Raw genomic sequence first — 70873 nt, 5'->3', positions numbered from 1 at the left:
TTTTGCGTTCTTTACAGCTCGGTGACAGAATTTTAATTAAAGCAGGGAGATGCGGAACTGCAAAAATGTTTTCATAAATATTCGGTTTTCAGTAATAAATGATAATATAAAGGTTTAAAATGTTTTTAAATTAAACAACGCAAGGATAAATTATCCACTATCTGATGAGAGAACTCGACAGTAATCAGCTGAACGACATGAATAAGAAATAGTGGAGGACTCTGTTTGAACCAGAAGCAAAGCCGGAGGCAGTTTGGAAACATGAGTCATGAGCTGAGAGTTAATCAGGGCTGAGCTGCTTCTGCTGAAAATCATGACCTAACAACGAAAAGCAATATCAGCAATTAGACTTTAAACAGGGGGATCATGTTTAACAACCACTGTTTCCCTACACTATAAACTAATAATATTGATTTAGTCTCTCTGAGTGTTGCACATTTGGGAGTTGCAGCAGTGAATATGTACATTCTGCTCTATTGCTTTAACGGACCAGTTCAACTTTATATTAGTTTGATACAAGGAATCAGATATACGGATTTTTAATTTTGAGAAAACAAGCACACTGGTATCTGCACTTGGATGGGAGGGGAAAAAGTCAGATCAGAGCCTCCTCACCCCACTTATGTTTTAACCTATAAACATTTTCATCTGTGTTATATTCTGAATTGCATTATAACCTGAGCCTATCAGTAGTAATTAGAAAAAACGGGAAACAAAATACCATCCCATCAATCAAAAACAACTAATTCATGAATGTGACACAAGATTATGAACTTGCATCAAAATAAACCTTTCTGGAAAAATTGAATTGAGTGTTATAATCTCATAAAACTGTAGTTTGCTGAGTTCAGTCTTTCTTAATGCTTTTCCAACCTACAGTATGTCACTTAATGCAAAGGGGAGAACATGACAAACAGACTGTGTGAGTGTTGCCACAGGGGTGAAAATACATGTACTGTACATCATACTGCAGCTAATATTTGCTGATGACCAACACCTGCTTCTATGGATACAGCGGCGCATCATCTAACAGGAAGCTACATTTGTGAGTGTTGTCTCCATGTTTGTTGTCATACAACATGCAGCCTGGTTCAACAAAGGAAACCCTGCTCTCTGCTGGCCTTTATGATTGTCTGTCCATCTGCTGGTCTACCTGCCTGCCTGCCAGTGTGTGACCACAAGTGTGTGTGTGTGTGTGTGTGTGTGTGTGTGTGTGTGTGTGTGTCTGTCCCTTTCTCCCGCTTGGACGGGTTTTTCAATGGGACAGATGGCCTTAACTGCAGGTCTTCCTCTCACTTCACTCCTCCTCTTCCTCCTCTTCCTTCCCTCAAATTGCCACCACAAGGAGAAGCCACAGACAGAATCACAATCACACATATCCTTGTTTTACTATATTTGCGGGGACCGTCATTAACATAATGCATTCCATAGCCCCTTACCCTAACCTTAACATAAACCTAATTCTAACCCTAAAACACAGAGAGAGAGAGAGAGAGAGAGACTCAGACACCTTCTTCCTCTGATTACTTGATTGATTACTTTTCCAGGTTTTTTTGGGGATATTGTAAATAGATTAAATATCCAAAAAAAACAAGGTATCTCATCACATTGGTGCCAAAATCAGAAGCAAAATACAATATTGCTTTAAAATAATCCTGCTTATTGATCTGCAACCAAGAAATGACCTATTACATCTAATGATAGCCACAAACACTAGGGCAAAATCTCTGGAGGCTTGACAAATTTATATAATCTCATGATATATCATCATATCGCCCAAACCATATTAGATAGATTAATTGAATGATGAAAAGGGTTAAATTGTTGCTGTTAGAACTGAAAGTGCTTTTAGATGGACACTGACTGCTGAGAGCACTTATAGGTAACTGCTTGTAAAAGGTATCTTGATTTAACCTGTAAATTTCTCTTCAAGAGTCTGTCTTCCTGAGATATTCCTTAGATATGTGCCACCCTTCCTTTGCTCCTTTTCATTTCATTTCATTTCATTTCAGCCCTATCGTCTCTCTCTCTCTACTAGCTGCGGACTGTTGGTGCTTTTGGCAGTCACACGAGTGTGAGTCTTCCCTCCCCATGGGGGGGGGGGGCATCACTGCTGCAGAGTCACAGCTGATTAATAAGAATAATTTAATTGATTTTTTTGTAGCATCTTGTTTCCGAACAAATCAGTTTCAGAAAAAATGATTTCATACCCTGTGTATATTTCATCATCGAGGGCTCGCCCTCATTTATAATGATGTTGAGAAACAGTTCAATTGACTTAAAAAAAATAGAACAAACATTCAGCCAGTGATTCATTCATTCTCTGTAATCATACACATCAAGTGGGCGCCAGCTGCTGTGAAGTAGTGACTCATTGTTTCTTTGTTTAAAACTGTACACATTCAGTGGTGTACAAAAAAAACACACAACCCAGATGACATATTCACTCAAGCAGACTCCACAGTTTTCGTCAGTACACAAGAGCTTCGCTTAGCAAAAAAATACATTTTCAAGCATTTTCATGTTTTTTATATCGTGTATATTTTTCTTATCTTATGCTTATCTTCTGTATAAATACTGCCAGAACAAATTATAGTAGTATTTCTATTTTACAAATTCAATTGAATGTTTTATATCACGTTATTTCCAGGAAAATAATAGCATTTTCAATTCTTTAGTGACAAAATTGCCCCGACTGGGGTGAGTGGGATGAGTGGGTTTATCCTTTATAAATGTTTTACAATAGTTCCCTATCAGATATTGTACTTTTTCAAATAACCCAAACTCAACGTGCTCCTCTGCTGGTGTCTTCGTGTGCGTCACATCACTTCCGACACCCAGACACAGTCAGACACTGAGCCGTGTCTAATCCTGTTCTAATGCGTGCAGCAATAATAACAACCCTGACAGTCGTGAAGCAGCAAAGGCAGGCAATTTTCCTTCCCAGCATTGTTTGGGTCTTAGAAGGATGAGACTGCTTTTTGGTGATGAATAGTGCGTGCGCACACACACACACACACACACACACACACACAAATACATATGTTACTGTTAACCACAGAGCTAGATGGACCCAATGGAATAGCTGGATAGTGCATGCCAGATTAGACCAGAGCCAATGGGAGAATGTATTGTTGGTGAGCTGCACTCCAAACACAGATTAGTTGTAATCCTCTGTAGCAGTATCAGAACAAATGATGTCCTCTCTTCCTCTGTTTTTCACTGACTACTTTCTCACCCTTCCTGTACCATTTAACGGCAGATTAATGACAATAATCGTTAGTTGCTGCATGTTCTGAGAAATACCTACTTACTGTATTTATTTCTTTAGCTATACATTTCTTTATCCATTTTGAAAGAACAGCTAATGTATTAATGATTGGAAAAACTGACAAAGATCAATTTGAACCAAGATAAAGCCAAGATAAATGATCAGTTACTATAAATTATTGTAAATTCTTATTCTGTTTTATTTAATTATATGCTTTTCAGTTGACAATTTTTTCACTATTCATGTTCAGATGACCTGCTGCTCTTAATTATGCAATGAATTGGATTTAAAAAAAACCTGAAGCGCACCAGCTGAACATTGGCCCTATAATAAGAAACAAATTCCTCTCCACAATTCTTGCTGGGAATTAACAATTAAATAGGACAATGGGGAAACTAAGGGACCTGTGCAAGAGCTCAAATTTATTTGAAAAAAAAAAATCCTTGAGAAATCTAATTACAGTTCACAAGTCCCAGAGAATCCAAGAAAAATATTCAGCACCTAAAAAAACCCCATCAGACATTATTTATGCTTGGTAGTATACCCTATCCATTTTCACAGCACAACCTGAAAACTATAGGTTCCATCAGTATTTATTTAAAAAAACATAATTTATCTTCCTCCAAACATCATCCTGTATAAGTCCCCTCTGTGTTTCTATTCCCTCCCTCCTCCTTACGGTTTTAATGGAGAAGAATAAATGGAGCTACAGTATACTGTCCTTGTCTTTCACATCAGTGAAGCTGCTGCTACTCTTCCGAATGCTTCCAGCCTTCGCTGTGTTATGTAATACATGAAACCAGCTATATATCATGAAGTAAATCTCAGTGTGGGGGTTGGAATCGTGATGGCAGCAAGGGGAGAGAAACGTCTGCGTTGTGTTTTTATGTTCCCGGGTTGTGTTATTGCCAGCAGGCTTCACTTGATAACAAAGTGTTTCAGCCGGGTGAGCTGCGCACCATGCAGCAATAACATCCTCCTGGGTTTTTAGAGCAATCCAGGAAAACAACCTTTCTGCTCATATCTCATTTTGCATGCTATCATCAGCTATAAAACTGATGTCATAATAATTCAAAATGCATTTAATATATTCCCAAAATCTAACCATTTCTGCTCCTGTTTCTATAATCCATCACTGTGACAATAAACTGAGGTACCAGTTAATCTTCTGTGATGATATGAATATTATACTGTGTTTTGGGAGAAGCAGATGCAGTGCTGATTTGGTTGTTTTTGAAAGAGCTGTCCATGGTGCTGAAACTAGCATCAGCAATGTTTCTGTAAACATTACCTATAATAATTGTGCTGTATACTGTGCTTAGCAGCACATTAAATGATTAATATGTTGCATGATGAATTCAACATGCTGATTTTCAGCTTTTTCTGAAACTCTTCTGTGTCTGGTGCCAGTTTTCTGCGACAGCCTTTCACACAGCATTATAACCTTACCTTTGTTTCTAGTGTCTGCTTATTCAAATCCATTCAATAAAACATTTTCTGCACAATTTAAGTATAAATATTTAAAAATCATTCTAAAACGGAAATGCCTCTGACCCATTTTCAGAGTCAGGGTGGTGGAGCACATTGGTAAACACTTTATGATTTAAACTTTGTGATATTACTATTATTATTGTGGAGACAGTACATGTGTCATATTTCCTTTAGAACTGCAGATTCCCGAAAGACAACTAAAGATAAAAACAGGCATGAGTTTTAATTGAAAAGGAACCTCTTCATTTGGTCTATAAAATTTTAGGAAATATGGACAACAACAAAAAAAAAAAATCACAATTTCACACAACCACAGTTTCCTAAAGCAACACATGATGTCTAAAAATGTCCATAATCCATATAAGATAAAGAAAAGCAGTGAATTCTTACATTTGAGAAACTTGAACTAGAGAATTTGTTGAATTGCTTTTGAGAATTTCTGCTTGAAGAATGCCAGTGATTGCCAAGTGATTTTGTAGATTGATTAATTGATTAATTAATGAATCATTTCAGGTCTAATGAAGACAGAATCCGCCACACAGCGCTCATGCACTGCTGTGACTCCCACTTGGACCTTTGACTTTCTGAACAAATTACTTCTTTTTTTGCTGCAACTTTTAATTTGATGCATCTTTTCCTTTTCATTGTGACACCCTCTCAACTTCTCTGCCTCCTTCTAAGATAAAATGCCACACTCTGCGTGCAGTAATGTTAGATTTAGTCAGATATCCACATGTGACCAAACCTCCCTACCTCCACCTGAACTACTAACAGGTCTCACCCAACTGGAACTGCATGTGTTGGGCACTGAGACCAATGAAGCTCCCTGCTTTGTCTGTGCTAATGAGACTCATGGGAAGAAAAATACAAACTGGTAGGAAGATGTGATGAACACAGATGGGAAACAAGTGTGGTGCTCGGATTCAGATCTGTGAAATGTCTTCTTTAATGTCAATTCACAGGCTGGTCAGTGGGACACAAGTAGAAGATGCAGGGCTGACACAGAGTGATGCTTGATGCTTGTATACACAGATCTATAACATGTATGGTTCTGAAAGTATAAGTGAAATCAACTGATGAGTCAATTAGCGAGAAACTAATCTGCAGTCATCAGTTTTCAAGCAAAAAGACCAAATGTTCACTGGTCTCTGCTTCTAATCTGAGTATTTGCTACTTTTTTCTGCTTCTGTAACATTGTAAATCGAACATCTTTGGATGTTGTTGACTGTTTTGAAGACATCAGGGGCTTTGAATGTGATGACATCAGTCCACAAACACAGCCAAATACATCCCACCTTGTCATAGTCACAGACAAGACAAAGGGTACCAATGAAAACAACTCAGTGTCTTGATCGCTAAAGGTAGTGATGACATACAGTGGCTATTATATCTCAGATGACCACATTTGCTGGATTCCTGTAATTTTAGTTTAACCTTGCTGCCTATAGTTGGACACTTTTACATTTTATGCCAATAAAGCACCGTCTGAGTTGAAGTTTAATTGAGAGACAGAAAAGGATGGGACACAAAGGTTGGACTGAGATGATAAACAGTAAATTGAACAGATAAGAACGCAGTAGACTCTCTGCAAGAAGGACAAATTATAAAAGCTAGATAAAAAAAACCAAAAAAACAAAACACTGAAGGACAGATGGTGAAGAGGAAACGATCATTTTGATTAGTGTCCTCAAATGTTCTCTCATGCCATTAGCACGGCATATCTCAACAGCGTCTCCATCACTTAGAGGTTAGCCGTCCTTGTCCCTGAGTCACACCTGACAGGCATGCAACAGCATCACAATCAAAATCTAATCCAACTGAGAGGAAAGGTGTCATGGTTAACCATCAGGAGGAACATCGTCTAGATGTACATTAAATTGCCTCAGCAAGGTTTGTATCGATCCTGTAGCTGATCCTTTCGGTTGAAATTCTTTTCTTTTTCGTTTGATAATTATCACAAGTTTTAAAAGGAAGAAAGACAGAAAGAACTTATAGAGTATGTCTCCATTTTCCACTCATGCTCTGTAGACAGGTGACCCGGGGCATGTTTTAAACAGCATATATGCCTGTGAAATAATTAATGTAAATGTCTGTCTGCCTTTTATAAGTCTCCTATACTGTGGTATTGATTTTTTGTGCTGACCGTAAGCTGCAAAACCAGACGGAGGGAGAACAAAGCCAGGATCAGAGCTGAGAGAGAGAAAATAATCAGTCCTTGTTTGTTGCTGCCAAAATCAACCATGTCACTGCTTGATGACAGCCAAAAAAGATTACCACTCATACAAAAAGACGTTAAATGACTTTCTGAGAAGCTGCAATGTTAATGTCTCAATAAGACACAGGGAAGGGAAGACAGAGACGGAGAAAAGAAGCATTGTAACATGTAAACACATGGCGTATTGTGGTTATTGTGTGTGTTGGTTTGGACCTATGACACAAACAAAATGGGCCACTGGGGTGGGTGGGGGTGGAAGGTTGGATGAGGAGGAGGAGGATAGGAAGACCTGAGCGACGTCACTGCAGCTGGACTAGTGCATACATTAACGCATGACAGTATCTGCAATTTGTTCACTGCTGCAAAATGGCAAAGACTGCAGGCCTCACTGACACGTGCAAACAAGAACGCAGCCAATCTGCTGCACATTTAAACACAGGATAACATTCCCTTGTAATGCTTTCATTTTCCCTTCGTCTGAACCACTGGTCCCCCGGGTGAGGCAGTGTAATTAGACAGAAGCTGTTGCTATGACTACAGCTGGGTAGCTGGGGGAAGAAAAACTCTTGAAATTTAGCTAACTGATATTAAAACAAGGCCAAGCTAACCAAGCTGTGACAGAAGAAATAATAAGCTAATATCAAAACACTGCTTTTGGAGTTACGCTCATAAAAATGTCTATTGATTCCTCTATTCGAGAGAAAAAGTATTAAATAAAGTACTATAGGCTACAATGGTAAGAAAAAATCATTTCAGGTTCAGGGTGCGTAGTTTTTATATTGGAGATTATTCAAGTGCTGATATGGAGTTTAAGGGAAACTCTTCTGGAGAGCTACTGCATATGCAGAAAAGTTGAATAGAGCTCTCCCATGTATTAGCATATATTCACAATGTATGCTAATACATTAAATGTTAATACATGAGAAGCAGAAGCTTGGGCTAGCTATATGAAGCCTTTTGTGGCTGTTTGAGTTGCGTTCTTGGTAACCTAGGCACAAGGTTTTGACAAGGAAGGAAAAAGAAAAAGCTATTTATGGTTGTGCTGCATCAACTTTTAAACCTTTTTATGCTATCCACTGTGAATATGACAAACAATAGTGCAAGGCTAAATCAGTTTCTTTTAAATCCCCCAAGTTGCACTTGTAGGCTACATCTTTCACCACAAAACCTGCTCCTTCCACAAGAAGCATCATGTGTAGATTAGCCTCAGATGTAAGCAGTAGGCCTGCCTGACTTACTACCTGTTAAGATGGGGGTTAGCACTCTGGCCGTGTGGTGAACTATCTGTCTCAGCTGCTAAACAAATGTAAGAGAAGATAATGAAGGTGTCAACCGAAAGAGATTACAATGCCAGATGTGTTCATGCCCAATTACAGCTGCCAGAAAGTGATGAATCACTTCAAAATCTCAATTAAGCTGTTGCACTGATGGATCTCTGTCTGTCCAGTGGAATGAATGACATTTCATCTTGGAATACCCAGCCCTTGATCAGTGTGTGTGTGTGTGCGTGTGTGTGCGTGTGTGTGCGTGTGTGTGTATGTGTGTGTGTGTGTGTGTGTGTGTGTGTGTGTGTGTGTGTGTGTGTGTGTGTGTGTGTGTGTATGTGTGTGTGTGTGTGTGTGTGTGGGGGGGGGGGGGGGGGCTGGCCTGGAGCCACAGTATGCATACACTCTGACCTTGCTTAAGCAGGAAATACTGCTGAATCACATACTCATGTGCACAGTATCCAAAGGAATTAAAGTCTACAAAACCACACACAAAAAAAGAACTTCTGATCAAATGAAATACAAACAAGCAGGGCTGACGGACAGTTAGCAAAGTGACACCCATGCTGTTGCCTACATGAGGTAAGCTTAATTTACAGCATAAGCACTGGCAGACAGATGGAGCTGAGCTGGAAGGGCTCAAAGCTCAGGTAGACTCTCTCGCTATCTCTCTCTCTCTCTCTCTCTCTCTCTCTCTCTCCCCCTCTCTCTCTGCAAGGTCATACTGCAGCATAACAGATCAGATTTGTTCCCCTGGCTTCGTTTTATATCATCATCATCATCAGCAGCAGCAGCAGCAGCAGCAGCAGCTCTGACAGCCAGAAAGCTGTGCATGTTTGCAAGGCTGAAACGTCCTCACACACACATAGCGAGCATCAATTTGCACCCTTGCCTGGTGGGGATAAAATAGCCTATGGACAACAAAATTGTGGCCCTGCCACAGAAACAACAACACATCCAGCAAGATGCTTGTAACTGTATCTGCTTTACAGGAAGTCTGTATCCAAACTGAACCTGCCTCTGTGACAGTTGTCATAGGATTAAATAATGTACAACTTGGAGTCACTTTGACACTAAAATCAGGAAGTTTGGAAAATGACTCATCTTTCCTTATAGCCCTCATAAACAGAAGTGTTATTTAACAGGAATTTATGGTTCCATGAATGCATCATGTAGTAGTTAGCAGATAAACTTAACCAGGGATTTATGTAGGCCTAACAAAATAATCTTCTTGCCTTGGTGCTGCATGGAAGCAAGGAGATAAAAAAAAAATCCAAACGGTGAAATGTGCAATATTTAGAGGGCTCAGTAACAATCGTAGGATCTCAGTGAAGCCTGAGTGCTGGATTTAAACCTGCATGAGAAGGGGGATGGGGACTGAGATGCGTAAAGTGTAAAGCGAAAATCTACTGCGGAGCCGCTTGCGTGGTGCACCGGGGCGCATCAACACGCATCGCAGCCTGGAAAAGCTACTTACTTGCCCACGAAGTTCTCCAGCACCGAGCTCTTCCCCGCACTCTGGCCGCCCACCACGGCGATCTGCGGCAGGTCCAGGTTTGCGTTCTGGCCGATGGAGGAGAAGGCATCCTGCATACGGTTCACCAGAGGAATCAAATCCTCCATTCCCCGGTTGCCCATCTTTGCGGTGCAATCGGACGCCTATCTTCCTAGTCAGCGCAGGGAGGGATTTGTGTCTTATATATTTCTCTTCGTCCCTCCTCGCCACCCTCGCGTTCAGAGGGCGTCTTGGACTCACACCGGTTTACTTTTCGGTTTGCTCCCTCATTGACTGCGCCTCCTCGGTGTGTCAATCACCTCAGCTTGGACTCTCTCCCTCCACCACCGAACATGTACACTCCTCTCAACCAAGCACCGCAGCAGGGGGGGAGGAGGATGAGGATGATCTCTTGTATTTTCCTCAGGAGAGATCCCTGCAGTTCTCCACGCACACCGCTGGGTGGTGACACTGGTGCACTTTCACTGTGTTGCCTGTCAAAATGTGCTGCTTTCAGTACAGGAAGTTATTGTTTTGAAGAGACTCCAAAGATTAATCTTGTTGGCGTGAAATGGGTTTCAAAAGTTGTGGATGGAAAGTCTTGCATCCAGTTTTTGATGTTATTGCCCAAACAAACAATTTTGTATGATGTAACCTACACTTCTGTCAACGGTGCTGAACATGGACCATGTTAGCACCATGGACAGAGGCCAGGGGGCACTCTATACAACTTCTTCTTGCAATTGTCCGATATTTATGTTGATCGCAAGTAGACCTGCAATCATTAGTTGATTAATCCATTAGTTGAACTGATCAGAACGGAAAAATAATTGGTAGCTATTTTTGTGAAGAATTTATAGATTTACGGTTTGACCATTGGTCGTCAAATTTGAAGACATTACTTTAGATCTAGTGGACTGTGAACCTCCATTTAACACACTTTGGAAACTCTTAGTTTTCAATAAATATAAAAAATATATTATTCACATAGCCATATATTATGAAGCGTTTTCTCCAGACAACCTCCAGAGGGCGACAGGTTACTACACTGGAAAGGCTGGTTAGTATTTCTGCTTTATGCAAGTTGCACCGGGACTGAGAGCAACTATTTAACCCTGTGCCATGCCCATAGCTGGATAATCAACAGTCATTGCCGCACTTCTCTTTGAGAAGTAAGTCGTAACTGCTGTCGGACGCCTAAGGTAAAATGTAGAGAGTAGCCAAGGACGCGCAGCTGGTTTATCTACGAGTTAGCCTGCTAGTTCAAAGCTATGCTAAGCTAAGCTAAGATGGGTTCAGTTGCTGAGCGGTGGGCTAGCTGCGTTCATTTCATGGCAGGTGTAGCTTATTTATTGATAAATTCAGTGTTTCTCCTTTTGCCAATTTTGGAAGGACGTGCCAAAAACAAAACAAAAACTAATGGGTAACATGCTGTTCTCTTCCTAAAGTTGGTTAACCGAGTACAGAAAGAAGTATTTAAACCAAAACAACAGCAAATTGTTGTTAGCTTACTAGCTAACACTAGCTAGTTGTCATCACGAAATATGAGAGCGACCTGTTGTGTGGGGGGCGGCACTGGTGTTGAATGTGTCTTTACAACAAAGAGTTGTTCTCACAGCAGGGCACACGTACACATCATCTTTTTCTTCTTCTGATCCAGGGATATTATATTTTCGAGAGGTGTCAAAACACTGCAACCTCGCAGCTGCGGGTCTGTCAACTCGGGAGTGTAACAGCGGAAATTAAAGCCCGCAATGTTCAATCCACACATCCATCAGCAGCAGCAGCAGCAACAGCAGCAGTTTCACCAGCACCTGCGGCAGCTACAACAACTTTTCCAGCAGCAGCCTCCGCCTCCTCCACCGCAGCCACCTCCGGGGCATCATGTCGCCCATCACCACCACCAGACACCGCGGTAAGCAAGTGAACTCGAGACCGGGGATGAGGCAGGGCCTCCTAGGTGAAACGTGTGGCTGCTGGCTGAGCTGGAAGCCCTGTCACAACACATACCAGACTGTACGATTCGGGGTGGCTGCAAATTCATAATCATGCAGCATTTTAATTTAGTATTAGTGATATTTGTCCAAAAGTTGGACTATTGCGATGCTCTGTTATCTGGCTTGCAAGAGTAATATTGATAAACTGCAGGTTATATAAAACAATGTTGCAAGATTACTGACTCTCGACCATAAAGTATGATCACATCACCTCTATTATGGCCTCCTGGCAACAGCACACAACCTGATTTGTGATACAAAGTACCCTGTGGGCTTGTGCCATGTTACCTATCAGCGTTTGATTCTGCGTCTTTAATCGTCATACAAACCCAGGATGCAGGCCTCTTGTTTATTCTGTGGATGATCCCACCAAAACCCCAAACTTCACCTGTTTTCTTTGTCATTCATTGCTACTTCCCTGATGTGTGTTCATTCCCCTTCTATTTACTTTTGCTATATATCATACAACATGAGAAAGCTTTTATGCAAATCTAATGTTCTTATTAATTTGATTTAATATTATCTTTCTATAGGGTTATACTTGTGAGACTTACTGCCTACTGGTTTTAAGCACTTGTTTGCGAAACTTATTGTGTTATGCAATGCAATTATGTGCTATAAAAAATGAAAACTTAAAATGGACTCTATGCCAAAGCTGATATGGAAGGAAAATTACTTCTCATAAAAGCTAGTCTGTACCAGAGCCACTACACGCTTGACTGGGTCAGAACATAGCTTGAGGGAAAATAAGGTATGCATAAATAATCATCATGATTGTGAAATAATCACACAGACAGCTTGCATTTGGAGAGAACATTTGTGTGCAGTTGTCCATGTCATCAAATTTTAATTTCTACATCAGGATGTTCGCTAATTGTCAAATAATATGGGTGTGTGTTAAATAAATTTCTAGATTAGTCAGAAGGTGACTACTCTGCTCTGGTTGTGGACAGGAATTGATCTTTTGGCTGAGACTCTGCACCTCTTTTCCTACAGATTTACATAACTTTGCATCAGTTGAAATAATGCTGCATGTTTATTTTCTCTTGTGCATTTGCTATACAGAGCCATTCCTGTGCCTCCCCAGACAGCACCTCCTCCCAGAATGGTCAACCTGTGCCAGACGACCCAGACTACCCTCATCGCCCCCAATCCCATGCTGCAGGGGGCCTTACTGATGCAGCAGATGCAGGGTACAGTTGGGATTAGAGTTTAAAGACGGCAGTATCTGGCAAAGCCCCCATCCTGCATATAGTAGCTGATAATCAGAAACAGCATTCGAATTTTTATTTGACATTTTCATAGATGATATGTTGAAAAGCATGAAGAAGTCTAAAACTCCTTTCATGCTTTTATTTCATCCAGGTAACATGCGGAACTTTGGGATGGGTGGCCAGCAGTTCCGTCAGTTCTTCACAGCTGGGGCCAGGTCGTCTCTGCTCGGCCCGGTTCCCATGGGCATGGCTATCAAGTCCCCCATCATGGGTTTCCCAGCTGCACGAGCCTTCCACCCACACGCTCGCTACTACAACAACAGTAACACTGCCACCGCCACCACCACCACGACCACCATAGCCCCTTCCACCTCCTCCTCCTCGTCTTCATCCACCACCACAGTAATTACAACAGCACCATTATAATAATTATAATCACTGTGTAGGATTTCAGCACAGCTAATACACTCCATTAGCATTGTGTGAATCTTAAATGCATCAAGATTTAATGACTCAATCAATCACAGGCAGTGGAAATGTTCTTATCGTGATTTTAATTTGATTATAGCCCATTCAAAGGCAATTAGGGTTTACCTTTGTGCTTTCCAATTTCAGCACAAGCTTTCATTATGTTGAAGGAACAGATAACCTGAAAGCAAAAACACGACTCTTCAATATATATTTTTGATAGTTTTTGGAGGACAATGGAGTTTGGTGGAATAGAGCTGAAGCTACAAATGCAATACTTGATTTTAGAGCTCAAACAATTACTCGATTAATCAATTAAATAATTGACAAAGAATTAAGAGACACAATTCTGATAATCAATTAATCATTGAAGTTACTTTTATAGCAGAAATTCCCAAAATTCAATTTCAGATGTGATGCTTGCTACATTTTCTAGTCCGATATGATATTATACTGAATATATTTAGTTTTTGGACAGTTGTGTGGACAAAACTAGGAATTTTATTGCAATTTAAATGTTAAATGAGATTAACTTTTTTTCACTTTTTTCTGACATTCTATAGAATGATTGATTAACCAGAAGAGTAAATAGTAGATGAAATATCTTTTCAATAGCAGGAAAAATGAATTGTTGGTTTTGGATTCCTCAGAGCAGTTGTTGATCATAAAAGGACTCAGACCTCAGAAATTTAAAAAGGAGCTCAACATTGCTTAAGTCACATTTGCAATAATATGTTATATTTTACTCTATTTGAACCGAATAATAAAGGTAATTTTGCTTTTAGATGCACAGTCAAAATGAGTTGCATCCAGATCTATTAAAATCATCTTTTATTTGTGCTTTTGTTAATATCTCTTAGCTGCATCTCTGTCTCAAACTTAAAGGTGTAGCCATGTCAGTTGTGGCCAGTGTTGATGCTAACTTTAGGTTAAAGTCAAGCCTCTTTTTATTCAGTATATTTGAAATCCTGTTATCTTTGTCTGTGTAAAGGACACCACAGCTCGCCAGCCAGACAGGAAGCGAGACAGCGAGCAGATGGCAACGGGCAGCACAGACAACCAGCCCACAGCTAGCAGTACCAATGAACCCGATGACAAATCTGAAACAGGTACAGATGACGTGCAGAAGATGTTAAGGTGTATAGCATGACTTGAATATCATATGTGATTTTAAACTAGTGTCCATGCCTCCACAAACTACAAAAGTACTAGAGAATACTAATGGTATACATTTGCTTGTAGGTAATGTTTTTATTCTTAGTTTCCAACTTTGGTTTTGCATTTTATACCCACAGATGGTGCAGTGGGAGGAGTGGATGGACCCACACAGATCTTGGAAGAGCAGCTTGAAGAACCTGCTGTGAAAAAGCAGAGGACAGAGGAGTAGGGAAACTATTTGTTTTTATTGCTGTGGTTCTAGAAAATCTAATCCCACCATCAGGGTTTAACGTCTTACCTCTAGAAGGAAGAAAGGTACCTGACCAAAAGGTAGAAGTTGAGCACAGTGCTTTACAGTGTTTTCCAATTATGAAGAAAAAAATAGAACTGTTCTGGCTTGGAAACCTTGTTAAGCAGAAATGTTCTCTGTTTGATAACTAGCCTTCAACTTTGTTGTTCTTTCCCTCAGGTCAGAAAGTATCATTATTCCAGATACAGATGGGGAAGTTCTTTCTTCAGAGTGCAACAGCAACACAGAGAGCCATCCTGAAGGTAAAACACACTAAAACCTCAGGTTTGGAGAGCACATTGTTTCAGATACTTTCGATATTAAGCCCTGATTTCATTTAAAGGTAGTGAAGTTAATGTCAGTTGTGATGAACAAATGTTTTTCTTGGCCTCAAATCTTTTGCCAGATGCCATCACTCTGGAAGAAGGAGGCTCTACGGGGGAATCAGATGTTATTGAGGCACTGGAGGAGAGCAGAGCTGATGAGGTAGGAGGAGGTTTTTATTTGCTATGATCAGGATATAGACAAAATAATTGACACTTAAAGAACAAACAAGTATTAATCATATTCTTCAACATGTCTGTCATACCTCAGTTAAATGAATGCATGACACTGACTGTAGGTTTACATCTGTTTTATGAAACCTCTCTGTAGGTGCACAGCTGTTTGTCTGCCCCATCACCTTCTGGCAGGCTGAGTGAGGATGACCAGCAGGTTAGTTTACTCCCAGAGGAGACTCCACAGGGAAAAGATGCCTCCTTGGATTCACCAGGCAACCAGGATGAAGGGGACGAAGGTGTAGCGGAGGGCGCCACCAAGTTCTACTGCTACCTCTGCAGCATTACCTGCCACAACCAGCAAGTGGGTTGAACATGAGTTTTACAACGATTGTGTTTTACCTTTCTCTTCTTTTTAATTTATTGCTTTTGTGTTGTTTTTTTTTTTTTTTGTAGAACTTCAGGAGTCATATGAACAGCATTTCCCACCAGCAGAGGATGATGGAGATCCAACACATGAGCAACGCCTGTCTGGTCACGCTGCTGCCACGAGTGCAGGAGTCTCTACAGGGAGCAAACAAAGATGGGTCAGTTTTTAAATGCACAAATATGCATTTGGCTTGTGTTTTGTATTCTGATTTTCAGCAAGATGATTTTTCAGCTTTTTATTTCAGCCATAAACAGGTTAACTTGCATTTTTTCCAGTGAGCCATTTTGAGTTTAATGTGGGAAAGTGTTTTTAAAAAGAGAAAATGATCTTTATAATACTTGTCTGTGTTCTTTTCAGAGAGAAAAAAGCAGACGTGCAGCGTTGGTGTGCCACCTGTCACACCCACTTCACCAGTAGCATCATGGACCACAGGCGCACAGAGGAGCACAAAGTAATCAGCTGCTCACTTTATAGATAAGCACATTTATATAATGTAATTGCTGAGTTCAAGAAATAGTATGAAATGAATAATAAGTTAATTATATATATATATATATATATATATATATATATAAGTTAATACAGCTTGTCTGATCTGGTGCCCCAATCTCTCCATCTCTCCATCTCTCCTCCTCTCCTCAGCTTGCCAGCAGAGCAGCCATTTCCTCCTGCACAATCTGCAAGAAACACTTCAGGACCTCCCAGATTTTTGTGGAGCACTTGCAGTCCCAGGAGCACAGACAAAAAATGGAGAAGGTATCTGTGTATATATTCCTTAAGATATTAGCAAGTATTTTGAAGATGAACGCAAATGTTGACTTTGCTATACTGTTGCACCTCACCAATTTATGTCACTGTTTCTCAGCTTCAGGAAAAGGAGGGTTGTGAGGCCTTGGCCAAGCTGACTGCCATGGACACAGATGGCTTTTCGTTGGACGAGGAGGAGGAGGGAAGTGAGGTGGAGGAGGGAGAGGAAAGACAGAGGAATGAGGAAGACCAAGACTGCTCAGAGAAACAGGTAATTTAATTTGTTGTTGTTTGTCTTCCCCCCCCCCCCCCCCCCCCCCTCCCTTTGAGATAAGTTCTGAAATAAAACTGTTTGTACATCACAATCGGTGCATTTAACATGTTTGCTGTGTCTGTGGTGGCCTGGTGCAGGATGGCTGGTCCTCCCTTAAAGAAGTGACTCTTAAGAAAATGGCCAGTGATGAGCAGTATGACCCTGACACAGTCTACGGTGAGTGATGACTAACTCCAGGTTCTTCACTTCATGAAACAGTGTTTCCCTGTGTTTTCTTTTACTTATCATTTGAGTGAAATTCACTCTCTGATTTCCTTTACTGCAGGGTCCAGTTTCTTTGTTCCAGTTGCAGGTTTTATCTGCAGGCTCTGCAACAAGTTTTACCACTTTGAATCTTCTGCCCTACATACCCACTGCAAATCACTGACGCACTTCGAGAACCTCAAGGTTGGTTTTTAATGACTTCATCAACCTTGTTTCCACTACTAAATAGGTGATACCTGATAAAACTGATTATCTGTGGCCCAAATGAAAATTGTTGTTCCACTACAATTCTTCTTAAAGTTAATTACATTATTAGTATTTGTTATCATTTGTGTCCAGCATTTATGAGATGTATGTCTTTTGTTTCATTGATTGTCTAACCCAAACATCATTCCAAGTATATATCCAAGTATATTTAAGCTCTTTAAGTGCTAGTGTGCAATAATCTACAGGCAAATTGTATTGAGGAATTCCCATTGACTAATTGCAGTATTTTTCTGCTTTCTTTTTTCAGAGGTACAGAGTGCTGTACAGTCAAAAGGGTGAAGCCGTTGAATCTTCCAGAGAGTCTCTCCTAGCTTCAGACAGCCTCAGGCCTGTAACAGAAACCACCACAGACTGGTCAGATGAAAATGCCCTCTCTGATGACACTGGTTTAGTGACAAACCTGAACTCCTTGCAGCCCATCATTACACTCACCCGACTGCAAATGCAGACAGAAAACCAGCAACAAGAGAAAGAATCAGAACCCGACCCGACCTCACAGGACTTCACCACCTCCTCAGCGACCTGCACTGACAGCACAGACCAAGACCTCAGCCTCCACAGCAAAGAGGAAGAGACCACATCCCAGGCATCTGTAGCTCAGGAGACTCCTGCTGAGCTGCCTGCTGGCAGCAGAGAGGAGCCAGACTCCGAACCCGCAGCTGCTGTTGAGGATGCCAATGAAGAGGAGGAGGAGAAGGAAGCTCCTGCTGTCCCAGGGAAAAAGAACAGCACAGGGAAGGCAAAAACCACGCCCAAACGCAGGTCAGGGAGGGCCACGAACAGGCGCTGAGTCACACTTGTGATGTGGAAAGACAGGAAACCTGGCACAACCTTAGCACAGGACGTATCGGTATGTGAAGAGGTGCTTTCATCAAATAGCGACCAAGAAATGAAGAGACCAGCCTCTCTCCATGCTGGAAAGTCTGAATTAAACACACACTGGTTATGGTGGAACATGACTTGTCATGTGAATTGCTCTCCCAGGGTGGGAAATTAACACAGTGACAGTTATCAAATGCATTGATGGTGGTTGTGCCTCTTAATATTGGCTCCCAGTTGGACAATTATATTCTTGAGTAGGTCCTCAGCCACACCATTAAATTACAGCAGCTTCAGATAATTATGAAGTATAGACATCAAGTTCAAACAACCTCGTTCAGTACTCGCACAAAAACTGTTTTTATGTTGCTAACTTCATTTGTTAAATAAGGAGAAGCTCCTTATTTTGGATAACCACTAGAAAACCCAGTACATGGACACATAATATTTTGCTGTGTCTATACTACATTCTAATATTAAGCAGGTTTTAAGCATGAGGTGTGTTCACACAGGAAAAGTATACAGCTGAATTTTGATGGGCACTATTCTGCCACAACTGCAAAACATAAAAGCAGGTTGTGGATAAAAACAAAGTTGCAGATGAAATAGCTTTTTGAACGACCCAGGTAACAAAAAATTCTGTCAAACATTGTGGTGTTTAATTGGTAATGTCATTTCAAAGTCGCAGTTAGACTGACTTGCAATGGCCGACGTATTGTGTAAAACAGTTACATATAAGGATGTTTTATTTTTTTAGCCATGCGAGTGATGTTGCGCTAGGGATATTTCAGCTGGACTACTATGACTGTTAGATGGATAGCCATGAAATTTTGCACACACATTTAAGATCCTCAGGGGATGAATCCTACTAACTTTGATTATCCTCTGACTTGTCCTCTACTGCCAGCATTCTCACTCATCCAGTTAAATATCACGGCTACAGCATGAATTTATAGAGACATTCATGGTTCCCTGAGGATAATTCCTCTAGAATGAATGACTTCTCCTTGGGTTTGACCATGAGGTTCACATTTTTTGGCTTTTAGTGAAATGTCCCAACAACTTCTGAAATTTGATACATACATTAATGACCCCCTCAGGATAAAATGTAAAATGCCTTATTTTTCATCTAGTGCCATCATCAGGTCAAACATTTGTTTTTGACTAAATACTTGAAAACCTAATGACATTTCCATCAGCCTCAACTGTACATCTCAGATGTACAAAGCAAAGCTGAAGTCTTATTTGAACACTGGTTACTGGATACAAAAGTATGGAATTGGGACACACTGACTGATTTTAAAATCATAGAAGCTAAAGGCCAATATACAGAATTCTAAAGGTATAGTGTGACATTCATTTTTTAAACACTTGAGAACACTTTTCGGGTTGCCCCATAAATATTACAATCCCTGCAAGACTTTCTATCCAGCAGTCTCTCTGTCCGGCTCAATGTTAATTTCCCACCCTGCTGTCCTCGACTTAAGTTTTCTGGAAATTGTCTAGCTCGCTAGATGAATGATTGTTAACTTATAATAACCTACAAGTTTAGAAGACCGTACTGATGGTGGAGACATTTTCCACATTATTAACCGCATAGCACACGCTTTTAGCAAGCTGAAATGTAGAATGTAACTAAATTAAGTGTTTGAGCAGTTGACAGCTTTTGATTAAAAAAAGTGTTAAAATGGTACTTTTGACTTGAGTGTTGAGAAACGCTGAACCTTGAAACTGATTGTAGCTTTGTTCAGGGTGTTTTATCATCCCTTTTTTATTTTAGACATTTTAAATTCAGGTTGATGTTGTGTTGGGGACAAAAAAGCTGTCAGCAGCCGTGGGCTTTTCACTGAAATAGTACTGCACAGATTCTTATCGGCCTGCTATCAGCAATAGGAAGTTTTTTCTTTTATTAAGCTTTTTTGAAGAGTTGAAGAAATCTAAACAGGAGCTGAATGTCATAGTTAACACCTGTCAAGAAAATGTCTAAAAGCTCTCTTACAGCTGCACACATTCAAATGGAGAAGTATGTATCCTTGAAATGTTCAGGCAGCTCTTAAATGGGCTTCTACAGCAGCAGACAGCTTCATCATCATGTCAGGAGCAAGAAGTGAAAGGCTTCTGCTAACAACCGGGCCCTGAATTTAAATTATGAGCTGTCCCTGGCTCCTGTAGGACTTCACAATCACAGAAGGTTGTCCGCATATTACTATTTTTGAAATTTGAACGCTTGTCGGTCAAGACATAAGCTGCTTGAAACTTAAAATATTGCAAGGTTGTTTTGTTTTATTCGTTCTGGCTGGATGTTGCGGTTTTCAACTTTAGAGGATTCTTTTAGCTCAGAATTCATAAAGATGAAAGCATTTCCGTAGAATTCATCACATTTGGTGTCACATTCCCATGGACATTTGTTAAGTGTGCCTACATTTTAGAATGAAGTAATTGTTCCTGTCATATTTCCATGGACGTGCAATGCTTCTCTAAGCATTTACAGCACAAAAATATAGTAAGTGGTTGTTGGTGCTTATTTACCTCCAGTTTGCCCTTGTTTTGATTTTTTACTTCCACCATGGAGGTTATGTTTTCACCCTTGTGTGTTTATTTATTCAAGTACTGAACCAATTTGCACCAAACTTGATGGAGAACATGGGGCATGGGCTAGGAAAGAACCCATTAAATTGTAAGCGGATCATTCGCTTCAAATTAGCATTTTTTTTTCTCTGAAGTCTGGTGTATGTTATTTAACATAGGCCTAGGTAGAGGTCTGTGCTCTGATTGCGCCTCTAGTTTTTTTTTTTTTTTCTGATTGAAGATGTTTTGGTTGCGTTGCACTGGACAGTTGGAATCTCACTTCCCTTAAAGGTCCAAATATTATCTGCAAGGAAAAACCATGAAGTGTCTGTAGGTATTTAATGTAGCAAAGTATACTTGCAAACCTTCAACTTTGATGTGAAGCACCAGTAACATGCAGTAGACTACCCCAGTTACAAGTTATACAAATGTTTAACTTTGTTTCCAGCATTTCAGCAGTCACATGCCACCATAATGCGCATATATATATATATAAGGATGTATTATTTCCTTCTTCATGAGTAGTATATTGTTCTGGAAACATTTCAGCCTCCATATTAGAGAAGGATATTTTAGACCACAAAGGGTTAACTGACGCATGTAGCAAATATTGTAGTCATGGTGGTGACTGTCACATGATTAGTATTGAGTCATGTTCTGTCTGAAGGAACAAGACATGATCTTCAGCTCTGAAAAGGAATGAAGCAGGAGAGAGAAAAGGACATGTAAAGGATAATTTCCAACAAAGCTGTATGTTTCTTACTGTATTTTTATTCAGCTACTGACAAACTGAGATGAACAAACAGGTGTTGTTTTCTAATTGCTGGAAGTTTATTGTATTTTTGGATGTTTTCTGTTCGGGGGTCATTTTAATTTATATTAAAACAATTCCCACACTTTGCTGACTAAATTTTTTCAAACTTTTTTGCCTTGCACTTACACATAATACAAACACTTATTTCAGACACACTAATGAAAATGAACAGGACAGTACAGTGAAGATTTACAGACATGCTGAAGATCAAATATAAATACTGGTAGACCTCTGGAATGTTGCATATTTATTTTGTGTGATAATACATATAGTAATAAGAGATCATACAGCTAAGACAAAGCCGATGTTGATGCTTTCTCCAAAGCCAGACACACTACTGACTCGTCATGAGGACTGACTTATAAGCATGTGGAAGGTTCATACTGATCTATACAACATATGGCTGTACATATGGTTTTAAGTCAGGAATCTGAGCACAATCCTGTAGTTTGAGCACTGATTCCACACCTTTTTTATTAATTTAAAAAAAACTGATATGTTTCCAGCTTTAGTAATTGTTTTAATGATATTTCACATGAACCGGAACAAAGCTCTGCACAAAAGGACACAGCTTTTTACACAGCTACACATCTGACTTAAGATTCAGTTAAGTCTGCAACAGAGTACAAACTAACTGTGATGTCTGACTTGTATGAGAAGCTGAAGAACATCAGCACACCACAGTCCAACAACAGGAAAATTGCATTGAGTTCAGTGATAGAAGAGATGCAAAATATCACAATCGTATACACGTCTGCTGATGAGGGTGTAAATTCACAGAAGAATCAGGCAGGCATGGACTATGCAGATCAGGGGTCACTAGTCCAAAAAATGGGAGGTCAGAAGTTGAGTCAACTTTCATAAATATTTTCTATCCTTGCATTTTGCTGAACTCAGTCCCCTTCGTCTACCCGCTTTTGTCACTCATATGCGAGCCTCCACTGTCCTCGTTCAGGTCCTTCTTGCTAGATGAGGAGTCCCCATCTGCAGAATGCTGTTCCTCCTGGGTTTGGGAGCCGAGCAGCTGGGCCCTGAACTCCAGCCTGGCTTGCCGATTGGACTCCATTAGTTCATGCAGTTTGCCATTGAGTGCATCATTGCGCTCCTCCAGGTCATCAAGATAAGAGTTGATCTGATCTAGCATAGAGTTGATGGCAACGTACTCTGTGGATAAGCAGAGAGTTTAGTCTTTTCTGTCATGGAAAACAAAGAGGTCTCTCACTAAACAGTGGGTTTTTTTAAATAAAAGATGAATTTTAGGTTATAAAATGGTGTCTTATAACCTAAACTACTTTCTATCTTTTAATTACCTCCATTTGTTTAGACTTCCATCATCCATTTTGACTTGCTAGAACTATCAGTTACAGCTTGATTTATTGTCTAAATGGCTAGAGCATGTTCCACCCTCAATAAACAATACATCTGATTTGACAGCTGTACAGAATATGGGCAGTCTCAGGACATTATCAACTAATATTGACTGCTCCTCATAGCTGTTAGCAACATATACCAGTGCATTTCTAAACAGAATTATCATCTTATTTTTGAAGTATTGAACAGATCAATTGAATATGTGAATAAGAACATTTATCTCGAGCTGAAAAGCAGAAAGACAGTAATACTGATGTTATCTGGAGATAAATCTTGAATAAACAGTGAAAAACACAACAAAAGTTAATGTGAGAGTCTATGGGAGCACCAATAATTATATTACTGGAGCAGATATCCAGTAAGTTAGGTACTACATTAAAATAAACTGAAATGGATGTAACATTTAAATTAGAAATCCGATGAAAACATTAAGCTTGTTCAAAGTCAGTGTCACCTGACATCAAGTCTTGGTTTGAAGCTCTAGATTTAACATTACTGCTTGTGGCCAGTTTTTTCTGGTTTTGTAGATTGTGACTACAAAAACACACCGAATTTGGTTTTAAGGTGGACTCTCCAGTTTACTGCAATAACGTTACCAGCATCGATTACAATGAACATTTCAGCTCATTACCTTCATCGCCGAATTCATCCTCGTCGTTTATAATACCATCGTCGATAGAGATATTTGGATCTCCATTCGGTCCAGACATTATTCAAATATTCACGTTTATTAGTCTACTTTGTTACAGAAAGAGTTACTTTTTGTACTGCCAAGCTAGCTAGGCTACAAGCTAACTGGTATTAGTAAATGTCTCGGCGAGCAACAATTCAAATTCAGCACCGATGACACCGAATGCAATGATAAATATCAACTTCAACGTTATTTTCAAACGCTTTCGATAAACCGACAGATCCCAGGCGGAAGGTGCCAGTTAGATAGTTTGACCTGTCATTTCCAGACGTCGGGGATTTGTTTACGGAACCAATGGATTATGGGAGAAATCTAGGCGAGGCTTTACGTTCTCATCAAAGATGTTTGTACTTCAAATAAAGATGACTCACTTTGTACAGATAATCTGAAACGTAGTTGAGTAAAAATATCTTCATACTTATACCGCAGACGAACTTGAAAACGTTTTTACGTTGCTATCACAAGTGTCCGTTTTCGAGCAAATTTAATTTCAAGTTCCTGCCACCTCGCCACAGTTTATATGTGTACTACACTTTTCGTTTCCGAAAATATGAGCAGAGTGGACCCTCTTTTATTTTCATCCTCTCTGTCTCTGACCTGTCAGTCAGCTGACTGGACGTGTTGCTTAAAAAAAAAAGCTTCTGTGACTCAAAGGTAGAAATGCACTGCTAATAAATGAATAGATAGAATTAAATAAAAACTAGTACTTTAGGAAAAATACACTGCTGCTGAAATAAATAAAAACTAGCGAAATGTATCCGTAGAGAAACAACTTTGACAACTTGTCTCGTAAATGTGGCTTATTTATTTCAGCGGAACTTACCGATGAATCACCAGGTTTTTAATATTTCTTCAATATCAAAGTAATTCAGTCTCATTATTATGAGACATGGAGTCGTAATTATTAGTGAAGGTCTTTTTTGTCGTTATTGGAAACACCCTGATGATAGATTAATAGGAAGCTTTTCATCTAAGCAGACCTTCCTCACTTTGATCAGTGGGTGGCGCCCAGATATCTTGCAACACAGTCTGTGCAGTCAACCCACGTGTGGACATTTCCTGTAGGGGGGTGGCCTGATACAACACACTAAAGAGATCTGTTTTGAGGTGTTTTTAAACTATGGATGAATTACCTTCGGACCTCAAAGCATTTCTACTTAACCACCCTTTCCTTCAGCTTACAGACGGCAAAAAGGTTGGCGAGCAAACTACATCACATCACACCGCACGAAATACACTTTCTATGTGATGCTAGCCGTAATGCTAATTTACCTCATGAGCCATGAACTGTGAAGTGTTGTGATGGCTGGATGTGTTGACCAAGGCTGAAATAAACTGAAAATGATTAACACGTTTATTGCTGCATCAAGCTGAACTTCACGATCAACCGTACCACAATGTACCACATCTGTCACCTGCGTGTTGTTTCAGATCAAATGCACATTGAATGGCCACGAGTTTCCATGCAACCTGACGGAGTTGCAGAAGTTCACTCAAGGGAAGAAATACGAGAAACTGAGTGCTGCAGCAGAGTTCAACTACAGCCAGTATGAACCACACGTTGTGCAAAGCTCAAAACAACCGTAAGGATTGGCCTTATTTTCCCACAAATGTTCTTCTCCGTCAGTATGCAGTTATTTTGCCAAAGAAAGCACCAACTCTGTCCACACCTGTTTGTCCTTGCAGTGGTGTAATTGCCAATGAAATGCCACAGTCTGTAACTGAATGTGTCAAACTAATCTGCACATCTATTGTGTTTTCTGATGTTTTGGCCTCTGTGTGTTTTTACAGCAATCAGCTCTTCTGTAAACTGACCCTCAGACATCTCAACCGGCAGCCGCACCATGTCCTAAGACATGTCAACGGAAAACGCTTCAAGAAGGCCCTCACCAAATGTCAGTGCACCACTCATCCACATGCATGGCACCTTTTTTTTTTTTTTTTTTTTTTTTTTTTTTTTTTTTTTTATACAGGTTATTAACTGCTGGGTTACTGATACTATATATTTTGAACTCTGTAGATTTTATAGAACCTAGATTTTTGGCGTGATACCCATCATTCAGGGAGGAAATCATTATTATTCAAATATTTTTATTGGCTTTTTATATTGCAAACACATACAACACAGTCAACAAGGCTGCAATAAGCAGTCACAAAATATATGGAAAATAAAGCAACAATAATAAAAACATAAAATGTATATATAAAAAATAAATAAAATAAAATAAATAATAATAATAATAAAAAAACAAAAAACAATAATAATAATTAAAACAATGACAGAAACTAAAATTGAAGCGTACAATTTTAAACCCATTACAGAGATTGTGAGTCAGTTATGTAGTAGTCTCAGTGTCCCTAGCTGGGAATTTCAGATTAAAGTAGTTCAAAAACGGCTGCCAGACATTGTAAAACTTCTGGGTTGATCCCCTGATTAAGTGTTTCATTTCTCAAGTTTCAAATGTGCCATTACATCCCCAACCCAGTCCCTGTGTGTGGGAGGTCTAACTGATTTCCAGTTACACAAAATAAGGCGCCTGGCTAGTAGGGATGAAAAGGCGATGGCATCTGACTGTGCCCTAGATATCGCCACCTCAGTAGGGGCCACACCAAACAATGCGATTTCAGGAGAAGGGCTTATCTCTTTGTTGCAGACAGGGAGGAAATCAAAGCTATCTGTAAGCTGTTCATTAAAAACATATTTCTGTCACCACTTTTTTTGCTGAACACAAATCGTTCTAAATCTGCTCCGACTAACATTTTCTTAAACATAATTTGGGATTTAGTTCTGAGATGCGCTCAAGACTGCAGTAAATGAGAAACACCAGACATAACATATTATCATGTTCCATTTTTATTGAACAAAATAGCCAGTAGTATCACTGCCTTTCACATCTCATCCAGGCAATAATGTAGTCACTGTATTCCCATAAAGTTTATATTTTATACAGATGGACTTTAACATCTATTTCAGGTTTACACTGTTGAATTGCCCCAGTTAAGTTCTTATATGTATTGCCAATGTACTTTGATTGTTAATATTTCTTTATTTGTAGAAACCATTCATTTGTGCTATCATTATTAACAATATTCAGTTTACATTTAGCCATGTTAAATAGAGTCTTCAACTGTGAGCTGAAAACCTGAACAAAGCATAACATCTTAAGTGATTAACACTCCACTCCATGTACTACACTGCAAGTATGAGCTGCTGGACATTTCACACTGTCACTTGATCACTGACATTAGCTGTCTCATTCTCGCTCAAGACGAAGAGTGTGTGCAGCAGGGGATTCAATTCGTTCCAGCCAGACTGAAACAGAAAAAGCCTAAAGACACCGGAGAGGAGGTCAGTCGGGGGAGGGCCACAAAACACGGGAACAGCGCATGGGAACCCTCATCCAGTGACGAGGAGCACAGTGACTCCGAAGACAGCATGAGCGACCTCTATCCTCGTCAGTATCCAAAGTGCACACACTGTAGAGATCTTTGTCCACTTTTATTTTGTAATGCTTGACTGTGTGTCACGAACAGATTGCAGGATTTCATTCCAGGCAAAACTTATTGAATTTACTGATTAACAAACAGACCATCTATCAGAAGAGTGGATAATAATCAGCTATATAATTTAACTTGGTGTTTAGTCTTGGTGTTCTGTAAAAGTTACAGAATTGGGCTCTCCAATGCACCTGAGCCCAGATATACAGATTTGTAGAGTTGCAGCTTTACTTTGCTCTAACACTGTGTCATATTATCCCACAGCATCCATGTTCACCTTAAAAAACTCGGCAGAAGAAAGTATGGAGGGTGACGGGGATGAGGAGGAAAATGACTTCCAAACAGATGACGACGAGGAAATGGAGGTGGAGAAGCAGGCGGTGCTGAAACGCAAAAAGGTCTGTATGTAGAGGTAACATTTGTGCATGTGTGTGTGGGAACTACTTTATCAAGGTTATTATGATTTTTTCTTTTAATGCTGTCATATTTTTGTCTTTCAGGTCCAGGGCGGTGGCTTTCAGAAGAAATTCAGAAATAATCACTGGAAATCAGGGCGGAAGAAACATGGAAAAGTGAAAAATGGAAAGTAAAATGTAAAACCATATCTGTATAGTATTTTTATACCTGGTGCTTTGTGAGAGAGCAAAACACCTCTGTTGGGTGTAGTATTTCTATGTCTGAGCCAGCCTGACCTTTGTCTTAGCATCACATTACTATATCACAACAGATCAGGAGTTTTCTGATTATTTTTTTTTTCCTGCAAAGGTTGCAGTTTCAGCAAGGCTGGTTTACATGACATTGAACGTGTGATTGTGTTAGTTAACACATCTTTGGACTGGATAGGTTGTGTTTCCTAGTTCACAAGCAGGAACCCTGGCATAAAATACAACTGTTTGGACTTGCCAACATTGTCTGTGTCTGTTTTTTTTCTACCAAGCATTGCCCATAAAGCAGCTCTTGAGCATGATATGGTACATTTGAAATGCAGATGTTAAGGGTCCAACAAAGACAGGGAGACCAACTGCAGCAGGCCATATATCAGTAATCATTTAAGAGAGTAACACTACCCAAAAACAAGCCTCTACTTTTTGTATATTTATTGCAGAATATTTTAAACATAAGTTATATTTTAATGTTTCATCAGCAGATAAGGTAAGTAACAAGTAACCAGTCAGTACAGCATGTAACAGCTGATTAATTGTTCTCGTTTAATGTGCAGTTTAACTTATAGAAAAAAAAAAATCTTGTGCAGTGAAACTGACAGTGTTGTGTGCTATCATGTCATCTATTTCCTTTTCCGTGCACTGCTGAGGACAAGCAGAGACGTGCAGAATACTTAATATTCAAAGCTTGGTAACAGTTACTGCTGTGCATTTAAATAACATCACATGGGGTGGTGTACACTGGGTTCCTGCTCGGCAAACAGGAAGTGTACATGCACCTGAGTTTAAAGACTTTGTCCAGGTCTTTGCTCTTAACAGTTAACAAGCCATCTGTAAGCTATGGCCCCTTTAACGCCTCCATCCTATTTCCCTTCACATGTAGCTCTGGCCTCTCTTGGCAGATATCTTCATCATAGTCCCACCAACTTCATCTCTCTTCTCCTTTCTCTCTCAGCCGGCTGTTCTTCACTCTGCAAATGCCAACACTACACCACTATGGGCCATTCACATGTATTGACAACCCAGCTCGACCAAACATTATTGTGTTACATAGTCTCTTTCCAGCCTGCAGATGGTGTCATGCTGGGAGTGGACTGTGGAGAATTTTTTGACGAGGGGCCGGGGCAGCAAGGAAGCAGGTGGAGCTGGTAGGAGTTGTTCCACAGAAATGAGAGGCCCAGCAGCAGCCTGTCCAGACCTGATTCAGTGTATTGTATCATTTCTGGTTTTGGATTTTTATATCATCATTAAATCTCTGCCATCAAAATATGATTTTAAAAGTTTATTATTGTTTTAGTGCAGGACATTTCTGACTGTGAGCAGGCCTTGTGACTTAGAAGTCCCTTGGACTGTTTGTAACTTTTCACAGACATACTAAAAGGCTTTGAGAATTACTTTTGGACCAAGAGATTAGGACTGAGACCCCCCTTATTTATAGGGAGTTTCTCCCAACTCAGCCAGCTAGAAGCTACTTTTAGTTGTAACTGGCAGTTTCCACCTACCTGTGCCCTCAGGTTGTCTCTGAGATGTACCTTTACCCCAGTACAGTTGCCTGCCAGCCATCATCCACTCAGCAAAGTCCACTGAGAACTCTTAGTAGACAATAGACTACCTTTGCATTAATTTGAACTGACAAGAAGGAACTTGTCTGCCTCTGTGGCAACAGCTGTGGTCAGCCGAAGTCAAATGTAATGTCTTTTAAAGAAGGTGTGGCCAGTGTGGTGACCATACCTGTTATATCTATCTGACATGGGGGGCCAAGCTCCAGAGGTGTGTGTTAATAAGAGCCAGTATTAGTAGTTAGCTGAAAGCAAAAAGTTAATGAATATTAATACCTAAATTGACTAAGCTGACTTTGAGCTAACATCTTTAATGTCTTGTAGACATATAGGCGACAAGTGGCAGAAAAGCTACTCAGATGCTTTACTTACTTTTACTAAAAGTTTTACTAAATGTAGCAATACAATAAATAATTAAAAAAAAATACTTTCTTACAAATGAAGGTCCTGCAAAAAAAAAACTGGGACTTCAGGGACTCTGCTGTTAGTTAGTTACAGAACGTGTTACGGCTTTATCACACTTTTACTACTTTTACAACACATTTACTTCATGTAAATCCAAGCATACGTAGCTTTACACTCCAGCTTTAAAAGGTCTAATCAGCCACAAAACTCAAAAACCCTGTGTGAGTATGCAGGGCCTTTCATCTTTAATGCTGCATGAGATTTTATAAGTTGATTATATTTTTGCATGTAAAATCAAAAATAGTAAAAAATTGTAAAATATAATAAAAATAAAAAGTAATGATAGTTGTTAAAAGTACAATATTTACATCTGCACTTCTGTGGAGTAGAAGTAGAAAGTAGCATAAATTTCAAAGTTAAATACATCATCATTTTACTTAAGTTGGTAAAAAACTCTAAGAGGAGTGGTGTCACCCAGAGTGACAATGCACCCATTGACAGGGAGCAAAGGGTCACTTAATGATTTGATGAAACTCATGTGAATCATATGTTGTGGCCTTTGCAGTCACCAGATTTCAACCCAGCTCAGCATGTATGGGGGCTTATGGACAGACGTGTCAGATAGCACTCGGTCACCATCATCAAAACACCAAATGAGGGAATATCTTTTGGAAGAATGGTGATCCATCACAGTATTATTGACTTTCACAATGTATTCCAAGGAGAGCTGATGTTGCTTTGTGGTTCCCCACCTCACCAAAGCACTTTCTGTTAACATTATGTGGGGTTTTTTTTATCTGTATACTGTAGAGTTACTGCGTTGTTGTTTCTTTTTTGAGGCAGCTCATGAGAAATATTTGGTTTAACTATACTGTAAAATCAAGTAAACTGTGACAATTAAGTTGTCCAGCACTAAAGCAAAATTGTCATAATTTTTCAGGCTGACAGTTGTGCGATACTGAAGCTTCTGTTTGTTTGTCAGACCAGTATATTAGTAGTAATTAACTAAATATGTTGTTGTCATCATTTTCTTTACATATAGCATTAATGGACCAAATTCAGTGGTGGAATGTAAGGAAGTGCATGTATTTGTACTTTACTTGAGTATTTCCATTTTATACTATTTCATACTTCAACTCCACTGAGATTCAGAGCAAAATGTACTCCACTAAATTTATTTCAAAGCTGTAGTTAATAGTCACTTTTCACATTAAAATTTTACATTAAAACAACATGTGATAAGCTCAGCTATAATGCATTGTTAAAGATTAAATCAGAAGTTCTCAATCTTTTTGTGACTTCTAACAAAAATCAGTGTATAGTTGTTATTTTTTTTATGTTTAAAAGTTCCCCCAAAGACATTTACATTCTAATTCTCACGTGGTTTCATTTCAATGACTGATCAAATGATCCAGTATTTGTTTAAAAAAATATGTCACAGGAGCAGACTGTCTACAGAACGTGTATCATCATTTTGAATTAACTATAATATGTAGGATTCTTCCACCTCTGAACAAAGTAGACCTTGTAATAGACAAGAGGAGTGCACATCTGTCCAAACAGTGAAACCATCTTTAAAAGCTGCATGGGTTACAAGAGTGTGCACGTTTGGAGCGTTGGAAATGACAATGTCTTACAGTTTATGTTAAGAAAAATAAATAAAATTTTAATTCAGGTGGAGCTGAGGGTTTAAATCTGTTTGTTTACATGTGTAAAAGCCGTAAACAACGCTGGATAACGGCGTCAGGGCCCTGGACGGTTCAGTATACGTGGCAGACAGCGGTTGCAGTACCATGTAGGGGGGCCTTGTCTCTTTCGTCAAATCGCGGGGCATTGTGGGGCGGAGGCGGCCTTTCTCTGAGTCCAGGCGATCGGGAAATCTTCAAGTAAATAACGTTAACAGGGGGGAGGAACAGTCCGAGCGGAAAATCCAACACATCAAAATTGTGTTGCTGAGCCTTAATTATTAAAACTCGTATTATTACACAAACATGGGGCAGGAGGATCTCATGAACACAGCCGAAGACGTGGCGGACCAGGTAACTTCAACCTTAGCGCGACAGTTATTAACGCTAGCCGCTGCTAGCATGTTAGACGCTAACTAGTTTGTCTGAGAATGAAGTAACGTCAGGTTCAGAGTGTTTCCTCTCAACATTTTGACGCCCTTAACCGTCGTTTGTACACGTATATTGTAGCTTGCTGGCAGTATTAACGTGACCTTGCATCAACGCAACAGCTTATTTACTCGTTTTTTAATTTGCATGATAAATGGTTGAGGTGTCTGCTCCTGTCATGCGTCTCCAGGTGGATTTGATAGCGTTATCATTTCACAAAGGCAAAGTGAAATTCTTAACTAAGCTGTAGTTGACTTATTTAACTAAGGCTTAGTTAACAGGTGTACATTTGGCTACTAGTTAGCTTGCCATCTGTAGCCACCCGGTTTATTAACAGTATCACAGGCGAATCAGTGCCAGCCAGCAATTGTGAACTCACCTAGCTTAGCTACCAAGTTGTTGACTAACATTCTTAAGTCATATTGTGTATTTGGACCGAACTGCTTTGCATGACTGATGGTTTAAGCTTGAACTGTCTCTAACTTGGTTTTCCATCTGCATGTGGCCGTGACAGAGCTGCTCCACCACCCAGGTCACCCCAAAACTGGATGTGATCCTTGCCTTCACCCTATTACACATGCCTGAGCTGCTTTCCTGTAGCTGGTTTTGTCTTTGTGTGTGCTATATTGTCGTGAAAACAGGCAATGCACGGGTGTACAAGAAGTGAGCTAAGATGTCGAGATCAGATTTCTGGTCAGCCTGTGACCCATGTTAGTGTGCAGACTGGGAAAAACCCCAGAGATTTGGTTTTATGTGGCGTACCTTTGGTCTTTGAAAAGTTACTGTAGTCTGGCTCAGTACACATCTGTGCTCTACTGTTATGTGCTAGATTCAAGGCCTTATGTTTTTGTGGGACATGCCAGACTTCATTCCTGGACGACAACTGTCAATTCAAATATCAAATCTTGGAGTCAGTTCTGTGTATGTTTATGCTAGTTGTGTTGATTGAACTCAGACCATAAGCAAGAGAATGCTCTACAATTACACCTGATAGATTTAAACACCCCTATCATGAGTACTGTGCCTTGTAAAAATGACTTGAAAGAAGAAACTGTAATGTCTTTTACAACACATGGTTTGTTTGCTTCGTAAAGAACTCTGCTAAGCTTATTTTAAGGGCACATCCCTCACTAATGGGTCCTGAGCTAACATGTTACTTACATGGTCTATTTCTAGGCTGTTGCAGCAACCCTGGGCTTGTACGGATTGGTTCCCAGTTCGTCCATTCATGTCCCTCTCAGCAGTCATAGTGGGAGTTGGTGAACACTGATAGGCCGCTGAGGTCTGACAGTGCTGATGTGGACTGCTGAGTAGGCGGGGAAAGGGGCAGGTCACTGCTCCTTCACTGTGCCACTGGAGTATCTGAAAATCTGGTCATGAATTCTGTTTGAGAGAAGAACATAGGGTATTTTTCTTGTTTAAGCATTCAGCAAACTTCAACTCATACAAAGGGGTCTTTTGGAGTTGTAAAATGGAGGCACAACCCTGTTATTGTCTTAAGATTTGTAGCAAACAACAGAAGTTCTACCCTGCATGTTTTTCCTTACTCTTTTGAAATCCGTTACATCAGGTTACTATGTTAAGTTCCAGTTAGAATTATTAATGAAAACTCCTTTTTAGCTTTAGTTATTGGTTTTTATTTCTTCAACATGAAGATTAGAGAGAGAGAGAACCCTATGTCTAACACTCACACAATTAAGTGATTGTATCATTATTGATGTTTAAAAGAGAGTTCCTGACTAGTTTAAAAATGGAGAAATAGAGAGCACAACTTATCTACATTATGCACTTACTTTATTGCAGTTATTTACTTAAGCAGTAAAAACTTGCCCCACAGATTGCATGCATAACTACCGTGACTTAAGAAAGTGTCTTGCACGTTGTCTTACATCACAAGTGGATCAACACTTGTTTTTTTTCCCAAGCAAAGCCTATCCAATGCAGCAATTCTCCTTTAAATGACTACTGTTTCGACATTCACTTAGGATGATGGTTGCAATGACTAGTGGGTTAACTCCTATCCCTATAATTGACAGTATAAATAATAATTAGAAGCAGTCTGCACCGAGCCAGAATATTATTGGGTTTTTAAGAGGGAATCTTCAGGGGACCTGTGTAGAAATTCAGTTACATGATGTGTTACTACTTGGTGACCTGGTAAAGTGTTGTTTCATAGTTTTGCTGTCATAAGCAATCTCATGAGCTCCTCAGTAACCACATCCTTTTCATCGTTCTTCTTTATACGTCATCTTTTTTCTTATTTAACCCTTACCCTCTTGGTTTTCTTCTGTTGGACAGTTCTTGCGGGTAACCAAACAGTACCTGCCCCACCTGGCGCGTCTGTGTCTCATCAGCACCTTCCTGGAGGATGGCATCCGTATGTGGTTCCAGTGGAATGAGCAGAGAGACTACATCGAGGCTACCTGGAGCTGTGGCTACTTCCTGGCTACGTGCTTTGTGCTGCTTAACCTCATAGGACAGCTGGGTGAGTGAATACGAGACAGGTTAAGAGATGAGACAACTCAGATTTTACTGTTGTCAGAAGTTGCATGTTTTAGTGTTACTGGATGATGTGTGACACAAATTCTGATAACAACAATAAGTGGAGTGAGTCAAATTGCTAGATAATATTTTTTAATGCTAGCAGAATGAGATGAAAAATGAGCTACAGCCATTCATTTTATGATGTATTTTAGCCCCGTTGTGCCTACAGTTTGCAGAAAGTTGTACAATAAATACGAGAACAGTGAACTTCACTTCTGGCATATAAATCATCTTTCTGATTAAAGAGGTCAGAGGAGACTGACAGGATTTATTGAATGAAGCCAACAGGGCCACTTGTCCACAAACTGTTAAGTATTGGAGAAGCTCCTTAAATTTTGAAGTAGATTGGCTGATGCAGACATCAGCCAAAATGTTTCGCTCCAATGTACTTCAACAAAAACTATATTAAAAGAGCTAGAGTTGAGCTTCTGAATTTTTTTTAACTTTTATGTCAGTGACAAACTACAATCCTTTTGCTCTTTGTTGACCATGATGCCTTTTATTTTCCACAAGATTAAAGGATATTTCAAGTAGATGTCAGGGACAATTTTTGTCATGTATGAACCAGAATATGGTTTCTGTTGAGACATGCTGAGTTTGGCCTAAACAGTATACATCCACAGACCTATCCTGCCACATTGCTGCTTTGTCTACCAAATTAAATAGTCTTATCTTATGGCAGATAAAGCAGCACCCACAACACAGTGTGAATATCCTTTTAATAAGCCTGAAACTATAAACTATTCTTCTCTGCAAGTGCACTAGCAAGTTGAATTTGTTGTAATTTTTCTAAGTGGCTTTAACTCAAAATATTTAATGATTATTGATCTAGATAACATGGAAAATTATGTTTTTGTTGTAGTGACAGAAATGAAAAATAAAACAAAGTGTATTGCTACCACAGTGGCCAGAACTTTACATACCTTTTGTTGTGTGTCCTAACAGGTGGCTGTGTCCTCATCCTCAGTAGAAATTTTGTACAATATGCCTGCTTTGGATTATTTGGCATCATAGCGCTACAGGTGAGAATAATGACCTTAAAACTACATTTTAAATATTCATACACAACAATATGTCATCGTGTGTAATCTGAAATATTTTGTCTTTTTTCCACCAGACCGTCGCATACAGCATTTTATGGGACCTTAAATTTTTGATGAGGTAGGTGTCACTCAGTGTGGTTTTAGTAAACTAAGTAAATAAACTTCCTTAGTTAACAAATTAAGAGCAGTCATATGTTTATTAGAATTTCATGTATCAAGTTACACCAGCTGATCAACTCCCAAACATAACTGGCCTTGTGTGGCATAAAAGGTGTGAGGCAGTTTGCTGATTTATTGATGTACTGTGGAAAAATAACCGTTCTCTCCCTCCTCTCCCAGAAACCTTGCCCTTGGAGGTGGTCTGCTCCTGCTGCTGGCTGAGTCTCGCTCGGAAGGAAAGAGCATGTTTGCTGGAGTCCCCTCCATGGGAGAGAGTTCGCCAAAGCAGTACATGCAGCTGGGCGGTCGAGTACTGCTAGTGCTCATGTTCATGACTCTGCTACACTTTGACTCCAGCTTCTTTTCTGTGAGTACTGACAGCACAAAGCACTCCTACATTCTGCATCTTGTTCACACACGTAGTGAGCAAAGACTATTTTGAAAACTTACCTTGGTTTAAAATTAATTAAGGAACCTCAATGGATTTTGAGATTCAGCTGCTGAAAACGTCAAACAGGCAAATATGGATATTTTGAAGAAGTTAGGTGAAATTTTGAGTTTGTTTTTCAGTTGCAACCTCTTAGTTCATTTTAACAACATACCGATAGCATAGTGCACCGAATCCAGTGACTTTGAGGGAGAAAATCATTTTAAGTAAAACAAAAGAGATCTTGATCTCAATGAGACTGCCTGAATAAATTAAGTCTGCATTACTTCAGCAGTCTGGTTCTTGTCTTTTAAAACATGCAAACCAACTGCAGCAAGTTCTGTAACCCTATTTGTTTCTTCAGACTCTGTTTTATTGTGAAGCACTCTGGAGACTGTTCATGGTAGATACTATACCATTGTTTTATGTATTGTCTCTAGATGATCATGTGCTGTTAGTTCATCGTGGTAAATCTGAAGCACATACTCTTGAACTTTTGCATTATTCTTCAGATCCTGCAGAACATGGTGGGGACTGCCCTCATCATCCTGGTGGCCATCGGCTTCAAAACCAAGCTCGCGGCGTTGACCCTCGTCATGTGGCTTCTGGCTATCAATGTCTACTTCAACGCTTTCTGGACCATCCCCGCCTACAAGCCCATGCATGACTTCCTCAAGTATGACTTCTTCCAGACCACCTCGGTCATTGGCGGCCTGCTGCTGGTGGTTGCACTGGGGCCTGGTGGAGTGTCCATGGATGAGAAGAAGAAAGAGTGGTAGGCAGAGGGGGATAAGATGCGAGGATTGCTCGGCACCACTAACTTCCCCCACGATCGGGACACAGAGACCCTCCCTCTCCTCCAGTTTCCCCCCCACCAGGGTACAAAGGTTTTTTTCTAGCTCATTTTTTATTTGGCCAAATCCACAGACAACATCTCACATTTTCCACTCCACTGCTATTTTTATTTTTTAGTTGAACATTTTAAAAGGCAGATTTTTTTTCTAAGCCCTTAAAAAAGCAATTGTATTTCATAGTGCTAAAAAAATATATTAATGGATGATAAGAGGACGAAAACAGTTATCTGTTCTCTCTTCAGAAGGTGAATAAAAATAATTTATTGTATTTTATAGGTGTTATGCCATAAATTATCATAGATTAATTTTCTAATTTTCTGAATAAAACTGGTAAAGTGGAGAGAGTGCAGCAGTCTGGGTTCCCCCTATGGATGCTGATCTTTTCCTGTCTTTGGATCTTGGAGTGTCTGAGACTTACTCACCATATTGATCCTGAAAACTTGGGCACTGATTTGACAGCATCTCGCCTTGACTCTCCAGGTTTCATCTCCCTTCTTTTTTTTTTTTTTCTCTCCACCCAACCTTTTCAGTACATCTGTACACCTTCAGTCTCAACTGACTCTTGTCACATGGGGAGCTGAATCTGGGGAGGGGGGTGGCATATACATTGTATAGTGGTGGATTGCAGTCATGCTTGATTGAAAATTTCAACACAGTTGTTAGCTCCAGGACTTGTTATTGGGCACCTTGTACTGTTCGTCTTTGGCAAATGCCTAACTAGTGAACTGTATATGATCGGGGACAATAGGGGGGAGGCTCAACATTTGTGAAACCATATTCTGCGATCTAGACAAGCAAAGAGGACTAAGCAGAGTCACTAGCCACCTGAACTTTGTCTTTGCTCAGTGTTTTTTGCCCTGTGTAAGAAAATTTAAAAAAAAAAAAAATATTCAGTGTATTGATTTACAGAAGTTTATATTGTATTTTTGATCATTTGTTTTTTGATTTTGGAAGTTGATGGCGAAGAAATAAAAAATTTAAAAAAAAATATATATAAAGTCACTGTCTCAGTCAAGGTTTTTAGCTCTTAAGATGCTTTAGCACAGAACCATCATGCAGTATAGTACACATGTATAGGTTTTGTTTGGATTTGTTACATATCGCAGCCTTTTCAGAAAATGGCAATGAAGAGTTCAAAATGTATACATACTGTAGGTGTTGTATTGGACAGGCACTGGAATGAGCCTCCACTGACTGTCAGTTTGATTCAAGGTCAGAGACTTTGAGAAAATACTGGCCTCTAATGGACTACTGCAGTAACAGTTCAATGCAATGGAGCATTTCATATTCAGCCAAATTGATAAATTTCAGTACGTATGTACAGTTCTGATATCTGTGAGATATTTTTTTGTGTTTTGATTGCTGCCATTTTATATATATATATATATATATATATATAACATTGTTTTGTGTGTGTTGTTTACAGTTGAACTGCTGAAAATAACAGTTATTTTCTTGTCAGACAGACATATCTTAACCCTATAACTTCATAAAAGATGCCATGGACAATGGATATGGTAAAACAAATAAAAAATAAACAGCTTTTACTGGACTGACCTAATCAGGTTCCTGACTGGAAATTATTTAGCACCTTTTTAGCTGAAAATATTCCAGTGATATAGAATGAAGAAAAGACTAAGACCGGACTGGTTTGGATGTAGCAGAAGAGAAAGTCCTTTGTGAACTTGGCAGATTAGTCTATGAGTTTAAGGGTCAAATCTATGCAGTTTATTTGGGGGAAAGAATTCTCCAGAATGACTTCTAGTTGGAAGAACAGTTATATGTTTTGCTCTTGAAAGACTGGAGTTTTATTTCCACTAATCAAGGAAATAATATCAGTGGTCACTGGCACCACCTAGTTGATTGGCATGCCATTACAAGAAATGATGAAAAAGTAGGAGATAATACCCAATATCCTTTCAAGCCAATTTCTCTGTGTATAAATTACTATTGCAGTGGATGCATAAATACTTGCATATGTGTACATGTGTGAAATGTCAAAAGTATCTTACCTATACATTGAAGACAACCTGGCAACTTCATTTTCCTAATTTACTGCATTCATCATATATTAATCTAAATGTGTCATATTCTAAATTTTCCTATTGATAACTTATAAGCCATTTATAAATGTGTTTGCAATGTGGTACCGGATGTGACATTACTTTACAATCATGAACAGACTTATATAATCAAAAAGAATGTAGCTAAGGCCACAATCTTACAGAATTTGTCCTTAATCTAATCACTTTTAACTGGGTCTCTAGTGGTTTTGGTCATTTGATTAATTGCAGAGTTGGGAATATCTAGGAATTTGCACCACCAAAGTACAATGTCAGACAAGGTGGAGACATTATTACTTTATGCTGTGTCCCTCTGTTTTAGAGAGGCCCAGAGAAATCACATAAAGACCTTATTATTTCAGTTTGTTGTAGGGAGGGAGTGAATCCTGTTTAATTTTGTCTTAAAAAAGCAAGGTCATGCCCAGCCTTACTAATATTGTCTTTGAGTCCTCCACTTGACCTAGAAAAATTTGCAGTACAGCAGCAGCAACCTCTTTTAATTCATTTAGTTAATTTTTACTGGAGCTGACTTCACCCATCTGCCTCTCCGAGCCTCATTTTCTATTTATTTGTTTATACATCTTCTTTGCAGTTTGGGAGGAAATATTATGCTGTTTACTCCATTACATTTATTTGACAGCTGTAGTGACTAGATGCTGTTGAGATTTAACTATAAAAAACATCTAAGTTTGTAAAGTACAATGCAAACAAAAGGGTCCCAAACTTTTTTCGTGAACTGTGCCATTACAAAAATCACTCAAAATCACTCAAAAGACACTTCCTCTTCAAACATCTCATGTGGAGAGAGAGCAGCTTTATTGGAAACTTGGCTGTATTAAAATACTGTATGTGAGTAAGTAGGTGAGTAGTAGGAGACACTGGGTAAAATGCAATGCAATTTTATAAAGTAAACCATAATTATTTGTCAAATAATTTTTGGGCGCAGCCTCACACCTGGGTATTAATGATTTGACTGGTGTGCCTACCACCTTACACTGTTAACCCGAAAGTTCTCTCTACGCAAACCATTTGAGTAAATACCACTTTTAAAAATTAGTTTTATTGCATTACTTAAACAGTATGAGTATATGAAGACTGTATGAGACAGTCATTGAGTGTACTCATTTTTGTAAGTTTAACAAACTTAAACTATCAAGTTTTACCTCAGGCCACAGTGCTGCCCTGTTGTGATTGGCTCAAAACTCAAGACAAGTCTGTGCTTGTCCGTTATAGGTTACAGAGAAAGTAGCGCCATTTTCTAATTTTCACAGAGCAATTTAAGGTCTTTGCACTTTGCATGCGCCTTGGACAATACATTTTCTGCCTGCATTTATCTGTTTTCGCAAGTTTGGACACTTTTAAAGGACATTTGCCGTAAAGAGGATACCATTTTCTGCCTGAATGAGGTGAGTTGTTTTCTCTATTCAAGTACTACTAACTAGAAACTGGAACTTTTGTAGTTTGAAACATGTACATTTGAATGTGTGTGAATTTGAGGTTGACTCAGGTAAATTTTGAGCATTGGACAATTGCAGCATTGTGTTTATAGAATAGCTCTCTCTATTTGTGTGTTCGCTACATACAGTTTTGCAACAGTAGTGTAAAATACATATTCATGTAGTTTTGAAAAAAATAAATGCCCACTTTTAACATTAACCTCATTAGCCCTACTATTTTTGTTTAAAGCCATATTAAAATGCCTTGGAAATGCAAGTACTGCCCTACCATCTGTGAGAAGAGAGCACAGCTTTTTAAACACTATAGGCTAAAACATGGGACTTATGCAAGAACTGAGCCATTTCCTTGCTTGCATCAGGAATGTATGTGTACATTCAAGTCTCTCAATGGAGAATTGGAGTTTAACAGGGTTGTCGGGAGAAATCTTAAAGAAGAGTTCTTTGGTGTTCTTGATAGTTTGTGTCCAAGCTTGATGGAAATCTTCAAGAGGAAGACAGGTCGGATAGGCAAGCAGTTAGCTGACCTGCTACAACAGACAACGGTGGGTTGATATTTCTGTTTTTTCTTGTAATGATATTGATGGTAAATTCATTCATATTACAAAAACTAATCTTCCCACCTTCCCTTGTGGTATATGAACAAATAAACTGATAAAAGATATATTTCTTTGTTCTCCATTTAAGTGTGTGTTGTACCTCTTTGCAGAGCACTGAGCCAACAGCCATTAGATGCCTTGTCCTGAGAGGACTTCCAGTCATTCTTGGGGATGATGAGTCTATGTTCTTTAAGAGCAGTTCGGTGAGTAAAGTTTTTTGATTGGTATTTGAATCAGTTTTCTTTCATTCTCCTATGTTTCGTGTATTTGAGATGATGGGTTATGATAATTAGCATTATGCCACTAAAGCTCTGGTCAAAAAACTGTGTGCTTCACCCCGGTCAGCAGCACACCTAAACAGCTTGTTGATACATTATCTAAAATAAAACCACTTTGAATTATAAAAATAACAATAAATAAAAATCATAATATTTGTGAAGACCATACAGCTGATTGTAGACAAATTGCTGTTAACCTGAATATCCTCTTTTTGTCTTGTTTCTCTCACTATAGGCTCTTGGGGGGGAATCCTCTGCTATGCGGACACCAGTGCTGCAAACCCAGCAAACCCAGCATTGCCACAACTAAACCCCTCAAGAGTGGGGATCATCCTAGAGGGCAGCCTTGTAATGGAAGACCTCACCAACCTCCATTCTTGGTGTTGACTTAAAAAGATTTACATCCTTTAATGTTCTGAAAAAGACATTAGTTTTCTTCTGCTGTACATTTTACACTGTTCTTTCTTCACCCTCTGTCTGAAACGCTCTGTAAGAGCTCAGGGCTCTTTAAGGCCCCCCTCCTCCCTCTGGAACTGGAGCCCAGTGTGCTCTGATTGGTCAGCTTGCCGGCAACTACCATGGCAAAAACACTTTCCGTGAAAAATGAACTCAGCGGCTTAACTGTGGATAATTTATCTGAGGTAACGAGGTACAGCATGTGGACACTGACAAACGTTTAAGCATTTATATCTTTGCTATGCTGCTTCTTACTAACATAATCAGGATGCGGTTAGGTTGTGGGAAAGTGCTTAACATCCACAATAACAATGTAGAGCGACAGGCTGTGATGCTTAGTCCCCTGTTCGGCCACATCAAGTGGGAATTACACAAATAACCATTGTGAAAATGAAACATCTAACTGTGAGTGGTTTCTGAAGCAGTCCTCCTTGAAGTGTGGGCTTACACTATAATGTTTGGAGCAGTGGAGAACTGCGGAAAAAGAAGTAGATTTCTGCAGGAAATTAACAACTGTCTTTTTGGCATGGCTACAAAGCTAATGAAAACTCTTCACCATAAGAAGTTATGTGGTGTGCTTTGTGTTGGGGTGTGCCAAGCTTGCAAGTGGACAGCACCAAGAAAAGTACTGACATCACTAGGACCAGCAAGTAAAGTCTGGACCCCCAATGAGGCGTTTCATACAAATGGGAAAATTGGATCTTTACCCTGACAGAGTTACTCCCTTTGATATAAACTTTGATCCTTGTGACTCTGAAGACCATTTACATGCACAAAAACCTAATAACACACTATAAGTAAAGAAAAGCTCAGAAAAGCATAATAGGCCCCCTTTAAAAGGGGGCCCACAAAGGCTGCACGTAGTGTGTCCAGATTTTTTTGCTGCGCCACTGTGCACCTCCATTTAGTTGGGGGACTCACATGAGACAGATTTCCACAATATTACGTTTAATCATCATCATCATTAAACATTTTTCTATTATGACTGTCTGTGGGTGAAGTGCATGTACATTATACGAGACGGTATATGAATAAACCTGCTCTGCAACAGCGGCACGTGAGTGCTGTGGATGACGCAACATGAGCTGGACCAGTCAGACCGCCGCAGCCGCGAGTCGAACTGCATGTGAGCTGGACAAGCTGCGGCTACTCTGCTCCGCTCCTCACCGACGGCAACAACAACGTCTCTGAATAACATATATTCATCTCCCAGGTTAAAAGAAAAAACACTAATTGGTAAGTTCAACTTGTTTCCGTCGTGAGTGGTACGGTGCAGTACAGAAATGTACCGTTTTTGTAGTAAAAAGACAGTATTGTGTATGTGTTTTTTTCTGGTGGCATTGCATGTGTTCAGCTAATTAAGTCAAAGCAGCTAGCTAGACAAACCGATAAGTGAGAGTCACAAACTGATGCAGTGATAGTCAGTGGAAGTAAACCGTTTTTTTTTTTTTATGTGGAAAGACACACTTTCCCATAACGTCTCCCAGCTCCTCACTCACCTGAGTTCTGGTGAGTCAGAATTTGAGGAAACCTCGTGAAAATGTCATTAGCCCTCTCAAACTATGGTGATCACTAACAAGGTGTAGCCTATTCTGTTAAGTGGAACAATATATCGGAAATGGTGGATTTGCTAAGTGTAGCTCATTTTAGTATGGTTTGAAAACCAAATGATAGTGGCAAGTGTGATTTTGTTAATTTGGGATAAAGTTGTTAAAAATGACTACCAGTAACAAAACAAAGTAAGGCATAACAAAGGAGGACAGAATGAGAAACTTAATTTTAAGGCTATAAAACTTTATAACACTGGTTGCAAGAATGGATGGCACATTGTTGTAAAGCACAATTGCCAGTGCCATCCAGTTGTCCTATCATTTAGTCTCTAAAATGTAAGAAAATAGTAAAAATTTGCCATAACACGTTCACATCTCATGTGACATCAAAAAATCGCATATTTTGTTTGTTCAGCGGTCATTATTAAAGTATAAGCAGCAAATACTTATATGTAAGAAATTGGATCGGCAGCAAATGTTTCTTGATAAATTGCGTGATCACATTTGCCACGTGTTACCATATATTTTATATAATAGGAAGTTGTTTTAACTCCCAAGTATACTTGTGTTGTACATTCACTATTCCTTCCCAGCTAAGTTATTATTAACCAATTTAGCTGACTCCCTGCTGTCTTTTCTCTGTCGTCACTTTACAGTTTCTCCCTGTTTTACTGAACAGCCCTCATCATGTCTAAAGGTACAGTGGTTCTGGCCTACAGCGGTGGACTGGACACGTCATGTATTCTGGTTTGGCTGAAGGAACAGGGCTACGATGTCATCACATACTTGGTAATGTTTAGGGAGCATTGTGTGTGTGTGTAACAGGTGTCTTTTTCTGCAACAGCTGCTTTTGCCTGTCATGTATAGCTGAGGTTTTACAATTAACTGTTTTCAAACAGCTGATGCAATTTGTCGCACATGCATGTGAGAGTTGGCCCTAAAAGAGGATTGACCCTAAAAAACCAGAGCTACATGACCAGTTAAGTTCCAACCACAGGATTTAGCTTCATAATGCCAGTGCAAATCTAGCTGGATTTACTTTTTGCCCTGGGGCAGCTCAGAACTGCACAGCAGGCAGATTTTCTTGTTGTCTAACTTCTCATTCATTGGTTTTGTGTCGGGGTGGGTGATTGTCTATAGTTCACTGCAGTGGCATGTTAGGTGCCACCCTTTACATTTTTTTGGCTTAGACTCTACAGGGGAACAGAAGAAGAGGAATAGCAGGCAATGGTCCTATGCCATATATATATATATATCTTTCCACAAGCTACTGTGAATGTATGATCAAAAAACATTAAAATTAAACAGATAGTACTCAAGTACTGAAATGTTAAAGGCATACTAAAGTGTCTGAGCTGCAGGTTTTGTCAGTTGTAATTACCTGATCAGTATCATGTGTTTTTTGTGTAAATAGTCCCATAATATGTGTTCAGCTCGGACAGCTCTTCAAGCCTTTAAGTGGAATTCATGGCTGGTTTCAGCTGTGAGGAGGCTGTAATATCTCCTCAACAGACGTGATCTGAATTACAATATGGAGAATTGTCAGAATTACCACATCAATGGCATGTGTGTACATGTCTATTTGTGTAAGGGTTATATTCTGTTCCACAGGAGCTATGAAGTAACTGCACAGCTCTTGGTTTTTCATAGTGTTAATGTAGTTTGTATGGTAGATATGAATGAAAATTTGTACAATAGCGTCACTTTGATGTACAAATAAATGTGTGTCTTTCTAGGCCAACATTGGGCAAGATGAAGATTTTGAAGCTGCCCGGAAAAAGGCAGAAAGCCTTGGTGCAAAGAAGGTGAGAGACAGAATGAAATATCATAAGATATTTTGCTATTGATGAATATGAGAGACATTAGAATAATAGCAGACTTAAGCAGCTAGAATATGATTTAAGGATCAGTAATTTTTAACATTCCTACCCAGTTTTTTTAAACATTTCTAGAAGTAAATTATGCTGGCATAAATACATTTTTCATATGAAAAATTTTGGGGAGAGATAACAAGAATCCTTATCCCCATACAGGTATGTCACACATGTACTTTTATATTTAGCATTCATGTGCTGGTGGGAAACAACTAAATATGAATCTTTTTGTAGTATGGTACTAAATTAACTTGATCCTATTTTCATATATATATTCATATTTGCTTATTATTTGTTTCTGGGGTTGATTTCCCGCACCATAGGTCATCACTGTTTGACAAAGCATCTCTAAAATGTTCTCTATGGCCTTGTCACGCAATGGTAATGAAACTCTGAACTGAACAAGACCATGTCTCGTCAAGTAATGTCATAGGACACCTGTAATGAAGGTAATTTAATAGCTGCTTTATTCTCACTCAAGAGTGTGAAAGGTTTCCTGCACTCATATCACATGCTTATGAGACAAACCTGTTTTGTGTCAAACAATCATCAGTTTTTTCTTTTCTTAGAGGGGAAAGATATCAGTGTTTCCTGTACGATTTTTTTCAGCGGTGGGGGGCATGCTATCCGGGGGTGGGGGGTGGGGGGTGGGGTGTAGAGTCAGTGGCAAAGTTTGCACCCAGGCTCATCTCTCTCTCCTGCACCTTCATCCAGCTCTCCCGCTGCTGTGCTCTGTTCTCCTCCACTTTGTTTAACAACTCCTCCCTGTCTAATGTTGATAAGATTACAATAAATTACATTACATTAAAAGTGTGAGTAACGTAACGCTAACAGCATTATATAGTTTAGCCGCCACTGCTAAATGAATGTAGAGGAAACACTGGATATTGTAAATAATTCATAAAATATTTCTCACATGAAAATATCGCACTGATGCAATAAATCAAAGACTTAGCAGAAAGCTCTGTTCTGTGTCCTGATTTCTGTTCCTGTGTAGGTTTTCATTGAGGACCTGCGTGCAGAGTTTGTGGAGGATTTCATCTGGCCCGCAGTTCAGGCCAATGCTGTGTATGAGGACCGGTACCTGATGGGCACTGCGGTAGCACGCCCCTGCATCGGCCGCCGTCAGGTTGAAATTGCACGCAGGGAGGGTGCCCAGTTTGTCTCCCATGGTGCCACAGGAAAGGTAAACCAGGACACAGGACAATAACACTACACCCTGAGGGAGGAGAATAGACACAAATCTGCTAACATAACCAAATCCCAGAGGCCAATACTGAAATAAGCCATAATAACATGGCAGAGAAAGACAGAGAAATGTATTCTCTGTCTCTCTGTCAATATTTTTTGGCTTTATTGTAGAGCTTGAGCAGAAAAGAGAGATGGGGGAATATCACACAACCAGTTTGTACAGTTTACTACACTGGAATAGCTGTGCTGTTTTTGTAAATAAGTAAACAAGACCACTGTCCATAGTCTGAACACAAGGATTTAGGCCATATGTTTTCAGGGTTGAACATTAACTCTTTTTAACCAAACTGCAACAGTAATTCAGAAGTCTACTCTTTCTGGAGCCATTTCCCTCCTCCCTCATTCACAACTCTATTTGGTCATCTAAAAACAAAAATGGTTCCATGTGAATCTCAAGCAGACAGCATCTTTGTTCTGTGGCTGGCACTTTACTTCACACGGCACAAATCATCAGCTATATGAAATAAGTCACTGCAGTTCAAAGGAAAATGCAAACATGTGGCATGTGCCACCAAAGAGTGAAGAGTTAGCCTGGAATCCATGATTTTCCCTGCCAGATGTTCTGTGCTGTTTCCATGTGCTACTAGAACAGTTTGTCAAACTTTACAGCCCAGTGAGCTGCTAAACAGCACTACATTCTCTATTTTAACATATGCCTTAGAATTAAACATGGAACATAAACTATTCTGACGTGTTTTCGTAGAACTGCAAAAATATAAAGTGAAATATTAAGTCAGTGTGCTATGAAGTTTCTCAGAGTAAAATTGTATTTACATTTGAACTGAAAATAATAAAATCCAGTGTGATTGAATTCAGAAGAATCATATACAGTGGAAATCACTTAGTGATCACTTCTGTCTGAGTTAAATTGCTCAGTTCTTTCTTTTTCTTCATTTCACATGCAGATTACATTCTAATTGACATTTGTATGTTTATTACATGAATATAAAGTAATGAAACAAACAGCTTCACTAGTCTACTGATTTAAAGATAAAATAAATAAACTAAACTAAAATTTAAGAGGGTGAAATCATTACATTATCAGCAGGTCTATTACATAGACATACATGCTGTCATGAGAGAGATGAGACCATAATTACGCACTGTAAATGTCCCAAAATGCAAGCAGAGTAGGAGGTCAAAAGAACACACTGAGCCACAGCAGTCAAGATATCACATGGTATGTGAGTGTGCACAGGAAGCACACATACGGAGACACACTCTGACATAGTGAGCTTATGTTGGGAGAGCAGGCAGTCATTGCTCCATCTTTTTCCATAAGTTGTCATGTATATGTGTATATATATGTGTCCTTGAGTGCCAAGAAAGGCGCCTTTAAATAAAATGTATTATTATTATTATTATATGAATAAACCCAAAATGAATGGGTACTTTATTACAATAAGTGGATTATTTGGACAGCATTTGTATTGTCCCAAGCCTTTTGATCCACATGAGCAGTTGATCACTGTAATAATGATAATAAGAAGTTTCCACTGTATTAATATTTAGTTTTTTTAATATACAGTTTATCAGTTTTTTTTATTTTGTTTTATTTTTTTACCATTTTTTTTCCTAGTTTCAATTAACGTAACCAGGGTTGTCTGGCCGTCAGTTGAAATGCAGTGTTCATATTTTGCCTGTAGATGGAGACAAACACCACATCATAAAGTTACAAAACTGACTTCCAGTAATAGTTTGTAACCAGCTTCGGCTGTGCCTGAACCATCCAAGCGTTTGATTTGATTTCAGTCTTTTGACACCAATAATGAAGAAAGAGACAGAACACTGTACAAGGAAATATATATTTTTTTAAAAAGCACAGAGAGGATGTGATCCTGACATCTGTCACGTCATTCAGACATGGGAAATACCTCCACTCAGCTACCACTGTGCACACTTAAACTGTTGATTTTAAACCACTTACACTGAGGTACCTCACGCTTGGTGCATAGACCTCAACTATGTGACCTTCAATGTGTTTTTCAGGGCAATGACCAGATACGTTTTGAGCTCACATGCTACGCCCTCTACCCCGAGGTTAAGGTGAGTTCACTGTTGGACAGTAGTGAGGTTACTGCCTGTGTTGTTTGACACAGCATCTGTTGATGCTGCTGCAGCAAGGACGACACACTCAGTCACTCTCTGTTTGTGCGGTTCAGATCATTGCACCGTGGAGGATCCCTGAGTTCTACAACCGCTTCCGGGGAAGAATAGACCTGATGGAATATGCACAGGTAACTCCATCAGTAATGAGCCACAACATTCACATAAAATTTAATTTATTCTTGCCTAGATCACTTTTATTAATTATACGTCTATCAAACATGGAAGTACTCATTCATTATTAGACCTGTAAAATATTCAAAGAAATACACATACATTACATTATAAAAGAAACATTTAGAAATATCTGCCAAGGGTATTGTATTGTGTATATAGCTTCCTTATTTCAGTTTGTTTTATAGATTTTCTTCCCACTTGCTGAATACTCTCCTATTCTGTCCTCCTGTACTTTGGGTCTATACGTGTAGTGACTTTAATTTAATTTCTGATTTAGCTCTCCCACTTGTCATTGCTCTGTGTAAAACTGTTTGAATCTTTATGTATCTCCCATGCTGCATCTAATATCTGCCCAGGACTCAATAAAGAGTTAAACAAATGTGTAAACAAATGCTCAACAGTATTTGAACAAAGAAAAGAAATCACTTCACCATTTAGTTGCATAAAGACAAGAATACAATGTAGTCTATACTCTCTACCTGTAATTGAATTTCACCCTCGTGATTACATTTACTTTTAATAAATCATTGACAGATGTATTTTACTTAGACCACACACATTCTCTAGCTGTTTGTTCACTTGGTCCCCTCAGGTGGTGGTCTAGACTGGTTTTGCCCACCAGAGGGTGATCATGGTGTTTCAGTGAACACCTCTCTCCAGCTGTCTTATGGAGAACTTGTGAAATCATGCAATCCTGAAACACTGAATTGCTGACCTTTCCTTTGAACAAACCCAAAATGTATTTCTTTTTGATTGTTGTATCTCTTTTCAATGCGAAATCTTACAAAGGAAAGTAGTTTCGAGAAGCAGATGTATTTTGGTTACACAGCATGTCGTAAACCAGCTGCTTGAAGTAGTTTGCTTGGTTCCCCTGTATTCAGGACTTTGTCAACAGACAAGTTTAGCTCTGATTTAAAGCCTCTCTTGCAACCTTCAGGTGCAGTGAGGTTACAGGCAAACAGTATGCCACATAACAGCTGCTCTCTCTGTCAAACTGTAGAAACATGGCATCCCTGTTCCTGTCACTCCTCGGGCACCCTGGAGCATGGACGCCAACCTCATGCATATAAGGTGGGTAGGACTGGTTTGACACACCTTCTTTAGTGTTTCAATATCCTATTTTTCTCAATCATAATTCAAAAGGATGGTAATTCTCTAAACTATGTTTCTAAACAGCTACGAGTCTGGCATCCTTGAGGATCCCAAGGTAAGACTAGTTCCTGATGGCATACTTATCTTTGAAGATGAGAGCCCTGCTTTTGTGTTTGTACAGTACATAAAATGAACACTGTTATAAATAAGCACAGGTTAAATACAAAGAAAGTCACCTGTCTTGAATAATATATAACTTCTTTCACTTAGTCGTATGTTCATTGACGATAATGATTTCAGTCAATGTATGTTTATTTATAATCTTAATCACTGGCATCATTATTCATGAACCTTTAAAAACTGAAATTGAACTGCCAACATTTCTACAGGTGAAAAGAAATTTACACCTTAAGAGTTTTAGATAAAAATGTCTTTAGATTGGACACAAACATCTGGATGGTCGATGTCATGTTGAGATGACTAAACTGAATAGAACAATCAGAGAAAAATTTGTCGACCTACTCAGAAATAGATTTTTATAAATTGGTGCGCTTTACTATTAAGTACAGTAAATAATATCCTCTGCTGTCATTTCCACAACAACAGACAGACAACATATTACATATACAGCTAAAATGCATCATCCACTTTGAGTGACTGTAAAAATAACATGGCAGTAAGCCTACTGTCCCTTCTGCTGACCCATGCCAGCCCCACCAGAGATGACTCACTCTCCCACAGTGCCATGGGTGAGACACAGTTTAATCTTTGCTGAGGTCAGAGGTCAAAGCAGTACATACAGGTTGCCCCCCATGACCCCGAAAGCTCCCATCCCTTGGTCGCTGTATCTGTGTCTCTGTCTCTCCTTACCCCGGGTCTTTGCCGGGCCCTGGGAATAGCCTGGGACACACAGACACTGACTTGTCGTCAGCAACGCTTCGACTAATTCCCAATTTCATGGGAGCCGGGGAGGGGGAAGGGTTAGGGCGTTGCGCCCAGCTGGGGCCTCCTGGGTTCCAGCCCCAACTCCTCGGGACCTTATTGTTCCAATGGTTGCGCCGCCGCGGGCTGCGACGTGGGAGGGGAGCCATTTCATCGTGACACCGTGACACCAAAATGTCACCAGTAACAGTAAAGTACAAAGACAGTGCGCCAGACAGATGAGTCCCCAATGGACGTGGTATCACAGGGAGGCGAGGGGTCCCGCGCTGCTGGAGTGGAGATTCAGGGGCAGGGCCACTGTAACTCACAGACCTCTATCTCTCTCCCTCTCTTTCTCTGTCCCTTTCCCACCCCTCCGCTGCCTCTTTAGTGGCCGGCCTGTGGAGAAATGTTTTGAAAAGAATGAGACGAACCGGCTCAGTAGCGTAGCAATGTATGATGACTGTATTGTGTAACTGATTCCATTCAGGGGTTTTGTGTTGGACCATTTACTCCAATATTGAATCGATTAATAGCATTAAATACAATGAAATATTTATGGTTGCAGGGGTCCAGAGTGGTTAAAGGATTTGAATACATTACCCCAGGCACAAAATGATATTTTGAACTTTGAATGAGACGCAATAATTGAGTAATTTTCAGTAGCCACAACCTCTGGCCCTTCTGGCAATTGGATTTTTTCCAAGTATTAATTAGGGTCAGGGTAAACATCCCAACAACAACATCACAATATCCAAGTATAATTTTTAGATTAAACTCTAATTGCAACTTCAAACTGGAAATTAAAAATAACCAGCAAAGCAACAACAAAGTGAATTTCTCACCCAAATCCTCAAACCAGCATGTCAGATTCTGATCCACACAGAAGGTCATCTGAAAGAGGTCATCTTGTTCTAAGTATCTCCTCTCTGTATCAGCCTCTTTCTCTCCTCCAGTTACAGCCCTAAAGGCTGAGGGCAGACCTCGACTATTCAAACTCCTCTACTCACCCACCTGTGGTACAATGGCCCCTCTCTGCTCAACACAGTCAGATTAGGAAATGTCCAAATGGTCGCTCATATGTTCTCTTATAGATAAGAGTCAGCAGAGTTCAGGTTACTCTATGATTAACACTGTATCCTTCCTGATAACCCCAAACCATGTTGCCTGTAGCACAATGGCCTGGTGACTTTTTTTTATTTACTCACCTCCATTTGTGGCGTTAACCTATGTGAAGACATTCACCCAGAGCAACTGCAGCAAGCTGTTATCATGTCTGTTCCATCACATATAATAGTATTGGCATGCACCTGATGACTGCATCGAGTTAAAGGTTGTCGTAAAGGTAAATCAAATCCCACAATACATTCTGGTTTTGTTGGACGATATGAAGATATGTAGCGCCAACTGACAGTTGTGTCTATACCGTTCATTCAGAGATATTAGAGATTTCTTCTCTGCTTGTTTTTAAAGCAGGGCAGTATTGAATTTACAGGATTTTGATTTGATTTTCTTATTTTTGTCATTTCCATCTAATTATTCTATTTATAAATGTTGCTCAATTGAATTTCCAGAAAATGTTTTTTTCAAATTGGGTTAGCAATATGCCAATTGTTAGATGTCCCTGCACCCACCAGTTCCCTCACTGTCTCCTCTCTCTTCATCCCTCCACACATGAGCAGTCAGGAACCACCCTGAGGCAGCCTGACACTCGTCCTGTGTCATTAAAACATCACCTCAGTCTTAATTATAGCCTATGTCAGTTAGCTTCCCCTGGCCCACTCTGTTCTTTGATCAGGGAGCTGATGGGCCACTGCTTGTGTTGACCATGTAATGCCAAGCCCCTGCTCACCTAAAGGAAATGAAAACTTGTTTTCTGCTGGTCGCATGGCTGGCTGGAAAGATGGATAAGCAGACTGCCTGTAGGGGAAGGAAGTGGTCTTGTAGGTGTTTGTATGCATGAGAATGTGTGCTTTGAAGCAAAGAGGTCAGCGTTTGTCATGTGCCTTTGCTGCCCTAAGGTCTGATTGGTCTGACCTGTAATACTTAACGGATGCTCCCTGTGTCCATCTTGGTATTGCTCTAGCTTTGCCTCTGTGTAGGAAATGCCTCTTGTCCTCATTCAATTTACTTGAGGCTTTAACATTAACCAAAACATCCTGGGTGTTAAGAATATAAATATCTCTCCACCATGTAACGTTGATATTGTTTTATTCTTGTCTCAATTTACCATGTTTGCATTTTAAAGAGAAGGACAGACTTGAAACGTGGTGATTTAAACGTCATTTCCAACCCATTGCGCCAAAGATGTTTTTACCATCCTTTTCTCTTCTACCTCCCTCTCAACTCTCCCGTCCCTTCCTCCCCCTCTCCCTCCTGCCACCTCTGCCTCTTTTAGCCCTGTTGGCTTCGATTGAAAACCAATGAGGCAACTAATATGTGGAAAGATAGAAATTTACTTGCTTTAAGTTCATGCGTCAGCCTTCTTCTTTGCTGTATGGGCCATGTTTAGCACAACAATATGGAAGAAGCAAAGACTGCCAAAGGAGCTGCTCTGTGCTACATGATGGTGCGCTTCACGCCCCATTTCCCACCAATACTCCCCTGCCCCCCCCCCTCGCCTTCTCTATCTCTACCTTTTCCTCTCTTTCAGGGCCATGGCTTTGGGACAGGTCCACCTGCAGGGGGTTTGAATTGAAATGCATTGATCTCTTGCTCACTGGAAACAGGCCTATTCCCTTACTTTTTCCTTTTTTCTTTGTATCCAGCAGCCTTTTAGTTTGAGCTCTTATCTTTGGAACATGCATGAGTTTTTGAGCATTACTCAGTCAGAGGCATGAATTTGTATACATTTGAAAAATGTGTTTTTAATTAATCAGGTGGAAGTTGTTCAAATGTGAGGCCTTCCTCTAAGCCATATTGCATCAAAAATCAAAATATTTATTTCCCTCAAGTTAGAAAAAAATGCATACTTAAATCTGTTTTAGCAAAAAAGACTAAATCTGGCGATACTCGTTTAATTAATGCATAGCATGCCCAAAACTATAAAGGTAGCGTATAAACACTGTGTAAAGTTTTCCTGTAAGTTAGAAACCCGCTACCTACAAATACTGTTACAGCTAATGTGCTATAGTGTGTGTTATTTGAAGGTTGAAAAAGACAACCATTTGTTTACAACAAGCATATATAACCACAGGAAACATAGTCTTTCTCATTCTTCAGTATTTAAAATTCAGTCCATCTTTCCCCCCTCAAAGAGTATGCATCAAAAGGCTTTTTAGGGTAGTCATTTCACCCCTCTCCTGTTCACTCTCATTTGGCATCTTTCAGGGCTCTGAGGCAGAAAATAAAGGAGAGGGAGCCAGGCGCCTTCTCAGTCAATTTCGGTGTTTAGTTAAAAGGAAGGAAAGTGATTGCGCTGCTCGTTTTCTGCTCTCTGACAGGCGACAAGCGGATGCCGATTAGTTATTGTATGATGATTTAGTGTCTGGTAAAGCTTTCCATTTAAATGCACCCAGTAGTTATTTTGCATAGTCCCCCTGCAATTTGCCTCAGCTCAGGAGACATTGGCCATCGTCTTGTCCTAATGCTATGTAATTGTTGGAGGGGCACATCGCTGGGCGGACACATCAGACGGCCATGCTCTTTTAGGTCCCAACCACGACTTACTGAAATCATTCCCGGCTCCCGCCAACTGGAAAAATGACAAATGTCTGTTACCCAGGACAACTTTATTGGATTTCAGGTGTGGACTTTGAGGCTTTGTTGTGTGATGTCCATTTAGCTAAATTCTTCATTTGAAAATAAAATAGAGCAGAAGTCACTCAAAAAGTCAAAGCTGTAAAACTAGAAGATCAGAGTAGGTGAGGACAGGTAGAGAAGAACTCCAGACGGTTAATAGAATTGGCAGATCAGAGATTTTTACAGACAGGCAGAATATTACTGAGGACTTAATGTTGCTCAAATAGGTTTTGTCATAGTATCAGGTGTGTTTTGACTTTCAAGTGTTCACTATTCTTGGGGATGTGAGTCATTTCTTTCTTTTGCCCTTTCCCACTCTCCTTCTCGCTGCATCCCGCTTTTCCCCGCCTTCCCCTGTGGTGAAGGGCCTTGCAGGGAAAATGAAACCAAATAGAGGAGAAAAATGGTACATTGATTTTTTTTTTTTTTTTTTTGTATTCTCTCAACTCCTGATGGCATTTTCAGGTTTCTTCTTTTTCACGCATCATCCTCTCTTTTCTTCTCTCCGCCACAACTCGAGTTGTCTGTTATCACCTCACACAATAGTCTCCCCATTTGTGGCACTGCTCTTTGATGAGGTCTCAGAAGGTCCCGGTTATTCATCAAGGGTAATAAAGTGTGTGAAATAGAGAAAGTGAGTGTGTGTTTTTCTTTCAGAGCCATGCTCCAGATGACCTGTACCTGATGACCAAGAACCCAGAAGATTCTCCCAGCACCCCTGACCTACTGGAGATAGAGTTCAAAAACGGTTTGTGTGCCTGCAACACGTGTCACCTGTTGATTCCTCTCTCACCTGCATTTGTTTTTTACCCTCACAACTTCTAAAAGCCAATATGTATTTTTAATGCATGTTCAGAACTGATGTAATTCATTTAGATTCATTATCAAAACAAATTATAATAATTAATTTGATTTAATGAAAATTCAGTCAAAAATATAAGGAAAATTTAATTTAGCAAAGTTAAAAATCAACAGTCCATTTTCACATAGATTGAAATTGAAATGAAAATGAAAACATCTGGTTTATAATTTGTCTATTCTATCATATTTGTAAAACAGATTTTGCAGTGGCCTGTTGAAATTGGTAACTTGACAATTTACGCTTTCATCTGATAATCCCCCAGACCTGGTTTGACCTGAAATCTCTCACCCATCAAAACCAGTTTGATATGTAAATTCTGTTAAATACCATGCACACAAACTGAAAAAGAAGTTTCAGTTAGGTTGCATAATTTTTGTTGAGTGATATCAGTTGTGAACTTCTGTCATCTATCTGTAAGAGTCAGTGTCCAGTCTAGTTCACACCTCTTCATGTTACTTAACATTGATGGTTATAGCCACAGGGCTACAGCTCTAACGTTGACCCGGCTGCACTTTATCACCATTCCTGACCACCCAGATTTATCCTTAACCCCTCACAGCATTACTTGGTCCAAAGCTGCCGTGTTTAGCCCGGGGGCACACACACAGGCCGGAAGCATTAAGTCCAGCTAATACACCAAGCCCTGAGGGGCCAGAGAAACGCTCATTAGATATATTGCCACAAGGGCTAGGCTGAATAGTGGAAAGTGTCACGTGTTTGCGCAAAGTGAAAATGGCAAGAAACATCCATGCCTGGGGCAAGTGGCACAAATGTCCCTTCATCCCTGGTCACCAGTGGTGGCTGAAGATCACAAACATCAATGGCCTGAGAGATACTAGCTCCTCTGATCACAAGGGCTTGACAGCTTTATGAGCCATAATAGCAATTTGAGGGAAGCTTAGACAGTTGGTAGATTTGGTGGAGATGTTTGACATCATTAAAGCTCAAGCTGCCAAAAGTGTTTTTTAAAGTGCAAACCGAAATGCCATTTAGTAGCTAACTATGCTAACTAGCTATGTTTCAGCATTGAGGTCGTGTCCAGATCACTTTACCAGTTTCCCAAAGAAAATGTTTAACACTAAAACAAGTAGGTTGCTGTCAGTTCAGCTAGACATGAGATATGCTTTTGTAAAACAGTGATGCAGTAGTAAAGCCTAGTCTGGTTTCGCGGGTTCTTTGCAGGCCTGTGCTCCGTTTTCACACATATTCTCTGCGCCTTTATTGAGCACCCTATGACAAAAGCTGTTTTAGTTGTCCACACAAAGGCCTGAGCCTACTCCTCCCTCTGAGCACAAGATCAGCACAAGAATGTTTCATTTCATTCCCCCTCCCACCTTTTCATCCCTGCCTTTCTCACCAAAGTTTTCTCACTGATTAAAAAAGAATATTTAACGACAGGAACCTTTTCCCCCGTCAAACACTCCATTCCCCATTCCTCTCCCTTTTTAAGAAAAAAAAAAATTCATCCCTCCCTCCTTTCATGCCAAAGAAGTGGAGAGGAAAAAGAGACAGAGAGGAAAAATGTAAAGCAGTAATTTTTCCTACAACTGTGTCTGCACTCCCATTGTCTGCACTGTTAGGCTGCGAAAAACTGAAGAAAAGGATCATGGGGAGAAAAAGAGCCCTCAGTGAATGATAGAACCTGCATGATGGAGAGAGCGAGGAAAAAGAGAGTGCACAGGGATGAAAGGCCAGCCCCTTCACTCCCACGTTCAGACACTCACGTAATTTATTTGAACTTTTAATCTAATTATTAGGTATCTGGGAGGAGGGGGGGGCGCGGTTTTGATAATGCACCATCCATACTGCCCTCTCCTGCACCGGGAGGTACTTTTTCTTTTTTCATGGGAGCCACCATGATTCCCGCGATATGAGAATGGGCTGTCAACAAAGCCCTTGTCTAAAAAAATTTGTCAAGTCTTTCACGTGTCATTCCTATCAGGGCTTTGTAAACGCTGGCTGAAAGGCGATCAGAAGTGCTGCTCTTCTCTGCAGAGCTATATGACTGACAACTGCAAGCATGCTGGAGTATGTATAGGACTGAATGCTGGATGGTTGGATGGACAGCGAATATCAGCATGTTCTTTTTTCATTTCCTCTCCTCCTTGTGAAGTCCACAAATGGTTATATTCCCTTATCGACACACACATGGACACGCACACTCCTTTTCACCCATGTCTCTGTTTGTTTCCTCGTCTCCACCTTTGGCCCTTGTTGCTCATTGAAGGCCATGAATTAGCAGGTCCATGACAGTGATTGATGTGCACTTGGTTTAAGTGGCTTTGGACAGGAAGTGTGTGGCGTGAACGTGGGTGTCTTTTCAAGAAAAGCTGTGTGTGTGTTTGTGTGTGTGTTTGAAACATGGTAATAGGAAGATGGATGATGAATCTGCAAGTGGTTTTGTGTCCTGCACATGCGCATGAACACACAAACACTCAGTGGCGAAAAAAAAAATCTCAGAGCTAAAGAGAGTATGGGTAACAAAGCTGCGTGTGTAATTGAATTAGGTAAAGGCCTGCCCACGATTTCACAGCTTTCAAATGAGCAGAGCCTTTGAATTTATTAGCCCTTCTCACCACCTCCTTTTGTAATGGTTTTCACTTTTAGCGAACGACTATTGATTTCAGTGACTGAGATAATGAGCACTTGTCAACAGATTTTATCAACTCTTTACTGTTGTTTTTTTTTTTTGGACAGTTTAGTCAGTTGAAATGAATTCTCCCATTAGTTTTTTGAAAAGCTGTCGCCCTGTTGACTAACTAGGCTGTATAAAGGTAAAGTTTTTTACTCAGTGTTCTTGAGGGGCTCTGCGTTGATTGCTTCTCTAATCTCAGTGAAAATCACTTGTTTTTTCACTTTACCCTTCTCAAAGAGCAAATACCAGTGTGGCAGGTAATGTCAGACTGTTGCACTACTTGTTGCGTAGTATCACAATTCACATTATAATAGAAGTGAATGATGCCATTAAAATTTACACAGGTTTTTTTTTTTTGAAGCACTCAAAATCCAAAGATTTTTGCAACACAGTTTAGTGTTTACAGGCTCTATTTATGTAATATTAGGAAAATATAATTCTGTGGCAACAACAAATTTCTACTGGAAGGTATTGTCTCTCTACATCAGTTACCAGTAAAGTAAAATATATCATATATCAGAAAGATCATTTTCACTTTAGTAATACATTACACTGGCAATGCTAATTTTTTTGTATTACATTTGAGTAACTGTGCAGCATAGGAAGTGTAACATTTGACAGCTAGTTGTCATTGTTTGCATCAAACAAATAAATGATTGGATAAATTTACTTTAACTCTGTTCAGGAAGTGATTTTCTTCACAATCAAAATGCATCTTTCTTATCAACCTAAATACAAAATGTTACGTTAATTGCTGTTTGTGTTTTTGAATCTAAAACATAAAAATGCATTGTAGATTGTGACATTGCTTTAATTTCACTGTAGCACTATTTGACAGTACCAGATGAAGCTAATTTTAAGTCATATAAATCAAAGATAAAGTAAAGAAACCAACATTGTTTTTCCCTTTAGGAGTGCCTGTCAAGGTGACCAACGTCAAGGAAGGCATATCCAAAGACTCACCACTTGATATCTTCTCATACCTTAATGAGATTGGGTAAGCATTTAGCAAGCAAGGAAGCCTTTCTGTCAAAATAGTGTGTAAATGTCCCCAGAGGTTGAACAGTGGTTAAGTTTCCCACCTCTAAGGGATGTGTGTCTGTCACAGCTGGCCAGGGATAAAATCCCACCAGAATTTTCCCCCCTGTGTCTCCTCCACTCTGTCTCACTTTCTGCTTTCCAACTGTCCAAATAAATGAAGAGCAATAAAGGTGAGTCGACTGATGCCAAAGAAAAAACTGTTTCCTCCATTGCTTCTGAGCATGATGTTGCCTGTGAATTTTTTTTTTCTGTATTTAATTTTCAACACTGTCAGAGTTTATGTTAAGTTAATACTGCTTTTTCATTTCATGCAACATTGACTTGTTTTGTAACTTCTAAACTAATGCCATGGAATTAATTTCCATCATCAGGGGAAACTACAATAGTTTTTCAGCTTTGCCATTCAAAATATTATATTTGAGGAGAAACAGGCTGTTTGCAGAAGATGCTACAGTGACCTATAATGCTGAATTTACCTGTGATCCTGTGGAAATGAGAGAAGAGATATTGTAACAGGGATGTAAATTCTCTTCTGTTGGTGTGTATTATTGTATTTTTTTTTTATCTTTAGTAAGAGTTTTCAATATTTTATTGTTTATTTATAGATTATAATGTTTGTGACTAGCAGATAAATTAAAACTATTTAATGTACTTATGTGGGCTAAACTAATAGGAGGTGAAATTATCGTGGTGTCCGCTGAAAATTGTCTGGCTGTCCCTGTCTGTCTCTTAGAGGAAAGCACGGTGTGGGCCGGATTGACATCGTAGAGAACCGTTTCATTGGGATGAAGTCCAGAGGTAAGTAATTAAAAATTAGATTTGATTATTATCTATCTTGGTTATGTGATTTTTTCTATTTGTGCCAAATTAGTCAGACAGACTGCTTTACTCACACAACCGGTGATATAGACTACAAATGCAGCGAGATGGACATATTTTCAATATTTTAATTTTACATCTATTCAAAACGTTTCCTTTCCAGAGCTTTCACGCAATTTGCAGTTATTTTACTTGAGTGCTTTAAGTGTCACACTTGCTATTCCGCTTTCATAAAAGTGGGCTGGATGGCAAACACACTCCGTTCAAAGTAAATGTTTTCCTCTGGTTCACCTGGAATCATAGACACTGAAGTTACTTCCATTCACTTATGCATGCACACACATGTAGAGAAAACACACACTGTGATAGATAACGGCGCACACGCTTCACTGGATAAACACAAATAGACAGTCGATCACATATGTGCACATGGAGTTGCACAGTGATGTTTCTCTGTCTTTATCTTTGGTATCAACAGGCAACTTGAAAAGCTCTTTTGTTAGGTCTCTACATGTGTTACCACAAAAAATCTACAAGTCCAGTGAGCTGTACTGGCCTTGTACGATGGCACTCACTCACACACACACACACACACACACACACACACACACACACACACACTCCTCTTCCCCCAAGACACGATGTGCTATGATTGGCAAATTGACTGGCCAACAGACTGTGGCTGTGGCGCAACTTGGCAGGTAGAAATTGGAAAATGGGAAGCCCACTTTTCTCTCCCCTCGGCTGAACAAAAGATCAAAGCTTTTTCCTCCACTGAAGCAATAGGAAGAGGTGGAGCACAAGGTGTCCAAGTGGTTGAATAACTACCATCGAGTGTACATGTTGGTCTCCTCTGGAATGGCAGTTGTGTTAGCACAATAGATGATGGGAGGGATTGAATGGGGACATGTCATACTTATTTGTGTTGGGTCATATTTATTTGTGTGAGGTCAGGGAGGTGGGGGGGGATTAAAATGGTTTGTCAAGAATGTTGTCACTGGGCTACAAAACATTCAACAGCCTGTGTGTCAGACTAACATTTCCCACCTGTCACAGTACTGTCAGACCTCTGACCTGTGCTCGGGTGATGGGCTTTGCTGAGGTGCACCTATCAAAAGCAGTCGGAAATGGCTGTATTTTTTGATGATGAACAGGCGGCCTCATGTCCAGTTCCTGGTGCTGTCAAACTCCAGGATTGTGGCATTCAAATATTAATACACTTTATTATAGTTACATGTTTATTCAAGGAAAAATTATTTTCTATCAATTTTCATTTTTTATTTCTTAAGATATTCATCTGCTTTTATTTACTTGTGTTGCCTGTTTATCCTGGACTAACAGTTTGCCCAAAGGGTTAGATGACATCAGCTCAGGATGAATTAATTCCTGACCTGAACCCCTGCAGGCCTGCAGCATGGTTAGCATACCTGCAGCACCCGTATAAAAGATTAAAACCTCAAAAACCACAGGGGGTGTTGTCTCTTTAAGCTTAACCAAACTGCCACTGTTGGAGCTTACCCAGATAGCGTTTCATTGTTTTGCTCCTCTCTGTTAAGCTAGCTCTCTTTTGGAGCACTTAAGCCAAGTTGTGTTGGAGGGCAGTTTTAACTTATTTATCTGATAGAGCCAGCGGAAATGTCCCTACGTGCCCTCTGTGGCCCTTGATCACCAAAGAGCCACAAGCCATACTGGCTCAGGTGGCAGTCTTTTGAGGCTTTGGACAATTAGCAGCATTGCTAAGCTCTGTTTTTGGCCACCAGCACATAGTAAGTGCTTCTCCATTTTCAGATCAGGACCGGTGCTGGAGTATTTAGGGTCATGCAGATTTGAGCTTCACTGCTCACCAGATTGGAAGAGATTAAATTGTGCTCATCTGTTAAATCTCAGAAAAGGGTTTGGGAGTCAGGAGAACACCACACAAATTGTAAAATTTGGCAACCTGATGTTGGCCATAGTGGAGTATCTGTTTGGCAGCTTGGCAGCCTAGGTTGAATCAAAAATGTGTGACTATCATTCAAATTGACAGTTGATGTGAAGAACCATGTGTTGGATGGGGAAGTGGCACTCTCAGTTTTTCAAAATTTCAGCTCTTGCAAAAATGGATGTCATTGATGAAGCTCCTATTTCTGTCATCATCTGAATCTTCTCTATCATTTCACCTGCCCTCCTTTTGTTTTTAGCTGACATTTGAGTGACAGCTTCATTTCTCCTGTCATCTACCTCATCTTTTCCTCCCTCACCCCACCCTCCATGTCCAGAGGGGGTAAATTGCAGGGTAGGGAGAGCCCTGGTCCAGGCTCCAGGCTGGCAGGGGCCTCCTACCCTGTCATTTACCCAGGACAAACTCATCCATGTTTTGTGAGCACTGTGAAGGCCTGTCTGTCAGACAGCTGATGGCTAATAGAGCTGTTCGCTTGTAGTTAGTTCAGATAAACAGGGCTTGTGGTTTATGTCCCTATGAATGGCCACTGATGAAGATGATGACAGTGCCACTGGTTGTGGTAAAATTAAGAGAGGTAATTATATGTACAAATCTGAGTACTTATTTTTATTATTATTTAGTTTTTTAGAATCAAGTTTCCATCATTTGGATCTGAAAAATGAGGCAGACAATATAAAATCATGAGAATAATGAGAGACACAGTGTTGAATATTTGAGATAGACAGCATTATACAGGCTGGTAAGGGTGCATGCATCGCCTTACTGATCTGGCAACTCATGTTAAAAAAATGATTGTGTTTCGTGCAAATATTCAATAGTTTTGTTGATTTTTTTCTGTGTTTGTCAGGGATTTATGAAACCCCAGGAGGCACCATCCTGTTAAAGGCCCATTTAGACATTGAGACGTTTACCATGGACAAAGAGGTGCGGCGGATCAAACAGGGACTGGGTATCAGGTTCTCTGAACTTGTCTATAACGGTAAGTCCCTAAAATACACAATCTTGATTTGATGCTATTTTGTTGTTTATATTGGTTTTCACTTTCTTTTATTTCTGGGCTTATTGCCCCAGTCATGACATTGTTCAGACAGGTAGGACATAATGTTATTTTTAGGATAGGTCAAATTATGCATTATTCTCCTTTGCACTGTTAAAAAATTACAGTATTTCCAAAATTGCATGGACGGTCACTGGTACTTTGTATGTTTGTAATGGAAAGATCACTGTGCACCTTATATAAGAGTGAAGTGAATGTGCATACGTATGTTCCTGTGTGTTAAGTATGTTTGCATGTGTGTGCATGAGCTTTTCTTGGCTCAGGTGTCTTAATCCTCCCTTCTGCTCGGTGTCCAGTCCCCTGCACCTTCATCCACATAATAGGATCAGTGCCATTAGAGACCGACTACTAGGCCACTTCAGTTATATCCTCTAGAGACAGGAAGCAAACACACATGCACGCACACACACACACAACGGTGCTAAGTTCAGAAGCAGGGCAGAGATTAAACCCATTGTAGATTCAAATCATTAATAATTCTGCAGATACATAACAGACGGCAGGTGGTGTGGCTTACGTTAACAATCCACCTGTCCCGCATCTGCTTTGCATTAATACTGCACTTTTTATCCAAACAATCTTTCATTACAGTTGCAGCAGTTGGAGGTAGTGCAGCAGTGATGCAGCAAGCATTTGACAAGCCGCTCCTGTCAATTAACTGCTTAGTCAATTAAAAGACAATTCATTAATGTAAATTGTAAGAACTGATTAATGATGTCATATCAAGTATAGGCACCAAACATTTGCTCCAGTAATCAAATGTACATAATTTGCATGTTTTCTCCCAGTTTAATAAAACTAGAATTGTTGGATCAGTGATTATTCAAAACAAGCAATTTTAAAACATAATTTTTGGATCTTGTAACATGTGAAATGTATTTTTCATTACTTTATAGATTAAATAGACCAGATGATGAATCGGTTAATCAAAAATAATAATTAGTGGAACCCCAAATCTTACAGTGACACACAGAGCTAACATGAGGATTAACACAAAATCTAATTGACTCTAAACTAAAATGGGGCCTGTGTGTGACTGCCAAATCAGAGGTAATAAAAGCAGGGAAGGATTGTGTCTTTGAACATGGCCAGACGATGAGGTGGAGGTCAGCTGCTGATGAGAGGAGGACCCCTGCTGAGTGGGGCGTGCCTGACCTCTGAACATATACAGACGTATCCTTTGCCCATCTGTCTCAGAGACTGACGGGCCAGGTCTGCAAAATGGGAGAAAAGAAAGGGGTTGATGAACTTCACCTGGAACAGAAATGAGACCAAAGCACAGAAAGAGTCACATCACATCATCATGAAAGGGAATGGTGGTCATCACACAGACCCCTGTAGACCCTGCTGCTAATGGAGGATGTGCAAAGGAGGAGCCTCTTTCCTCACTTGCTCAGTCCCATATTGTGTTTTGCTATTGTCCAATTAATAACATTTATAATAATATTTATAATAATAAATGTAAAAAAGTGAGAAAGTGATATATATATATATATATATAAAACTATCACTTTTTCATTGGCAATTTAAGCAACATTAGGAAACAAATCATTTACAGCATTCTGGGTTTTGACTCGTCTTTGTTTTAAAAGGAGCTAATGATCTAAGCTTTACAGCTTTGTTTTTTGCAACATGTAAGATGTTTCTGTTTCCTTGCTTACCTCAGGTTTCTGGTACAGTCCAGAGTGTGATTTTGTGCGTCATTGCATAGCCAAGTCCCAGGAGAATGTGGAAGGCAAAGTACAGCTGTCTGTCTTCAAGGGTCATGTCTACATCCTGGGACGAGAGTCACCCAAGTCCCTTTACAATGAGGAGTTGGTCAGGTAAGGTGTGTGTGTGTGTGGGGCAGGGGGGGGGATGCTTGTAAAACAGAAGTAGCCATGTGTCACTGAATCAAAGTTTGTGCTTGTTCTTACTTGACAGCTGTGTTTGGCTGTTCTGGGCACATTTCAGCTATTCCACATGTGCACCAGTCAGCCTGTTGTTAGGTCAGCTTGCCCAAGTTCTCTGTATGACCTCCACATCAACATATTAAACCGACCCTGCCTCACAAAGACATCAGAGAAGTGTCAAGCTCAGTTCCTGGAGGGCAGCCCCCGACCCTAACCCCTCCCACTACACCCCAGTGCCCTCTTAGCCGTGGTAACAGTGGGTTTGTTCAGGAGACTGACCCCTCATGCCCTCTGGGCAGGCTCAGCACTGACCAAAGTAAAACCCCTCCATATGCCTCTCTATCCCCACTTCAGTCACACACACTCCAGTTGTACCCTAGAGTCAGGGAGTTAATGGCATTTTCAGCCAGAGGAGAGAGAGGATTTCACTGGGCTTGTGAGAGGAAAGTGCCAGGGTGTCATGCTATTTAAGCAGGTCAGAAAGACGGGGGCAAGGAAACATGGCTCACACAGCCAGCCATTCAGTTTCGTAGTCTGATTTGGGAGAGAGAGATAAATAGAGATGATACTGTACTCAGACTGCACATTCATTCAGCCCTTTTAACCTATGTTATATTAGTATGTTACTTTCTCTCAGTTTTTGTGCTTATTCTGTTTTCAGTGAAACATTTAACAACTAACTGCTGAGTCACTCAAGATAAATTATGACTAATCAATCATCGAAACAGCCAGTTGCTTAAAAACTCTCACTGATGAACGCTCATGTTCTCATTTCAACACTTCACCTTTCTGAGTCACATTTCTCGGCTCGAACGACACGAGTGTGACAGAGGTGTAGTGTTGCAACATTACAAAGTCCTCGGGGCCACGGACAGATGGGTGCAGTGTTTCCCCATAAAGGAGCTCATCTCAATCGGCCCAAACAAAAACCATCACTCTAAACTGCAGTCACACACAGTGACACAAAACTTTGCTTCATGCTCATAGAAAAGACTCAGTTGTGATGGGCTAAAGTAACTTTTATTCAAAGTTGACCTGACAAAGCAGGATTTTTCAGGCCCGTACAATGTCAATATTTTACAATAAAAAAGATTCAGTAACATTATGTCATCTGATATTTGTTTGTGTAGAAATATACACATTTTTGGCAAGGATCCCTTGTGGGTTTTTCTTATGAATGAACTGTAAACATGAAATCAAGTTTTCAACTGGGAACATAGTATTTTTATATGACTAAGAACAATATGTAAAACCATAAATAAACCAAAGACATATTCAACTTAATTAATGAAAAATTTGTGGGACTCAAAAAAATTTATGGCGATTTTTATTCGATTCTTAAAAACCCAAGATCAATGTTTGCATTTTCACCATTATTCGGTCTGTCCCTGTCATAAAGCTAACACTAGCTAACAGCAACATTGATATTTATCTGATGTAACTGACTCATCAAGAATCGAATCGACATTGAAATGAATCGGGAGATCCGTGCTGATAAACATGATGATTGGGACGTCCTGGTGGTGGCCAAGGGGTTTAAGTTGCTGACCAAGTCATTTCTCTCCCGTCATTTCGTGGCAGCTGTCTACTGTCCACTATCAAATAAAGGCATAAAGAAAAAGTGATGAAATGATGGCGAATGTACATGAAAATCCAGCTTTGTAACAGATTGATTATTTTATATTTGGGTTATCGTGGATTATCTTTACCTCTATAGTGACATAGACATTTACATGTACCTGTACAGTGATACACCTGAAAGCAGCAGTCACACATGCACACACACACACACACACACACACACACACACACACACACACACACACACACACACATGCACACTTATTCACCACTACATGAAAACCTGCCACAATCACACACATACTCACACAGACCAGACTAGGCATGAAACCCCCACTGGCATCCTGTTGTCTCTCCACATGCAACAGTAAACGGCGTCATTAACACAGTGGTAATACAGCCCGTCACCGCACCCATCTGAGACAGAAATGTCACCCTTCTCGCTGTCCACTGCCTCCACTCTCAATTAGACGACAGGGTTTCTTCAAGGAGTACACAAAATATCACATGCTTACACACACACACACACACACACACACACACACACAGACACAGAGAGACAGAGTGCTGTATTCTTTGAAGCCACTCACTCATAATCATGTTCAGGTGCCGGGTAGGGAGCCTTGTATTGAGAGTTGATGATTTAGTTGTCGGGCTTTCTTTTTATAGTGTTTATCCTATCATTTGTTGGCAATTTCCTCTTTTGCTAAGTGCTTTTGAAGAATGAGTGCAAGCTGTACATTGGGTGTTGGGGGTGTCACAGGGAGGAGAGGACTCAGTGAGGGAGTGTATTAAGCACTGCAGGTAGAAACTGCTGTAATTACACAGCACACGGACACTCTTTGTGAGACACTCGCACACACTAAGAAGAGATGACTACAACAAGCAGCCTAAACAACATAGAACAGGCACCGGCACAAGTTATAGATTTACTTATTTTTTAGAAGAAGTGGATAAAGGGGAAGGCAGAAACACCAGATTACAAAATCATCTCGACACTTAGCTCACAATTGATATGATGGGATTGTTTTAAAGTGGGTTATGTGTGTCTTTTGTGTGCTTTTGTACATGAGCATGTTTTCATTCTCCAGTATTGATTCTTCGTTATTCAGGACAAACAATGCTAAAGAAGAGCATTCAGAGGGAAATCGATGGGAACATTATTTCAACAGAGCAGATTATCAATGATCCGGTTATTTCAGTAGCTGATCAGGCTCCATGTCTCTCACTTTACTTTTTACTCCAAACATTTCAGTCATTTTGTTACCAGAATATCCTGCAGTATTTTAGTATTTTAGCTATGTTTTCCTCCTAACTCAAATTTGAACATTGGTCTCTGTTGACCCGCTGTCTTTTTCTTGACTGATCTTTTCATTCCAGCATGGATGTTCAAGGAGACTACGATCCATGTGATGCCTCTGGATTCATCAGGATCAACGCTGTCAGGTTAGCGCCCTTTGCACCTTAATATTAATTCCTAATATTTTAAACAGCAGCAAGACGTAAGGCCATTAGTTAAGATTGTATTATTTACTCTTTTTTTCCCACAGGTTAAGGGAACACCATCGTCTGCAGGGTCTCTCCAGCACCAAGCAGTAACTGTTGCAGTCCTGTGAGCCATCTCTCTCCACTGTGTCTTAAGCAGTAGTAGGTTAGGCCTTGTGCCTCCATTGTCTACCTTTTGCCTTATTGTCTACTGTTAGTTATTAGCATTAGCACACCAGACTCTTGCCGTAAACACTTAGGGTTAGGGTTACTTTTGTGGTCAAGAGTGGAGGAAGACGATCGATCAACTGTAACATCATAACAATAAAAAGAATTCAGGTATACAGATACAGTGGAAGAATATTTTCAGAAAACTTAGTTCTTAATATCAGTAGATCAATACTTGAACTTACATACAGTGCTGCTTGAAAGTATGTGAACCTTCCAGACATGGTCACTGTTTTTGTAAAAATTTAACAGACATCCAAATCCTAATTTGTAAAGCACACTTTCCAAATACTTGACACACACACAAAAATAGATATTTTTCCATTATGTAATTCAACAAATGTGGTTTATTTCACAAACACTGAAAATGTAACATGTGCAAAAGTATGTGAACCATTCTATTAGTAGCTTGTGGCTCCTCCTTTTGTAGCTATTACTTCAACCAAACGTCTTCTGTAACCTCTAACCAGTCTCTCGCATCTGCTTATGGGGATTTTTGCCCACTACTCCTTGCAGAACTCAGCCAGTTGAGAGAGGTTGGAGGGACATCTGGCATGTACCATCTTCTTCAGGTCTCGCCACAACATTTCAATAGGATTTAGATCTGGACTTTGACTGGGCCAATCCAGAGTACGAATCCTCTTTCTCTGAAGCCATTCCTTTGTAGTTTTGCTGGAATGCTTCGGGTCATTGTCTTGTTGCATAATCCATTTTCGTCCCAGCTTCAACTGTTTGTCTGATGGCAGGAGATTCTGGTCAAGAATTTGTTGATATGCCTGAGAATTCATGGTTCCTTGGAGTTGCCCAGTTCCAGAAGCAGAGAAGCAGCCCCAGACCTTCACATTTCCACCACCATGCTTCACTGTTGGGAGGAGGTTCTTTTCTTCATTTGCAGTGTTGGCCTTTCTCCAAACATGGCGGTTTTGATTGTGGCCAAATATCTCTACTTTAGACTCATCTGTCCAGAGAATGGACTCCCAGAAGGCCTCTGGTTTGTCCAAGTGCTCTCTGGCAAAGTTGAAACGGGCAGCTTTGTTCTTTTTTGAGAGCAGAGGCTTCCTTCTAGCAACCCTCCCATGAATGCCATGGCTATTCAATATTCATCTGATCGTGGACGCATGCACATTTGTCCCAGATGCTACCAGAGAGGTCTGCAACTCTGTAGAGGTGATGTGTGGGTTGGCCTTTACCGGATTTATTATTTTTCTGGTGGCTCTGGGTGATAGTTTTGATGGGCGCCCACTTCTAGGCAGAGTTGCTGTCATGTTGAAGGCCCTCCATTTGTAAATTATTTGTCTTACAGTCGATGGATTGAGCTGGAATCTTTTGGAGATGGTCTTATATCCCTCCCCAGACTGATGGGCTGTCACTACCCTCTTCTTCATGTCCTCGGATATCTCCTTTCCTGGTTGGTTTCCTCTCTCTTTTAATTAGTGCAGGCCAATCCCTTTCACAAGGATGTCTCATTTCATTGGTCTACTGAAATGATTAATTAAGCACTCACATGTATTTCACCTGAGTCTGTTACCTGCTTGACTTAACCCGTGCAGCTGGGGATTCACTTACTATTGCACATACACTAGTTCCATGTTTCATGTAGTTTTTGGGCTACTTAAACAAGTTCCACTAAACAAGTACAAGCAATTGATGAAACATATATCTGACATTTCATACATAAAAACTGGTGATGATAAAATAAGAAAATCATGGTAAACAACAGAAACATCTGAACTGCTCTAGGTGTTCACATATTTTCAAGCAGCACTGTATTTAGGAATTGTTGGTTATAGAAATAAAATAGAGTGAATTGTGCTTTTTCGTCCTCTGCTCTTTTCTTCATTCATTACAGAAAATAATGATCATTTATCATCAGTTTCCATGCAGACACTGGTAGCACACATCAGCCCCTGTCAGTATGAATGTGTTAGTGATTAATAGTTCATGTCTTCGCCTGACAGCCTATTTATTAATGCCTGCCTGTTTAACTCTTGGGGCCGTACATTCACTGCCCCGTGAAGATCTCGGGGCAGCGAGCACACTGTATTGTATTTACAATATGCAGATGAAGCGGGAGCAGTGCAGGAGTTTGGTACAGGCGAAAGTGAACATGGTGGCTCCTCTGATAGCCACTGGAGCGGAAGTCATGAGGCCATTTCTGAGCTCAAATGGCACAAGTCAGATGGAAAGAGAACCAATTGGCCACATATGTATGTTTCACTGCTCGGCATGGGGTCCCCGGGCTTTAAGAACAGAGGAAAGAGGCAGAAGTGTTTTGAAGACAACGACCGAGTATTATGTGATTCATTATTATCTTTTTTGAAAAATAGATAAACCTATTGTAGACGAGCAGGGTGCTCCATTGTCCCAGTCTCCTTAATAAAGAGTCGGTGTGAGGAAGTATGTGACCATGAGGTTGCACTTAAGACTTTAATGTATGCTAACATCAACAAAGAAAATCTGTTTTTGTTTTAAACTTGGATTTTGAATAAACAGTAGCACAATCCCTCAGACCACACTGACAGGGATGGACAAACATTTAACGGGATAATTAGACCAGAAGATGCAAAAACTTGACCACTGAAGTGAACTGAACTGGGTCACAAATGTGCTTATTTTGGCTTAGCAAACAGACTGGAAGCAAGGGGAAACGGCTAGCCTGGCTCTTTCCAAACGTAACAAAATCCACCTACCAGCACCTCTAAAGCTCACTAATTAATATGCTATATCTCATTTGTTTAATTCATACAAAAACCAAAGTGTAAAACAACTGTTTGTGGTCCCAAGAGCCCACAGGACAGGCTTACTGAAAAATCTAGTATTATTAAGGGAGTAGTTTTACAGGAAATATGCTCTGTGGATGTTTTTTACCTTCTTCTTCCAGTCTTTATGCTAAGCTAAG

At 39.9% G+C, this 70873-nt stretch overlaps 6 protein-coding genes across 20 annotated transcripts in view; 4 read left to right on the top strand and 2 right to left on the bottom strand.

Moving 5' to 3' along the window:
* Positions 1-10082, bottom strand: part of dnm1a (dynamin 1a) — a 54019-nt gene extending 43937 nt beyond the window's left edge. For 5 of the 13 annotated variants that reach the window (XM_056403886.1, XM_056403890.1, XM_056403885.1 and 2 more), the window contains exon 1: positions 9720-10081. In XM_056403886.1, coding sequence (XP_056259861.1) covers positions 9720-9880 — 161 coding nt within the window. In that variant the 5' untranslated portion in view covers positions 9881-10081. Of the gene's footprint in view, positions 1-9719 lie in introns of all 13 variants that reach the window. The other 8 variants (XM_056403883.1, XM_056403887.1, XM_056403888.1 and 5 more) reach the window with 3 other exon arrangements.
* A 246-nt stretch (positions 10083-10328) lies between these two features.
* ciz1a (cdkn1a interacting zinc finger protein 1a) lies at positions 10329-21628 on the top strand. 3 transcript variants are annotated; one of them, XM_056403900.1, is made up of 16 exons: positions 10329-10797; positions 11398-11652; positions 12800-12927; positions 13100-13350; positions 14408-14525; positions 14712-14799; positions 15044-15126; positions 15270-15349; positions 15518-15724; positions 15817-15947; positions 16148-16241; positions 16433-16546; positions 16656-16808; positions 16949-17027; positions 17137-17258; positions 17590-21628. In XM_056403900.1, exons 2-16 carry the CDS (start codon positions 11492-11494, stop codon positions 18130-18132), a joined length of 2352 nt encoding a protein of 783 aa, XP_056259875.1. In that variant the 5' UTR covers positions 10329-10797; positions 11398-11491; the 3' UTR covers positions 18133-21628. The 3 variants fall into 3 exon arrangements, with proteins under 3 accessions (XP_056259875.1, XP_056259873.1, XP_056259872.1); XM_056403898.1 differs by having other exon boundaries at positions 10781-10909; XM_056403897.1 differs by lacking the exon at positions 10329-10797 and adding an exon at positions 10804-10939.
* Positions 21629-21854: 226 nt separating this feature from the next.
* Positions 21855-23910, bottom strand: bbln (bublin coiled coil protein). Its single transcript, XM_056403902.1, has 2 exons — positions 23546-23910; positions 21855-22707 (listed from the first exon to the last, which is right to left on the bottom strand). The coding sequence occupies exons 1-2, from the start codon at positions 23622-23624 to the stop codon at positions 22451-22453; spliced, it is 336 nt and encodes a 111-aa protein (XP_056259877.1). The 5' UTR covers positions 23625-23910; the 3' UTR covers positions 21855-22450.
* Positions 23911-24640: 730 nt separating this feature from the next.
* On the top strand, positions 24641-28009 carry surf2 (surfeit 2). The gene is made up of 6 exons (XM_056403901.1): positions 24641-24800; positions 25037-25188; positions 25397-25500; positions 26875-27060; positions 27368-27501; positions 27604-28009. The coding sequence occupies exons 1-6, from the start codon at positions 24726-24728 to the stop codon at positions 27691-27693; spliced, it is 741 nt and encodes a 246-aa protein (XP_056259876.1). The 5' UTR covers positions 24641-24725; the 3' UTR covers positions 27694-28009.
* Positions 28010-31547: 3538 nt separating this feature from the next.
* On the top strand, positions 31548-38431 carry surf4 (surfeit 4). The gene is made up of 6 exons (XM_056404145.1): positions 31548-31768; positions 34142-34328; positions 35333-35409; positions 35505-35548; positions 35770-35956; positions 36529-38431. The coding sequence occupies exons 1-6, from the start codon at positions 31721-31723 to the stop codon at positions 36793-36795; spliced, it is 810 nt and encodes a 269-aa protein (XP_056260120.1). The 5' UTR covers positions 31548-31720; the 3' UTR covers positions 36796-38431.
* Positions 38432-42810: 4379 nt separating this feature from the next.
* ass1 (argininosuccinate synthase 1) lies at positions 42811-69786 on the top strand. The gene is made up of 15 exons (XM_056404477.1): positions 42811-42956; positions 43927-44059; positions 45007-45075; positions 46142-46330; positions 48385-48441; positions 48558-48632; positions 49679-49749; positions 49855-49885; positions 55090-55180; positions 58842-58926; positions 59704-59768; positions 62579-62710; positions 64455-64611; positions 67642-67707; positions 67812-69786. The coding sequence occupies exons 2-15, from the start codon at positions 43958-43960 to the stop codon at positions 67858-67860; spliced, it is 1239 nt and encodes a 412-aa protein (XP_056260452.1). The 5' UTR covers positions 42811-42956; positions 43927-43957; the 3' UTR covers positions 67861-69786.
* The last annotated feature ends 1087 nt before the right edge of the window (positions 69787-70873 follow it).

The sequence above is a fragment of the Seriola aureovittata genome, chromosome 18, assembly GCF_021018895.1.
Source record: "Seriola aureovittata isolate HTS-2021-v1 ecotype China chromosome 18, ASM2101889v1, whole genome shotgun sequence".
Taxonomy (NCBI): Eukaryota; Metazoa; Chordata; class Actinopteri; order Carangiformes; family Carangidae; genus Seriola; species Seriola aureovittata.
Note: the sequence above shows the minus strand (reverse complement) of the source record. Positions and strands in the feature narration are given on the sequence as shown.

Bases quoted from the DNA above. Each gene is read 5' to 3' on its own strand.
- ciz1a (XM_056403900.1), top strand. From the start codon at position 11,492: ATGTTCAATCCACACATCCATCAGCAGCAGCAGCAGCAACAGCAGCAG. The intron at 15,948-16,147 runs GTCAGTTTTTAA...TGTTCTTTTCAG, and splicing joins CAGGGAGCAAACAAAGATGG to AGAGAAAAAAGCAGACGTGC. The intron at 16,242-16,432 runs GTAATCAGCTGC...TCCTCTCCTCAG, and splicing joins GGCGCACAGAGGAGCACAAA to CTTGCCAGCAGAGCAGCCAT.
- bbln (XM_056403902.1), bottom strand. From the start codon at position 23,624: ATGTCTGGACCGAATGGAGATCCAAATATCTCTATCGACGATGGTATT. The intron at 22,708-23,545 runs GTAATGAGCTGA...GCTTATCCACAG, and splicing joins GGATGAATTCGGCGATGAAG to AGTACGTTGCCATCAACTCT.
- surf2 (XM_056403901.1), top strand. From the start codon at position 24,726: ATGGATGAATTACCTTCGGACCTCAAAGCATTTCTACTTAACCACCCT. The intron at 25,189-25,396 runs GTAAGGATTGGC...GTGTTTTTACAG, and splicing joins GTGCAAAGCTCAAAACAACC to CAATCAGCTCTTCTGTAAAC. The intron at 27,502-27,603 runs GTCTGTATGTAG...TTTGTCTTTCAG, and splicing joins CGGTGCTGAAACGCAAAAAG to GTCCAGGGCGGTGGCTTTCA.
- surf4 (XM_056404145.1), top strand. From the start codon at position 31,721: ATGGGGCAGGAGGATCTCATGAACACAGCCGAAGACGTGGCGGACCAG. The intron at 34,329-35,332 runs GTGAGTGAATAC...GTGTCCTAACAG, and splicing joins TAACCTCATAGGACAGCTGG to GTGGCTGTGTCCTCATCCTC. The intron at 35,410-35,504 runs GTGAGAATAATG...TTTTTCCACCAG, and splicing joins TTGGCATCATAGCGCTACAG to ACCGTCGCATACAGCATTTT.
- ass1 (XM_056404477.1), top strand. From the start codon at position 43,958: ATGTCTAAAGGTACAGTGGTTCTGGCCTACAGCGGTGGACTGGACACG. The intron at 44,060-45,006 runs GTAATGTTTAGG...GTGTCTTTCTAG, and splicing joins ACGATGTCATCACATACTTG to GCCAACATTGGGCAAGATGA. The intron at 49,886-55,089 runs GTAAGACTAGTT...TTTTTCTTTCAG, and splicing joins GCATCCTTGAGGATCCCAAG to AGCCATGCTCCAGATGACCT.